Source organism: Uloborus diversus, chromosome 1 (assembly GCF_026930045.1).
Source record: "Uloborus diversus isolate 005 chromosome 1, Udiv.v.3.1, whole genome shotgun sequence".
Taxonomy (NCBI): Eukaryota; Metazoa; Arthropoda; class Arachnida; order Araneae; family Uloboridae; genus Uloborus; species Uloborus diversus.
The window spans coordinates 265,531,738-265,603,826 of record NC_072731.1 but is presented as its reverse complement, the minus strand read 5'-3'; the positions used below and the strand labels follow the sequence as shown (position 1 = coordinate 265,603,826).

The window sequence follows — 72,089 nt, the reverse complement described above, 5'->3', positions numbered from 1 at the left end:
AATTGAAATTCTCGAATGAAATACTAGCAAAAAATGCGATTTGTTACTTTAGCGATTTTTTTTGACAAAATGCACCGAACGGGAATTAGTCATATTGATTTTTAGGGGAAATTGAAAAAAAAAAAAAAAAATGCTTCACCAAACAACAATGGTAACAATGCGCTCAGCTGTTCCTAATATAACTTAAGGAAAGTTTATTAATTTAAACAGATTAGAACTTCTGTTTATGGAATTTATATTCATTCAGCGGGCACTTTTATTGCGAAAATCTACTCAAACTTGAAATATAAGAAATTCACAATGTCAGGAATGTTACCTAACTCGAAGGTGTAAAATGTATTTACGTCCGAATTTCTTACTACTATTATATATGCGAAAGTTTGTCTGTATGGATGTATGGATGTTTGGATGTATGGATGTTTGGATGTATGGATGTTTGTTACTCTTTCACGTAAAAACTACTGAACGGATTTTGATGAAACTTTACAATAATATAGCTTATGCATCAGAATAACACATAGGGTAGTTTTTGACCCGTTATGGGGGGCAAAACCCCCCTTAGGGGAGCAATAAAATACAATTTTCGTATAAATTCTCTGAAAAAATACTTGCACATATTTACATTATATGTCCATCGAAAGCTCTGATTTTTCTGCTGAAGATGGCACTTATTCGAAATTTCTAAGTAGAATAAAATACGAGTTATGAGCTTTTTAGTTCCATGTTCGAAGGCTTTCCTAAACTCAATGCAGTATTTAGTGTATCATCTCAACTCCCTGTCGATAGCGACTATTGTTGTATTGTTGACTATCTTTGCTTTTCGTGACTGTTCAAGGCTTTTCTCAAGTCAAATCTTGAAGAAAGATTTTTGCACAAGATTGGCAAATAATACATGATTTGGCTGATCATTTTCCATTTAAACGGAACTTTAGTGTAATTAATGGTTTTTATTATTATTTATGCTGATTGAACACTTACTCATTATCCAATCAGTCAGCAGATCGCCAAAATTTTTGCAGAAATATTTCCGTAGCTGATGCATTTGGCAGTTTTTTCAACGTCGCTGTTTTTGAAGCCGAAGACTACGTCATAATGTTTCTCAGCTTTCACCATGTGAACAAAATATTGCCAATCAAAGAATCTTTAAAAAACTTTTTTTACTGTGTTAAATAATCCAGCAACTAAATTAGGCAAATCCATAAACAGTACAAAAACTTCCATTAATTTTTCCTTTTTGCACAATTTCAAACAATCGCCAAATTTTACTACTTATTTTGGAAACATTTCGAATGAAACTCTTTAGCGCCATTTTATGGTGACCAAAAGTATCTCAGCACCTGGCGATAATATCTTTGTAACGAAAATTAATATATCGTTTTTACAAAGTAAGGAAAGAAGGAGGGAGCATCATCGAAGGTATCCCAAAACGATTCCCGCAAATTCGGTAAAATCGCACCAAGAGCCCACAATGATTGAAATTTCCCAAAATAACTAAAGCAAGTATAAGGGGATAACGAGCAACGTCAATAGCAATACAGAAAAGGTTTTAGACTCCATGTTAAAAAAAAAAAAGTATCAACAGATTAATCTTTTTAAACATGAGAAGAATAATTTCATGTTTTGGAAATTTGTGTATATTTAAATATAGTGCTTTCGTTTCTAAATCAATACTATTTTGTTCTTTATACTTATTGCTATTTTACTTTTATGGGTAAGGAAGAAACTCTACTTTTAATCATGTCAAAAAAATGTGTTTTAAATTCTTTCACCTAAACCAGAAAAAAAAAGCAAGTAACGATTTTTTCTCATAATTATTACTGACCAGGGAACGCCGGGTATTTTTGCTAAAGTTATATTTAAACAATAGCGGTACCCGCACGTAGTAGAAAATTAAAAGGTCATTTGGTTCGCCTGTATATTTACAAATAATGGATGATGAATTTCGCGCCAATTTGCTATGTTCATTTGCTCACCCATGTTACGGTTTCACGCTATGATAATTTGGTAATTTAATCGTCAACGTTATGATAATCCGCTCGGTAAAATGTTAATAAAAGTGGAATAGAACGAAATGATGTGTGCATCACACGACTTCCTTTTTCTCCATTTTAATGTAATTTCCCCATTATTAGCAATTTTAGTGTGATTCAATAGTTTACCAACAGTGGACAAATTGAAACGAAATTAAAAAAAAGAAAAAAAAAATCGCCAAATTTGTCGCTCAGTTGGCGACAAAGCTTGGAGACCAAAAGACTGGCGATATATCGCCAAGTGTCCGACAAATTATAACACCACTTGAGTTTACATCGAAATTAACAATGATTTCCACCCCAAAAGGGGCAAAATACCCCCTTTAGGAACATCCGAATGCAACCAAAAGGGAAGGTGCACAACTAGACCCCACTAGGAGTCTAGGCACGACATTTCAACTTTCTAGGACATACCGTTTTTGAGTTATGCGACACACATACGCACATACGGACGTCACGAGAAAATTCGTTGTAATTAACTCGGGGGTCGTCAAAATGGATATTTCGGGTGTCTATACGTTCCTAGGCATATATCCACGAGTGATTGGGTCCAAAAAAAAAGCTCAACATTCATTCGGGGTGAGGAAAATGGAAATTAAGGCCGATTTTTGAGTGAAATTTTTTTCGCGAATACAATACTTCCTTTTTTTGTGAAAGGAAGTAAAAAGAACAAAATTGAATTTTCGAAAAGGAGGTGCTTACCCCTATGCTAAAAACTAATTTTGTACCAAATATCATGAAAATCGGGCGAACGGTCTAGGCGCTATGCATGTAACAGACATACAAACATACAGACTTTCAGCTTTATTATTAGTAAAGATTTATATGTTCGTAGTTTTTTTTCTTAAATTTATATTTTTTATATGGCGTAACAGATGAACGTCTTCATTAACCTGTTGAAAGAAGAACTAAAAAGTGTTTCATTTGCTGTAATCGAAGGGGAATATGCTTATTTTGTAATCAATACACGATATCGTTTTGGAAATAACCGTGAAGCGCCGTGGAAGTGAAGAGAAACCTTCCTTATCTCTTCGCGTTACAAAATTCTGGGAAATCTTTTATCGCTTTCAGTAGGTGCATTTTCCTCCGACTTGTTAAAGTGAAAGAGTGGAAGTCTTCCTATTTTATTGTTTAAAATGTTGCGTGAGAAAATCTTTATTTATTTACAGGTGGAATATTTTGTCTACGAGTAGACAATGAAAAGAAAGAAAGGAAAAAAAATTATTTGAACTTTGACCTCTTAAATTCAAATTTTGTTTTTCGCAATCACGAGTGTGTGTGTGTGTGTAGGAATAAGTGTTTAGGTGTGTGTGAGGGGTATGTGTGTTTGTGTGTAGGGGGTATGTGTATATGTGTGTAGGCATGTGTGTTTGTGTCTGTGTGCAAGCACGAGTGTGTGGGTAGTTGTGTGTATGAGTGTTTGTGTGTGGTGAGGAATGTGTATGTGTGTGTAGGCATATGTGTTTGTGTCTGTGTGCAGGTATGAGTGTAATGAGTGTGTGGGTAGTTGTGTGTAGGCATGAGTGTGATGAGTGTATGGGTAGTTGTGTGTAGGTGTGTGTGTATGTGTAGGTGTCTGTATGTATGTGTAGGTGTCTGTATGTATGTGTAGGTGTCTGTATGTATGCGTGTGTGTATGTATGTGTTTGAGTGTGTGTATGTGTTTGTGTGTGTAGGTGTATAGGTGTATGTATTTGTGTGTGCGTGGGTGTAGTTGTGTATGCATGCTTGTGTGTGTAGGATATGGACGCAACCTGGAGACTGTTTTCGCAAGAGGAGCAGCATCGTGAGGCGGCCGGTCGACGGTGATGCTGCAGAGGGTGCTGGCAGGAAAATAAAATCAGCGTAACACCAAAAACAGTCAAATGAGAACAATAAGCAATCGTGATTGCTCAAAAAAAGACCAGATATGCGACACTGAGGACTAAACTTCGATGTTTCAAAACAATTTCGTTAGTAGCCTTTTTCTTCCTCGGGTGTCATCTCATATATTCTTTTACACTAATAGAAGTTAACAATCCTATACACATTAATTAGTGTAAGAAACATATTTTTAATTAATTCATTCATTCTAGCTGCATATTGATTTTAGTGGGAAATATTTTTCTACGTAATGTCTTTTTTTACTAAAGTCGTTAATTTAACTTTTTGGATAAGTGCGATTGACAGACGATTATTTTATCGCCATTTTTTTTTCATTCAGTCACTCTGCGTCAGGTTGCTACTGCTCGTGTTGCTTTTTCCGTTGAAATACATGGGATAACAAGAAGTTTCGTCCAGAACTAAACGAGCCTACTTTCCCGTGCCCCAATATCGACTTTTTAGTACCTGATCAATATTCTCAAAATTAGCTAAAATCGCAAATTATTTCAAACATAACTTTTTAACTTTTTAACCTGATTTCTAGAAATAAAACATGCCTCGTTCATCTGACGAAATAGATGCGTAAAAAATAAATAAACCAACAAAAAAAGTAGTAGCACCTTTAAACAAATCATACTTTTTTCGATTAAAAAAAATCCTTAATCGCTTTCAAAAAGAAAAAAAAAGAATAAAAAATAATAAGCTCATTAAAGTAAATACATTATGTCAAAAAAAAATAATAAAAGACATTAATAACTGTACTTTCAAAACACAAAAAAAAAAAAAAGTCAACTTCGAGAAATAATTTTTATTTTCAAAAAAAAAAAAAAACTAGTATGTTGTGGCCATCACGAAACTTTCTTCTATATTTTTCTTTTTTTTCTGATCCCTCCCCATGCTTGACGAGGAAGCAATATTCCCAACAAAAACAAAATTACACATGCAAAAACTTGACGACCATCCCAATGTCTGAATTATTGCAAAAACAAAACAAAGAGCGAAAATTGAAAGTTATTTTAAAAGCCTTACTTGAATTAATTACAAATATTTTATTTGTTGACAAACATAAGATGGCAACAGTTAAAAATTTTAAATCATTGAGATAATATTTCCTATCATTTCCATACAATTAAAATCACGAGAAATACGCAGACAATCAATTACGATTTATCTTTCTTATTGTTGCATTAATAAAAATATTTTTATTCGCAAAAAAAAAAAAAAAAAAATCAACACCTCTTGGAACGATCGGCGTCAAAATTGAACCAAAGCCTGTTTACAAATGGATTCACATATATTCCAAATTTCAACCAGAACGTAGCATTACTTCTTGAGATAGGGCACTCAAAATGGAAAAAAAGAACGGGTGATTGCGCTACCCCCTTTTTAGCTGTTGACACAAAAATAAAATCAGTTCTTATACCCACTAAGGGCTACTTGCCGATAAATTTTTCTTTCATTCCGTTCATTATTTCTTGAGATACAGCAGTCACAATTGACGACAAAAAACGTTCTATAGCTCAACCCCCGTTTGAGTTATTGACACCAAAATTGAATCAGCACCTGTTCCTGTTAATACCAACATATGGACCAAATTTTGTTTGATTCCGCCAGTTACTTCCTGAGGAATAGCAAGTACGCGTAACTCGAAAAACGTCCCATTGCTCCACCCCCCTTGGAGGAATTCGCGCCAAAAACTAATGGGCACAAGTTCACATAGGGGCACATATGTGTACTAAATTTCGTTCGATTTCATGCGGTAGTTTTTGTTGTAGAGCGGCCACAAAAAACTGGTCACCCACAGACGTGACACACATACATACACACACACACACACACACACACACATACATACACACACACAGACAGACAGACATTTTCCAAAAATGGTCGAAATGAACTCAGCACACCTCAAAACGTTCGAATCCGTCAAAATTCGAAATTCGAAAATTTGCACGAATCCAATACTTTCTTCTATATATTAGATATAGAAGAAAGTAAAAAAAAAAGATTTAGGAACTTAAGGTTTTTAATTTAAAGACTTGGAGTCGGAATCAGTCGTTTTCCCTTAAAGTCCGCAACTTTGCCAATGTTTACGGAGATGGAGTCAAACTTATTTTGGGATAAAGGAGTCGGAGTCGATGACTTTAAATTTCCATGAGCCGGAGTCACTCATTTCCCCTCCGTGTCTAATTGTTTGTCCGAGTTACGGAGTAAGAGAGTCGGATTTCGACTAATTTTCGGATACAGGAATCGTATTCGGAGTCGACTGCCCTAAAATTCTAGGAATCGGAGTCAGGAGTTGGTCATCAAGAGCTATTTTTAACAAAATTTGTTTGAAGTAAATCCGCCTTTAAATTCGGAATCTATATTGACTTTCAGTTTTCCCCCGTAGGCGCTAATGTGAAGGCAATTGAACTGTTCAAAATTGAACGGAAAATCGTTCAAATCAAAAAGATATGTTCTATATATGCTCTTCTTCAAAAACTTTTTCCTACAAGGTTTGTTTGAAGCTAATTCGCCTCTAAGTTTAGAATTTATATTTGCCTTGAATTTCCCCGTAGGAGCTAATGTTAAATATTTTTGAACTGTCAAATATTGAACGAGAAATTGTTCAAATCAAAAAATGAGACATGGGAATGAGGTTTCCTCGCTGAGATCTTTTTTTCAAAGGAAAAAATTGTTCTAATCGGACTATTCACTTAAAAGTTATTAGGGACGGACAGACACACTGACCGACAGACATTTTCTCCCCATCTAAAAACCCTCCATTTTTTATTTTTTTGATATTTGTTTAATTATTTTATTTATTTTTGACTTTTTTTCTGTTTTTTGCGATATTTTCAAGATGTAATAAGCATTTTTTTATGCTTTTTTCTTCTTTCTCTGACTTTTACTGGGAAAGTTAGCTAAAAAATAGCAGCAACAATTACTTCAAATGTGTTTTCACTGCAATAGTACAGTTATTGCAGAAAAACGAACTTGGAAGAGAAAAGTACAAAATAAATTGGTTCAAAAATGTTCAGTGTCTTGAAACTGTGTTTTCTTTTCTGAGTTGCACAATTAGAGTCAACAATGTTAAAGAAGTTTCTATAATTGAAGTCCCGTCAGCAAAAGTGAGGCTGTTCCATTTTTTGCCGATGAGAGAGTTCCATCGGCAAAACGCTGACTGAAAAAAAAAAAAAAAAAAAAAAAACACACACACACACACACACACACACAATGTAAATTCCTAACACCCAGTGAGAAAAATGAAACTGACAGCCAAATTATTTCTCTGAATTTCTCGAAAGATTTAGACTTCTAAAAGATTCTGCTCTAAAAAATATCAGTCGTCATGGTATTTTTTAGTCGCCCGAGCGATCTGGCGCTCGGATTTTCTCGGATCCTTTATATGGCTGACATTATATTTGATCAAAATGTCGTTGAAATTGGTTTCACAAGTACGAATTCTAACATCATATTTATTGCAATTGAAAAAAAAGGAAGAAAAAAAGTGCGTTTTTTTTTTCATGAATATGTGTGTGTGTGTGTGTTTTCGGATGTTTTTTAAAAATGAAGCTGTCCTCTTCTCGCACCGAGGTCTAAACCTGCGAATGATGTTCCCAGATTTCAGCAGAAATAATTTTTCAGTGATTAAAAAATATGTTACTTACTGTGCACAAAAAACTAGTGTGTTGTCCGATCAGATTTTGTTTAAAAGGGACCCCACTGGTTTTATTAAAAACTGGAACACTGACAGAACAGAGACATTGAGCATAAATAATAGATATTCAACCGGCATCAATTTCTATACATCGATGGTAAAATCAACGATGTATCAACATCGATAGTCATGTTGACATTGAATTTTAGCTAAACAAACACACTGAACAAACTAGATGCACGTTGGAAAGGGGGGGGGGGAATACTGCTCTTTTTGAAAGTTACATTTCTTAAACTCATATTTTTTTAAAGAATTTTTATTAATTTTATAATGTTTATGAGTTAATTTTATGAATTTTTTGGTTGATTTTTTTTGTTGAGATGGGAGTGTGTAATTCCAGCGTGCAACGGAAGTCGAGTGAGTGATATGTGACATCATGAAGATAGTTTTAAACAAGAGCTAGTAGTTATTGGAGATGAAGCATTAGTTCTTTTCAGTGAATCATTCGATTTAATCTTATTTTTGCGATTTCATAAACTGAGGCAATAAAGCAACTAATATTGAAACATAACTTTATTGTTGATTGATGAATAGCCCTCCCCCTCCCTTCCACAAAACATGGTTATAGTCTACGTAACGAGAATCGGCTTGTCAAGACCAAATCACTTTCCCGCTCTCCACATATTTCCCCTTCTGGTTGCCATGGTTACGGTACTGTGAACTTTTTACCACGTTGCTTCTGCAAATGTTACGTGTTGCCGAAGTACATAGCGCTGTACAGCACTATGATAACCAGAAGGGGAAAAGCGTGGAGAGTGAGTGAGAAAGTGTTGGTCTTAACACGCCGATTCTCGTTACATAGATCATAGTACTTTCATACATATCAGTGAAAATCTGTGCACGTCTGTCTGTCTGAAGCCTTAGTTCTTCGAGAACCACTGGTAGTTGAGAGTCAAACGAGGTGCTGAAAAGAGAAACTCATTTCGCCCGGTTTCATGTTTGTACGACTTCAATTAGCAGAGATATCAATTGAAAAAGTAATTTAACTTGCTTTCGCGCTTAACCTTCTGTCAACTAATGAAAACCGTCAAAGTACTGTCGACAGGGTTTCTTTGGTCTTTGCTGGTAATATTGGCCTAACAAACGGAAAAAGGTCACCTACACTGTATTAGACACCGGACGGTGATTATCAATTACCCTTTTTAAGGACCTAATGTGTGGCAGCACAGGTTTGACTTAATCATTACCGGTAGAACTGACTAATGTTGCAATGTTGCCCAAAAAAAGATCAAAGCTACCCGTAGTTGATGGTGCACTGCCGAAGGCGGGTCGGTGAGTGAGCTGCCGTAGGCGGCGGGGCAACTGACACGAACGGGGGTTGGTGGGTGTAGCGAGTAGCCAAGGTTCAAATCTCAAAGGCGAGATGCAAAGAAATTTCGCTTGAAAGTAATTTTACATCTAGATACATAAATGGCTACTTCTGTGTGTATGTCTGGGGTAAGCTTCAAAACTACTCGACCGATTTTAATCATTTTTTCACCACAGAGAGCTACCTTATCAGGAAGCAACATAGGCTATAATTTATTTTTAAAAAACTTAGTTAAAAAAAGTTATGATGGAAAACAGTAAATTTCATGCAATTTCCCCATTAAATGATTAAATATAAAATCCATTGTTACAAAAATTCGTTACCTTACAACTGTAGTATAAATAGTAATCGTAATGAAAATTTTGAATCAAAGCTTCTCAGGAGCAAACATGAATTTAAAGTCATTTAAATATTTGGAAACTCTACTTTTTGCACACTTAGGGAAGCATAGTAGAGAGCTTTTTTTTTTTTTTTTTTTTTGTGTGTGTGTGTGTGTGTGTACTATTCAATTAATTAAATAAAAAAGCGCACGGTTTTTTTCAGTTATCTTTGTATTGGTTAGTTCATATTTTGGAAATTCTTCAAATTTTTATGTGCTGAAATGTAGTGCTTTTGTTTCTAACTGAATACTATTTCGTTCTTAGTTGTTTCGTTCTTATTGTGATTTTACTTTTATGGGTAAGGAAGAAGCTCGATTTTTAACCACGTCAAAGCAGTGTGTTTTGATTTCTTTCAGTTAAAACAGAAAACGAATGAAAGTAACGATTGTTTCTCACAATTATTACGGACCCAAGCAACGCCGGGTCTTTTCGCTAGTTTAAAATAAATTTGAAGCTGGCAAAATTGTCATCCAATGCTTTTGTTAAAAAAATATTTTATTCTAAAAGAAAGCAACTCATTAGTTAATATAATAAAACACATCTATCGTTTTATTTGAGCTTAAAAAATATGGAATTCATGCGAAGTCACGAAAGCCATAAATTCAGGAATAAATACCATGCATACCTCACAATTTAGCATACAATTTTAAAGAATGCAGACTGAGTACGTTATCAGAAATTCCGAGAGAGAAAGTAATGTTCCAAAGATGGAAACACATTCCACCCTATCTGCTACTGAAATATTTTAAAGACGGGAGGTTCCTCTGTTCAGATAAATAATTATCTATGCAGAGACTTGTGTGCTGCTCAATTTTCATTCTACATTATTTACTACGAAATGGTCTTCTGAGGATGAAGTGGAGGGGAAGTTTGCATGACAGGGCAGAGTGCCAACTGGTGCAGAATTTTTAAATTTTTCTTTTGTGAACACGTTTGTGGAAAACAGCTTTCTTAAATACTTATTCTGATGGACAGAGGTTTGATTTTGTTGTTTGGAGGAGGGAGGGGGAGACTTTTCTTCAACCTGGGTTCCGCTGAAGCCTAGGGTGTCCTGGAGCTTTGACAAGAGTTCCGCAAGTGATTACTAGGCCTGACCTGCCTACACAAAGAGAGTAAAACTTTTAATGAAATGCTAATTTTTATAAGACGGGTTTAAAAGGCGGCTTGCTTGTAAAATCAAATATTAATAACTATTTCATGAATGTGATTATTTCAAACCAAAATATACTTCGCAATAAAAAAATGATTTCAGCCAAATATTATGTGCTGCGCACATCTGGTAATTACAAAATGGCATTCCAGTTTATTAATTTTATTGAGATGGAACGTGCTACTGACGAAAACACTATTCGTTGTAATTAAAAGGAATAAAAAGTTATTTCAGGAATTGTAGAGAACAGCATACACGTGTTTCGGGGTAACAAGGAGCTTCTTTTTCAATGCAAAAAACAATGAGCTCATGGATGAAGAGATATCCGACACAATGAGCAGGATGTTTTTTTAACAACAAACTCGTTTCTTTTGCTTTGGAAAAGGGGTTCCGTGTAACTCCGAAACACGAGCGTGCTGTTATCTACAATTTTATGCGAAATAACGTTGTAATGTTTCTTTTTAATTTCATGCGCAAAGATATGCCTTCATTTCTAATTTGCTATTCGTTGTAGCCTGAGATCTTTTCAACGCATCTACATTTATTAAATCTCATTAACAACATTACATTAAAAAATTATGTCGAATTAATTTTGAAAAATTAAAGTGTCACACCCCGGCAAGAAAAGTGATGCAACCAAAAAAAAAAAAAAAAAAAAAAAAACCAATACGTGCAAAAAGATTATGATACCATGTTTATTGATTCGTTTTTGTTGTCTAAATTACTAAAAGTTCGATTTTTTTCCAAATTTTGAAATGTTAATGATTTGTCACAATAGATTACATTGTTTTTACGCCACCATGCACCAATTATGCATTATGCAAGCTAACTTTGTGAGCAATACATTTAGCAATAAATTTAGATTTCAAATTAATAGTTAAGACATTTTTAGTCAATGAGATTTTAAATTAGATTGATTTTTTAGATTTTAAATTAATAGTCCGAAATTTTTAGTTGTGTTTCTGTAACACATCTTTTTTCTACTAGCCATCTTCTATATTAAATCCTTCAAAAGTTTTTTTTTTTTTTTTTTGAGCAATCACGATTGCTTATTTTTCTCACTTGACTGTTTTGATGTGCTATCATTTTATTTTTCCACCGCCACCCTCTGCAGCATCACCGTCGACCGGGTCCTCACGATGCTGCTCCTCTAGCGAAAGCCGTCTCCAGGTTGCATCCATGTCCTACACACACGCGCATACATACACAACTACACACACACGTACGCACACACACACAAACACATACACAAACACACATACACACAACTACCCACACATTCATGCCTGCACACAGACACAAACAAATATGCCTACACACATACACATACCCCCCACACACATATTCATATACACAACTACCCACACACTTATGCCAGCACACAGACACAAACACACACATACACATACCCCCTACACACAAACACACATACCCCCCCACACAAACACACACGCCTACATACACACACTCGTGATTGCGAAAAACATAATTTGAATTCAAGATGTCAAAATTCAAATTAATTTTTTATTTATTTTTATCTTTTTTTCATGAAATCGATCACTGTTATGGTCTTTACTGTTTTCTTATATATTTCAATCCTTCAAAATGAATTTCACTCCTCCTAAACGTGTCAAGGAGTATTTTCACACCTTGGGTTGTAACTGTAGTAAGCACAAAACTAAAGTCAATTCAGAAAACAATTATTGCGTTAAATTTCGGTTCGTAAAAGCCAAATTAGCACTACGCAGCCTACAACACGATGCAAACTACAAAGAAGCCATAAATTTTCAAGTAGTAGCAACATGATGTTTACAACTGAAAATTTCTTATCTTATTGAGTAAAGAGAATCGGATAGATAAAAGTTGGAGTTCATCCTCAGTTGAGTTTGAAAGAAAAAAAATCTCCTTGTTTATTTGGGGTCGTTGAGTATTTGTAGATGTTCAGAAAACAAAATAAATAGGCCATTTAGTTCGGTTACTTTGCTAAAAAGGTAACATTAAGAAAAAGAACTTTCTTCTATAAGCATTGCATTTTTTGTGAGTTATTTAAAATTAGAACAAAACAATTTTGAAAAACTTTAATGAACTTTCTTTTCTCCAAAGAAAATGGATGCAATGAAGAAGACGAAGTGAAAAAAATAATTACTAAAATCGGTTAAAATGAATCATTAAGCTCATTGAAAAGCATAATTAATAATGAACCAGCATTTCCAAAAATAGCTTTGTAAAATCACTAAATTATCTGTACATTAATTTTTTTTTTCAAAAGCTTGAAAAATGATACAAAATAAATTATAAAACTTATTAGAAATCAAATGCGAGCAAGAGAAGATGCGGAATTTCATCTAAAGAATGTACCGAAACTCTGATCATGAATTAAAATGATAATAATATTTTTAAAACAAAAAAGAGCTCCATCGGATGATTATTGATTTTCGACAGTTTGACTATGACAAATAAAATATTTATACATTTTAAGTATAATTTATGATATAGTGATTTATTAATATTTTAAGTACAGATCATAATTTAAGAAGCATTGCTGTTGTGATTTTGTATTAGCATTTAGCAACCAGCATAAAGATTTAGCTTTTGCGAAGTGTCATAAAAATGGAAAGAGAGCATTGAGTAATTTTTAAAATGAGTAAATTTTTAGGAAAAACTAGTTTTTTAAAAAACTTACATTTTCAGTTTTAACTTTAATATTTTTACCGCAATTATGCGCTTTCGAAGATGGAAATTACTACAATCAAAGGTCATAAAAGTTTAATAATGCCAAAAAAAAAAAAAAGTGATTTATTCACTGGAATTTAGTAAAAAAATGGCGATTTCAGCACATTCGGATGCCTAAAAATAAATGAGTTTTATGTTTTGGTTATGCATTTCAGAAAGAAGGCTTGAAGAAGAATGAATTATGATTCGCATATTTTCCCAATTTCGAATGAAAACATATTACGTATAATTGTTTTGAGCAATGGATTTTTACTTATTTCTTCAAATTTTAATTACAAGATCCTCAAAATTAATTTGGTTTTAAAATGATATGCATGAAAGCACGTCGTCATCAGTAATAAACTGAACGACAATGACTACTTATAGTTCAAATTCTGTGCTACCAACTGTTTAAGTACATTAACTAACCTTGTAAACTATTAAAATAATCAATTATTCAACGTTTTGAAGCACGAAAATTGCAAATTACTGCAGACACGTATTTCGGTGTCACAAAGAAGACATTTTTCAATGCAAAGAAGTATAAGCTTATGGATGAAAAGTCATCCCCGAGAAAAGCATTTCTCAAAACCTTTTCTTCGCCTATGGCCCCACTAAATACGCTTACGGACCTTGACAATTTTTGACTTGGAACTACTTTGATATACTCCCCCAAATCGGAAATTTGGCGACTTTTTATGAAATCCAAAAATTGTTGCCACAAAACTTTAAAACAAAACTCAAAAAATGGTACAAAATACCAGGAAATACTAAATTTGGCAACAGCAAAAACCTAAAAGCTGAAAAAACCTAAATTGGCAACACCAAAATAAGAAACAGCAACCCTAAAAAGTCCGTAGGGAGTACCAGATTTGGCGCGTAATTTTTTTTTTTTTGGGGGGGGGGGGATATCAAAGTTATACCTTTGACTTTTCTGTGTTAAACTGATGCAGCTTATTCATTCACGAATCAATGTCAGCGTTTCAATGCAGCTCATGCATCCACCAAACATAATCAATGTTTCAAAGTCTGTTTATATTTTTGATTGGACGTCGCCCATTTTGACCGCAAGAGGTGCCACTGGAAACCCCTACATCCACCAATCAATGGCAAAGTAATGGAAACAGGGGTGCCCTGTAGCGCCTTTTTTGTTGCCATGGGTTTCGGCGATTGCCACGGCCTATAAGAATTAAGTGGGGCCATGCTCCGCCATAGCATGATATTTTGACATTATCTTTTGGCAATGTTTGACATGCAGGGAAAGGCTTTATACGACAAGGCTGAACTGAATCCGGTAACTTAACCGTTTCACTGGTAAGACTGAAATTTTAGGAGAATGAAGAAACTAAAAAGCATAGACTAATAATAAGAATAGACCGAGCTATGGCAACCCTTTTGCTGCTCATAAACCAAACCATGTGACTGGTGGATATCCTAGCAACAGCGGGCGTTAATCGTAGCAGACGATCAACGCCAGCGCGAAATAAAATAAATAGAATTGATGGAACACGGAAGAATGATCTTTTATGGAGTCCGATTTGTAAATTTGTTATTCTAAGTTGTAAATATTTTGTTAATATAGTGAGTTTTTCGTTTAGATAGTATTGTGCATTTTCTAACTCTCTAAGCAATTAAAGATGCAAGCGCCCAAAAAGAATCGGCAAACGGCAAGATTTTTACCTACAATTTCAATTTAAGATACCGATTGGTACATTTTTGCGTTAACGCAAAACGTTTGCGCCAACGCTGACGTAGCAGTTCCGAATGAAATAAAAGTTACTGAAAACTGATCAAAAACTAATTACTAATATCAAAATAACGCATAACTAAAAGAAAAACAGTTCAATCTCTGCACCTGGGAAAAAAATTATAATAAAAACACACTACGTCTTAAAATACATGTCGAGTGCCAAACTATTGATAATCCTGCCATCTAGCAACCATGCCGCCAAAGTTTTCGCCAAGCCTCCCACCAGTCACATGATGTATCCATGATCCAATTTTTTTCATCAGCAAGTCTGGGAAAACTCGGTCTACTCTTATTATTAGTCTATGCTAAAAAGTGATCAACAATGAACGCTATCTACTGGAGTTTACGGTTACGATTTCAACTATTAAAATATCACCGAACAGGCCAACGCTTCGTTCAAACGTAGAAGAAATTTTCACCCGTCATACCTTGACAGGCGATTTTCTGGTCATTTTATAATTTTGATTAAAAAGGTAGAAAACAAAGAACGTAATGCCCTTTAAATTAAAATTACAAAATAGTGTTCAAATTTGCCATCTTCTCAGCTTACTACTTATGAGAGTAAATCACTAGTGCAGTACCGACTATTGCAGTGTTAACTACGGGAGGTTTCACCTTAAGTTTTAAATTTTTTAAAAGTGTACTTGCTTCCTGAATAACTTTGGTTTCGATAGGAATTATTTTAAAATTAAAAGCGAGTTTATATCAGCAATTGTTTCTCCTTTTTACTTCCTTTTACAAAAAAAAGGAATATCGTATTCGCGAAAAAATTTTCACTCAAAAATCAGCCTTAATTTCCGTTTTGCTCACCCCCAAATGAACGTTGGGTTTTTTTTCTACCCGACCACACGCGGATAAGTGCTATGAACGTATAAACACGCGAAATATCCATTTTGACGATTCCCGAGTTAATTACAACGAGTTTTCTCGTGACGTGTGTATGTACGTATGTATGTGTGTGCGTATGTATGTCGCATAACTCAAGAACGGTATGTCCCAGAAAGTTGAAATTTGGTACGTAGACTCCTCGTGGGGTCTAGTTGTGCACCTCTCCTCTTGGTTGCATTCGGGTGTTTCTTAAGGGCTCTTTTGCTCTTTTTTGGGGGGAAATCATTGTTAATTTCGATGTAAACTCAAGTGGTGTTATCATTGGCGGACACTTGGCGATATATCGCCAGTCTTTTGGTCGCCAAGTTTTGTCGTGGCGAACAAATTTGACGATTAAAAATCTGGTTTCAATTTGGCCATTGTTGGTGATGTTTAGAGAGTAAACTATTGAATCACATTAAACTGCCAGTAATGGGGAAATGACATTAAATGGATGTAAAAGGAAGTCATGTGATGCACACACCAGCTCGTCTTGTTTTTTTATCGACTGAAGGCGTGTTTTTATATTCTTATCCCGAAGATATCTCGGAGAATTTTCTTTTCCAAACTCTGCCCTTTGAATCCGCGATGGAATTGGAAAGTACAAGACCTTGATTGCTGCCGAGAATAGTTCCGATTGTGAGAAGTTATAACAGTCGAAAGACCGTGTCAAACACGACGATTGCATGTTGTATATAGTTGCAAATGATCGTAAACAAACCAGCTGTGAATCATTTGCTGATAGCGAGGTATCTCGTGTGTGCGCAGTGACGTGTATGCAAACAATGAGTTTGGGAACTTTGGGAAACTAATTTCGATAATCATGCATAATAGGTGTTCGAACGTTGAAACAAAAAAGTTGGATAATGATTGTTTGATAAAGTGTTTTTTTACAAAATTAAGTGTAAAGGTTGAAATAAAGTAAATCAAAAGTTAATCATGACATTATACTTGAATATTTTTAAAATAATGTACTCTAGGGGGGGGGGGGGTGGATGGGGAAGATCATCATTTGATCTTACAGGAATCAGTAAATAAACATATCGCATTAATAATTTTAAGCTAGAAAGGGAGGAAGAGAGTTTTTTCATTGTAGTTCTTTACTTTATCTCATTTGTTCTTTTATTTTAACATTAAAACAAAATGAAACCACATTTTTTACATAAACGAGCTGATGTGTGCATCACATGACTTCCTTTTACGCCAATTTAATGATAATAGCGCCTTGGAGTAAGCAAGGAAACACTAAATATTTTCACCCCCAGTTTCTTGCGAACCGAAGCCAAAATTCTTTTTACACAGATTTCCCCATTATTGGCAATTTTAATGTGGTTCAGTGATTAACTCTTTAAATATCACTAACATTGGCCGAATTAAAACCAGATTTAAAAATTAAAAAAAAATAAAATAAAAATCGCCAAATTTTTTGCCAAGTTGGCGACAAAAACTTGGCGATATATCGCCAAGTGTTTGACAAATTATAACACCACTTGAGTTAGCATTGAAATTCACAATGATTCCCCCCCCCCCCAAAAAAAAGGTGTAAAAGACCCCCTTAGAAACATCCGAATGCAACCAAAAGGGAAGGTGCACAACTAGACCCCACTGGGAGTCTACGTACCAAATATCAACTTTCTAGGACGTATCGTTTTTGAGTTATGCGAGATACATACGTACATAGGGACGTCACGAGAAAACTCGTTGTAATTAACTCGGGGATCGTCAAAATGGGTAATTCGGGTGTCTGTACATTCCTTTGCATGAATCTACGTGTGGTTGGGTCGAAAAAAAAAACTCAACATTCATTCGGGGGTGAGCAAAATGGAAATTTTTTCAGTGAAATTTTTTTCGCGAATACAATACTTCCTTTTTTGTAAAAGGAAGTAAAAAAAAGTTATTCTACTACTGAAATTTGGGATTAGCAGGGAGCAAGATGCAGGGCCCGATTAAGATATCGGGAGGCCCTAGGACAAACACATTTTCAACGGTCCCTTTGGTAAACTTCAAAATTTTAGCTATTTTGGGGCCCTTAAAAAGCGAGTGCCCTAGGCCACGATCTAATTTGCCTGTTCAGTATCTAGTAAATGGCAAGATGCGTGGGGCAAAAAAAGAAAGAAAAGAAAAGAAAGAAAGGCAGACTTTTGATATTGTAATTGCTTTTTCTTACCAGAGTTGTGAAGTCGGAGGGAAAATAACCGACTCCGACTATGACTCAGGGAATTTTAGAGTTTTAGACTCTGACTCAGTATCCTTTACCCAAAAATAAGCCCGAATCTTAGAGCAGAATCAAGTCCAATCATTGGCTTAGCAAAAGCGGATCCAACGACCCAAAGTCACGTGACTCAACAACGACGAACGGCTGGCGCGTTTTGCGTGAAACAAGTGGAAGACGCCCGATTTCTTTCCCCCCCCCCCCCCCCAACGCTTTGCCTTAAAATCTATCACGTCACTTGGGGGTCTTGGATTCACGAATGAAAGTCTTCACTCCCCCCATTTTATGCCTTCTCAATGGTCCAATTGCGCAAACACTGGTGGAGTTGCGGATTTAGCGGGAAAATGATCAACTTCGACGTTTAGAATTTTAAACCTCCGACTCCCACCTCCAATCCTGCAGCCCTCCTTTTTACTACACTGTTAAAGTTAAATTAAATGCTTCTTTAAGAAATTGGTTGATCTAGTTTAACCGTCATCACTGGGGAAAATTGTCATCAACATATACATTATACATACACATAACATTCGGCATAGGGGTACAAGAAATTTTTATTCTCTGCACTGTTCCAATTTCGGGTCCCTAGAAAGGCCGGGCCCCAGTTCCAGACATAACCCTGAGCACAAAGCCATGGAACATTGGCATAACAAGATAAATAAATACCTTTGTGCTGAAATTTTCTTTTTGCTAAGCTTCGGTTTAATCTTGGTCCAGTTGAATTCTTTCTTTCTGGGTTTACTGTACCTAAGAGAAAGCTCTTGGCCAGTGCCAGCACTCCTATTGGTTCCTGATCGGTTTATAATTTTCTCATTGGTGTTTGGCTAATCCGCTGTTTTTATCTTTTAATCTGCATTCTTATCTGTTCTTAGCTTTTGTCGGATGTCTTTTCATCCATAAGCTCATTACTTTTTGCATTGAAAAAAGGCGTTCCCTGAAACGCCGAGACACGTGTCTGCTGTAATTGGCAATTTGTGCTTTTTTTTGACGTTGTTTTTTGAGCAATCACGATTGCTTATTGTTCTCACTTGACTGTTTTTGGCGTCCTATCATTCTATTTTCCCACCAGCACCCTCTGCAGCATCACCGTCGACCGGCTCCTCACGATGCTGCTCCTAGAGCGAAAGCCGCCTCCAGGTTGCATCCATGTCCTACACACACGCGCATACCTACACAACGACACACACATGCACACACACACAAATACATACATGCACATACACACACATACTCCAGCACACACATACACAAACACATACACACACACAAACACATACACACACAAACACATACACACACGCATACATACAGACACCTACACATACACACACAAAAACATACACACAAACACATACATACACATACACACATACACCTGCACACACATTCACCTGCACACACACACACACACAAACACATACACACACGCATACATACAGACACCTACACATACACACACACAAAAACATACACACACACACATACACACAACTACCCACACATTCATGCCTGCACACAGATACAAACACATATGCCTACACACACATACACATACCCCCCAAACACATACACATACCCCCCCACACATACACATACCCCTACACATACACACACAAAAACATACACACACAAACACATACATACATACAGACACCTACACATACACACACACAAAAACATACACACACATACACACAACTACCCACACATTCTTGCCTGCACACAGATACAAACACATATGCCTACACACACATACACATACCCCCCCCACACATACACATACCCCCACACACATACACATACCCCTACACACAAACACGCATACCCGTACACACAAACACACACGCCTACATACACACATTCGTGATTGCGAAAAACATAATTTGAATTCAAGATGTCAAAATTCAAATTATTTTTTTTTTAATTTTTCTTACTTTATTGGCATAACACTTGAACCACCTCACCAGAACGAAGATCCACTCTCCGAAGAGTCTACCACTCAGCTGCGTCTATCGAGAAAAAAAAGAATAAAAGAAGCGATGTTACCGACTCGAGGAACATCGCTTTCTCGCCATTCATGATTTGTGCATCGGGGTTACGTGATGAAAGGAGAAAAAGAAAGCGCCTTACAAATTTAGAACGACTAGAATCGTTTGGACGCCTTCCAACCGAGACTTCTTCAAGGGCGTCACTCATCTGTACTTTTCAGTGACACTTTTTCTTTGCCCTCTCTTGATAGTGCTAAAGGATTAAAAGAAACATTGGCTTGTAAATAAACTTTGGTTATTTAGCGAAGTCATTATCGAAAAGCTGTAAATTAGTGGAAATTGGAACTGATATTTCAAAGATTTTCCCTTTGAACATATCAGAGTTATTAATAGATACTTCAAGTTCAGTTATACCACTGAAATCAAAAGGAAAATTTTTGTTATGCTTGCGTTACGTTTCTCACGTTGCGTAAGAGATGCAGAAAAACTGGTGAAATAATGTTATTTTCGCACATGTAAAACAGGATACCTCAAGCTATTTCCCAAACTAAAGCAAGTAACATAAAAACAGGTATAAAAGAAGAAAAGTGTTATATAAACAGTAATCAAAACTTGACTTTTTACTTCCTTTTACAAAAAAGGAAGTATTGTATTCGCGAAAAAAATTTCACTCAAAAATCGACCTTAATTTCCATTTTGCTCACCCCCGAATGAATGTTGAGTTTTTTTTTCCGACTCGACCACACGTGGATAAGTGCCTAAGAACGTATAGCGCCCGAAATCTCCATTTTGACGATTCCTGAGTTAATTACAGCGAGTTTTCTCGTGACGTCTGTATGTATGTATGTGCGTATGTATGTCGCATAACTCAAGAGCGGTATGTCCTAGAAAGCTGAAATTTGGTACGTAGATTTCTAGTGGGGTCTAGTTGTGCATTTCTTCTTTTGGTTGCATTCGGATGTCGCCCCTTTTTTGGGGGAAATCATTGTTAATTTCGATGTAAAGTGGTGTTATAATTCGTCGGACACTTGGCGATATACCGCCAGTCTTTTGGTCGCCAAGTTTTTTCGCCAACTGGGTGACAAATTTGGCGATTTTTTTAGAATTTTAAACCTGGTTTCAATTTAGCCACTGTTGGTGTTATTTAGAGAGTTAACTATTGAATCACATTAAAATTGCCAATAATGGGGGAAATGACATTAAATTGGAGTAAAAGGAAGTCATGTGATGCACACATCAGCTCGTTTTTTTCTCAATGGAATATTTTCTATTCTACAAATCTCACTTCTGGCTGTTCTATTGTTTCGTATTGTCAAGAGTAAAGATCATCAAGAATTTTATAAATACGATTTTAAAAGCTGACAACACAGTCCAGGGCTAAAAACTAATCTATTTACTCATATGCCGAAATCGATCGAAATCATTTCAAAGATACATTCAAAACAACTGAAACAACAACTTTCGGCAACAGAATTTCGTACAGGTATAATAATTTAGATTAAAAACTATGTCAAATTCATTCTCTCAAACTGTTATCCAGAATTTCCCTAATAACTCTCCGTTATTTTAGTCAATTTCAATAAAGCAAATTTTTGCTTCGCAAATTTTAGAATTTTACCAGAAAAACATCCTTTTTTTGTTCGACCTAAATGGTACCAACCAATCCAATCACTTGCCGTCGAACCAGCACAATGATTCTTACAGACATAATAACTACTTTTCCTCCAGTGCATTTGCTCAACATTAATTCTGCTGAAAAATTAAGCATGAAATTCGGTTTTCAAACCATTTTTCTGAAAATAATGATTTTCTAAAATGCGAACATAATTGCTCTCCTTGGCCTTTACCCGAGGGTACGTGGATAATGATTTTTTTTTCTAACTCTAGAGTTAGAGTTAATGTGTCAACGTCAGGAAATAAATGACGTTGAAGGCATGTAACATATATTTTGTGAAGCGTCAAAGCTTTCAGCGAAATTGCTATGTTTACATTCATAGAAATCAATAGAGATTAATATTGTTTTATTTAAGAAATTAATATCTACTAATTCCATTTTTTAAGGAAAGTTGGTACTACCATAAAAGTTGAAAAAAAAAAAAATAATAATAATAATTTTTCAGTTTGCATTCAAAATATTCAAATCAAGAATTTTCAAACGAAACCGAGTTCATGTTTCTATGTAGATTAAAAGTAACTCGAATAAAATATTAATGGGACAGGAATGTATTAAAATGTTGTACAATTCTAATTTTTAACGCTGCTTTCTGAAAACGTTACTTTTAAAAACTCATGTTTCTTTCCCTAGTAAACAATTTTACATATTAATTTGAAACTTCCACCACATTTTATTCATATGTTTACCGTGTTACCCCGTATTATCCGGCATGCCGCAAAATTCGGGGGTCACCAGATTTTCAATAACACTTGTCTGGTCCTTTTCGGCATGCCGGAAAAATAGAGTTTAGGAAAGAAATTGAATACTATAAAAAAATATATGTTCAGCTTAAAAATGAGTATGCGTTTTATAGATATCTTATTAGCATTAATAAGTAGTTTAATTTTGTAAAAATATTTGCTGACAATGTCATTTGTTATTTTAATAGCGAAATGGAAAAAATCAATGTGGTATGATCTGTCAACTTGAGCCAAATTTTGTTACTTGCAAAGTGCAACTCACAGGTGGGCTCTGCTTAGTGCAAACTTACTTGTTCATATGTGCTGTGCGCTCTTTATTTGATTGCCCAACTGTTTACAGTTTACTGACATTAATGCGGCTGGCCCTTAAAATCCAAAATATTGCCATGCATCGGCGCCCGACGGTCATGAGGGAGTGGCAGTTCAACACAGGGCCACGCGCTGGCCTTGGTTACTTTGCTCATATACTATCAAAATTTGCAATCTTTACTAATAATAAAGCTGAAAGTCTCTCTGTCCGGAGGATGTCTGTAGGATCTCTGTGACGCGCATGGCGCCTAGACCGTTGGGCCGATTTTCATGAAATTTGGCACAAAGTTAGGTTGCAGCATGAGGGTGTGCACCTCGAAGCGATTTTTCGAAAATTCGATGTGGTTCTTTTTCTAGTCCAATTTTAAGAAAAAAAATATCATAAGATGGACGAGTAAATTACGAAATTATCATAACGTGGAATCGTAACATGGGCAGAAGCCAATTGGCGAGATACAAAATTATCATAACGTGGAACCGTAACATGGGTACAAGCCAATTGGCGAGAAAATTCACCATACATTATTTGTAAATATACAGGCGAACCAAAAAACCTTTTGATCTTTCTATTACGGGAAAAGCCGTGCGGGTATCACTAGTTACTAATAATAAAGCTGAAAGTCTCTCTGTCCGGAGGATGTCTGTAGGATGTCTGTGACGCGCATAGCGCCTAGACCGTTGGGCCGATTTTCATGAAATTTGGCACAAAGTTAGTTTGTAGCATGGGGGTGTGCACCTCGAAGCGATTTTTCGAAAATTCGATGTGGTTCTTTTTTTATTCCAATTTTAAGAAAAAAACCATCATAAATTACGAAATTATCGTAACGTGGAACCGTAACATGGGCACAAGCCAATTGGCGAGATACGAAATTATCATAACGTGGAACCGTAACATGGGTACAAGCCAGTTGGCGAGAAAATTCACCATACATTATTTGTAAATATACAGGCGAACCAAAAGACCTTTTAATTTTTCTATCACGGGCAAAGCCGTGCGGGTGCCACTAGTAAGAATTAAAACTAAGGGTTTTTGACGTGCCTCCCCCTCCCCTCTCCATTGATACAAGATATCAATGGAGAGCCTGGTTGCACTTTTGTACTAGGGTTATTGCATAGTAAATCATGATGGTAAGATTGACGGATTGCAAACTTATCAAAAAGTAGCAAAACCACATGCCAATTTGGTATGGTTTTAGATGTAACACACAGCCCTCAATCAAACAGTTAGGATATCCTCTTGTCAGTTACTGCAGCACAAGCGTAACGTCGTTCTTTTCTCTGCTCACAGAATGATGGGACGCCTTGCTTGTATGGAGCAATCGGAGCCCGGAAAAAGACCAGAAGACAGTCGCTACTTTCCAGCATATCAAGGCCGCCACTCCTCTTTGTACCCGAGCGGGACTTCTAGCATTCCACTGCAAGTGCACAACAACCCCTCCGACGTCTCGCTGCCTCGCGTCGCTGCTTTCGATCCGCGGTCTCGTTTGCCAGAAGGACAACGCTGCGCCTCATCCTTCGCTGGAATACCATCCTTGGAGCAGAGAGCTAGATCATCGTATCGGGTGAGTGTCAGCAAGGAATTGTCTGAAGTGTTCTTTGTAGTTGTGGGGGGCATGGCTTGAATGATTTGCTTTAACAACATTTATTTGCAGGTTATGTACAAATAATGACTATTTACATTCTTGTTACTTATGCGTAGTCTATCATTCTGTCCAATAAGAGCGCAAACTCATTCAATCTAGCGGCCATGACGCGGATTTAAGTCCTGCTAACTATCAGGGATAGTTGCCTGACACCCAATGAGCTAGCTGTCAGTGCTTGGCACATTGCCAAGCACTGTTCACGTATGTTAGTTTCTGTTGTCCGTGTTTTTACTGTTCATCGAAAATGGAAATTGACAAAATCGCAGAGAAACGAATCAATTACCGTTTGAGAGTTTGTGTGCGATCAAATTTAACTCAAGGCGATGGATTGATCCCTTAATATGACAATGCAGCAGCATATCAGCATTGATTGTTCGCCAGTTTCTGGCAAAAAAATCCAAAACCATCCTTCATCATCCTCCTTATCCGCCAGATCTCGCACCCTGCGACTTTTTCCTATTCCCGAAATGCAAAATTGTGACTAGGGGGCATCACTGAGATTTGGACTCAATATAGCGAGAAATGACGAGACACCTACAGAGTCTAACTGCTGAGGACTTCCAAAGGTGCTTTAAAGAGTCGAAAAGAGGATGATATAAGTGCATAGCAACGAATGGAGAGTACTTTGAAGGGGACAAACACAGATGTGGACTAAATTTTGCAAAATAAATTTTTTTTATGCCCTCAGTTCGCGTATTTATTGGACAGACTACGCATTACCAAAGCGAATTTCCAACACCGCAGCATTCACGTTAACCATACTCAATTGGGCCATTCCATCGTCTTGTGCGGGACAAAAATACGCTTAAATTTCATTAACATTTCGTCATATCTCTTAATGTTTTAATGAAACAGGGGTAAGGAATTTTTTTAATCTCTACATTTGATACAAAGATATTCCTGACACAATTATATTTGTATTAAACAGTTTTGCTATTTAAAATAATATTTATTTACATGCGTCACGTGCGGGACATCCAAAGTCAACCTCTGGTCACTTGCTTATGAATGAGCTCATATTTTTGCTCTATTAATACAGCAATGACGAAACGAATTGTAGATTTTGAAAGCTATGGTTCCAACGTAAAGGAAACAAACACCTTTCATTAGTTTAGAAATAATTATTTAAACCATTGAAAAAAAAAAAAAACATGTATATGCCCATTCTATTAAAAATGGTCATTTTGACCCGCACGTGACGGTTCCTATATTTTATAAAAAAAGAAGTAATTTTTTAAGGAAGTTTTTGCTTAAGAAGTCACATATGCGTTTGTGATTTCTTAAGCAAGAAAATTTTGTTCCTCACCTTTTAAATGATTATTTTTTATGAAATGTATGAAGCGTCACGTGCGGGACAAAATTACCGTTTTCCGTGGAATGGCACTCTTACATCTTTCAAGAACGTACCACCACGACATCGCAGTACCATCGAGCTCCAACACTTAAGGTAGTGGGACATTCTACTCGTTCGTAGCAGTTTCACCTCTGCTCGTCTAAGAAACGCTCGCAGCACCACCTGTAGTTGAACTTTGCGCAGTAGGACTCTTCTTCTTTGATAGGATGCTGGTTCCCACAATGGGGTTGTTTCCTTCAGTCAAAAGTGCTACTTTCAGTCACTGAAATTGATAGAAGAAGCAAAATAAAAAAAAAAAAACATGGACCCGGAAAATACTTTTATTTTCCCAACAGTTACTTTTTAATTACTTTTTTTAAATGTCCGATCTTTCAAACAAGGCGTGGTCTTGATGACGTCACAAATGATGCCCTTTGGCGGATTTTGTACCGCGTTTCCACGTTATGATAATCAAGAAGCGAATTAAATATTGCACTCTGCGCTTGCTATCACCCATATTGTTGCCAATACACGTGAGTAAAGTTGCGAACTAATTATTTTGCTCTGTGAATGGCAACACTGAATGGCATTTCATCATTTGTGGTGTCATCGGCAGAAGCGTAAACAATAAAAGCGCACCGATAAAAGTAATTTTTTAAAAAATATTAAACTTAAACAAATTATTTAAAAAATGGTCAGATCCTATGTTTTTAAGCATGCGCTTTCAGAAAAAAATACTTTTAAAATTTTAGAAGCGACCCCATTGTTGGGTGCATTGAGCATCCATAGGAAATTATTAAAGGTCAAGGAAACTGAAAGATTTCTTGAATTTGCTTCACAGCTTTCTAATTCTGAAAAATCTTCACTCCCTTACGTAGTCAAAATTTACGGGATAAGCTTTGGTCTCCTATTTCTCGTACCCGTGATATTTCCGGGCTAGAATGTACAAAGTTCAAGCTAAAAATAATTTTAAAAAAATCAAAAAACAAATAAGTATATTGCACAAGTACTTCTGTTTATGTAATTTTCTTAAAAAATACACACTTTTATGTTTTACGTTTTCTTGAAAATAATAAGATTGCTAAGGGGTTAATTATACGGAAAAAATAAAATCTCTAAATTGTACAGTTAAAGCAAAATATATTGGCCGGGGCCTCCATGGTTCTGTGGTAGAAGCTATGCTTCGTAAGCCGGTGGTCGTGGGTTCGATTCTCACCAGTGCCCTGGAGATTATTTTCTTCCCTTTGTGTTGCGAATCTTTTTTGTGTTGTCTGTTATGTAAATAAAATAAAGAAGTCCAATCTCTCGAGGCAATGGTGCCCATCTTCCTTTTGTGTTCTAAGGACAAGGTAACAAATAAAAACATGAAAACAAAGCTAGAGTTATTCATATTGTGTCACCAAATGGCTGAAATATATCTACACTTAACGAAAAATTATAACCATGGGACAATGCACAAATGAAGAATAAATAAATTATTTTTTGCTTGTTTCTTTTTACTGCCCAAACTTCAAACAAAGATATAAATAAACAAAGTAAATAATACTGAAAAATTACCAACACACAGTAAAAAGAAATCTTCAGTAATGGTACTTATTTTCTAAATTATACTAAATATAAATATAAAAGCCTTCCATTATTATATTTTACTTCTTGTTTTATTGCATTTTACCGCTTCACACCTTCGAGTTTCATTATGTCGTTCCGCTCAATCTACTGAAGAAATTTCTAATACCCATGAAGAAATTAACATTTCCCAATACACGTTACATAAATTCTGAACGAACCCCAAAACACACAAAACGCATTAAATTCCGCATTAAAAGACAAACAAAACGGCCATTCGGAAATATATCTGGGTAGGACAATAAAGACGTCCTACATTCGTGCTGCAATCTATCATTTCCTGGCCAAATGACTACCCCGTTTACGTTTATATTTAATGTGCTTGATACCTAATGGCCCAGTCTTCAATAAGAGTTCGATTTCGGAAATATTTCAGGCCCCACCCTCTAACTGTGCCACACACCTCTACGTCACTCTCCGCTCGATTTGACCAAGGTTGTTCGCGGCAGGCTCGAGAGGAGAGGAACATGCTTTTTGCCGGATCGACACCGCTCCTGACATTAAAGATGAGATTTTTCTTGGCCGCGAAAGAATCCTCGGCGGTTAAATGTCCGTTTTATTCGACGTGTTCTGTACAACTGTGCCTGGATGGGATGACATTGAGCATTTTCTTTGGCAGGATTAAATATGATTGCAGGTAGCGTTGCGCTGAGGAAAGTTCCCGTGACATTTTTGGTATGTTTATTTTTTCAGTGCCATTCATTTATTTCTTAATGGGTGATTAATTAGATACAATACAGTTTGGAATGCGTGAGTTTCAAATATATAAATAATTAAATAACATTAATTTATTACCATTAATTCATTTAATACCATTCATTTATTTTTTTAATGGGTGATTAAGTAGATAGAGGAAAGTTTGGAATGCGCGAGTTTCAAATAAATAAATGCCATTAATTTATTACCACATTAATTTATTTAATACCATTAATTTATTTCTTAATGAGTGATTATGTAGACACAGGAAAGTTTGGAATACGTGAGCTTCAAATAAATAAATAAATAAATGCCATTAATGCTTTACCGTTAATTTATTTCTTAATGGGTGATTAAGTAAATACATAAAATTTTGGAATGCGTGAGCTTCAATAAATAAATAAATAAATAAATACCATTAATTTATTACCAGTAATTTATTTTTTAATGGGTGATTAAGTAGATACAGGAAGGTTTGGAATGAGTGAGCTTCAAATAAATGAATAAAATAAATAAATAAATGGTATTAATTTTTTACCATTAATTTATTTCTCAATGGGTGATTAAGTTTGAAAGTTTGGAATGGGTGAGCTTCAAACTAAAAATAAATAAATAAATAAATAAATACAATTAAAAATAAATAAATAAATAAAAATAAATAGATAAATAAATAAATAAATACAATAAATAAGTAAAATAAATGAAATAAATAAATATATAAATAAATAAATACAATAAACTGTACTTCAAAAATATAAAAAAAAAAGTTAAAAAATATTTTTAAGAATACATGAGTAAAATAAGACATTGGCAGACCTTAACTATTTGTGTTTTGTCATATTTTCGCAATTGTGTTTTTTGTGGGGCATAAAAATGACAATTCACTGAATTTTAGGTGGGGGAGGGGGGAATGTAAATTTTGGAAAATTTAATTATTTGAACATAGCTAAGTGAAGTGCTGAAGAAGTATAAAAGTATTTTAAAGAAAGTTTGCTAAGAAATGAAGCAGTTGCAAATATCAGTGTTTAACATAAACTTTACTACTTTTGTAGAATTACCTCAAATAAATTTTTAGTAAGTGAAATTTTAAATACATTTTTGCGTAATGCTCTAATCCAGCAATTCTCAACCGGTGATCCGGCACCGGTCAGCAGAAAAATTTGACCGCTCCTCAGAGATTTTTGCTCGTCGACGTTGAAAGATTTTTCTTACTCAAAAACAGAAAATACTATAGCAGTAAAAATAATATTTTGTACGGCATCTTTTAGATGAATTTTGTGAGTAATTTTCGTACTTCTCCATGGTTTTTCAGCAATGTTTATTATTTCTGTACAATTATTACAATGATACTATATCTTACTATATGATACTATATCTACTCTTATCCTATTTTTAACATTTAAATATTTTTTGATATTTAAGTTCTTTAACACCAAATAAAGTTTTTATTTATATATTTATTAATTCCAAAATTCCTTAGTCATTCGAAAACTTTTTCAACAAGTATGTAATGGTCGTCTAGTCCTCCCCCCTTTTTTGCGCAAAAAAAAAAAAGTAAAAAAAGGGCAAAACCCCCACGGGCCTGTAAAAAAATATTCATGTGTTTTTTAAAGGTCTACGAATGCAAGATGGTTTTTTTTTTTTTGTAAAAAAAGAGAAATGAATTTAACGATAGAAAGAAAAGAAAAGAAGAAAAAACTCATCACCGGTTCGTGAATTTTTTTCAAAAGGTCTATTAATCACGTGAGGCTCGAAATGGGGGGGAGGGGGGTCCAGAAAAAAATCACGAAACATCACATAGGAGGAGGGAGGGTTGTAGTAATGTATCACGTGTATTTATTTTTTCGACAAACGCGCAACACTCAACCGAAAAGCGGATGTAGTGTGCGACTTTTATTCGCCGCCGCGCCGTTGCCAAACGAGTGAAGTGAAATTATTATAGTTTTTGTTGTTATTATTGTAGTTTTTCATTATTAGATGATACTTATGCCTGTATTTTATTAATATTGAAAAAGAATAATAAGATTTTTCGTAGGTACTAAAAATATACGTGATATAGTAGGGGGGGGGGGGAGGTAGTCTTCAACGGTCACCATGTATCACCAAGGGGGAGAGAGGGTTTAAAAATGCCAAAAAAAAAAAAAAAACATCACATGATTAACGGACGGCCCCAAAGCTCTTACCGTCCGTGGGTCAAAAAAAGGTTGAGGAACGCTGCGTCTTAAAGACATCGCTTTTGATATTAATGATGGAAATTTTTACTTGGCCCCGAAAGAATCTTCGGCGGTTAAATGTCCGTTTTGTTCGTCGTATATTGTGCAACTATGTCTGGATTACCCGACGTCGAGCATAATCGTTAGCACGATTAAGTATGATTTTAGGTAGCCTTACGCTGAGAAAGGTTCCTTTTACATTCTTGGTATGTTTACTTTGTCAGAACTATTAATTTAGTTTTTAATTAGTTGCTAAAAAGGCAAGGGAGTAAAAAAACACACACACAAATAAATAAATACATAATAATAACAAAATAACAATCATAAAAATTTTGTTTAAAAGGATGAAAAAATAGGAAGACACTTGTAACAATTTGAGGCAGGATGGCTTCCATTGAAGTCACCTTTTTTTTTTCATCTTTTTTTTTTCTTCAGGCAACTGATAGATTGTTTCAATAATGGGATGGAAAAAAAAATGTCTTCCTCAAACCAAGTTACAGTATCTCAATGTATTAAAGTTACATAATTAAAATAAGACATCACTAGAACTTAACTATATGTATTTTATTGTGTTTTTGCAATTGTGCTTTTCGTTGGGCATATAAATGATATCATTTATAAATAAATTTTACAATTTAGGCCGCCACACATGGACAACAAAACTCCCGCTAGATTCAAAATGGAATTGATAGAAACTCACTTGTTATTTTTGCCGGTTTCTAAATTAAGGTGGTTCAAAAAAACTTGTTTTCAGCTAAAGTCCAGGACACCCCCTACTTTTTTTAGACTTACTAATAGTATTACGCTGTAAAAGTGTTAGCTTCTTACTCATATTTTAAGAGGGTGCTCAATGACCCCTCCATTTAACATTAGCCGTAGCAGAGATAATGCCACAAATTTAGAAACATTTAATTTCTCCAGTTGTTTTTACTTCCTTTTACAAAAAAGGAAGTATTGTATTCGCAAAAAAATTTTCACTCAAAAATCGACCTTAATTTCCATTTTGCTCGCCCCCGAATGAATGTTGAGTTTTTTTTTTTCGGCTCGACCACACTTGGATAAGTGCCTAAGAACGTATAGACATGCGAAATATCCATTTTGACGATTCCCGAGTTAGTTACAACGAGTTTTCTCGTGACATCTGTATATACGTATGTATGTGCGTATCGCATAACTCAAGAACGGTATGTCTTAGAAAGTTGAAATTTGGTACGTAGACTCCTAGTGGGATCTAGTTGTGCACCTCCTCTTTTGGTTGCATTCGGATGTTTCTAAAGGGATCTTTTGCCCCTTTTTGGGGGGAAATCAATGTTAGTTTCGATATAAACTCAAGTGGTATTACAATTTGGCGAAAACTTGGCGATATATCGCCAATCTTTTGGTCACCAAGTTTTGTCGCCAAAATTTGGCGATTTTTTAAAAAATCTGGTTTCAATTTGGCTACTGTTGGTGATATTTAGAGTGTAAACTATTGAATCACATTAAAATTATCAATAATAAGAAAATAACATTAAATTGGAATAAAAGGAAGTCATGTGAGGCACACATGAGCTCGTTTGTAAATAATTATTTTATAGCAATGTATATGAATATTACTAGGGTATATCATGATATGTAGCATTGTTTTTACAGTTCAATGTATTTTTTTAACCCCCCTCCGCACACTTATAAAGTTTGGGGGAGGGGGTTGAGCACCCTCTTTCAGTTCAAATAGGAAGCTAAATTTCTTCCAGTATATTACTATCCACAAGTATAAAAATATTGAGGGGTGTCCTGTTATCTAGGAGAAACTTTTTTTTTTGAGCAATCACGATTGCTTATTGCTTTCATTTGACTGTTTTTGGCGTGCTATTATTTTATTTTCCCACCAACACCCTCCGCTCCGTCACCGTCGACCGGCTCCTCACGATGCTGCTCCTATAGCGAGAGCCGTCTCCAGGTTACATCCATGTCCTACGCACACGCGCATACATACACAACTACACATACACACACAAACACATACACACACATACACTTACACACACATACACAAACACATACGCATACATACAGACACCTACACATACATACAGACACCTACACATACACACATAAAAACATACATACACACATACACATAACTACCCACACATTATGCCTGCACACAGACTCAAACACATATGCCTACACACATACCCCCTCCCCCCACACACATTCATACGCACACTTATGCCAGCACACAGACACAAACACACATGTCGACACACATACACATACCCCCTACACACAAACACACACGTCTACATACACACACTCGTGATTGCGAAAAACATAATTTGAATTAAAGATGTCAAAATTCAAATTATTATTTTTTTTACATGTATTTTTGAACCACCCTACTCTCCTACTCTGCACGTCTATTTATGTTTTCCCTGCCAACTTTGTCTTCAACAGGAATCATCTTTCTCACCATCCTGCGCGTCCGAAGTCAAAGAAGTTCGGAGCTCTGCCGTGTCTCCCAACCTCAGACTTCCACCCATCCTCTCGACCAAGTCCTCCTCAGCACCGGATACCATCAGCATGGCGCCCAACAATGTCCTCCCGATGGCACCAGTGGCATTCAGCGGATACCAGGAGGATCACAGTAAAGCTTCGCTCTTGGACATGAAGTTGGCTTACGAAAATATGATGGTCAGCTATTTCATGCCACAAACCATCAAATGTAAGTGGAAATGGATATTTTTCGTGAGTTTTATATTAAATATAAGTAAGCTGATTAGGTTATTCGAAATAATAATGTTTTATCATGCCGTCAGGTTGCCTAGCATCAGTAATTTCTACAAGGTTTTTTCGTCATTTTTGCTATTATCAACCAACCAGGTAGTTCTTCAGATTTAGTAGCGGTTTTACTTGGTCGACTGACGTTAAAATGACGAAAAATCTTGTTAAAATTACTGGTGGTGTCTTACAAATTTTACAATTACCTCTTCTGCTACTATTATTAAGTTGCTTTAGCTTTTATTTATTTTTCAGCTGAAAATGCTCCCATTCCAAACAAACAGCTACCAGGACAAATACCAGCAGAACAAAATGAAGCTTACGTCCCATGTGGTTATGTTGGAGGTTATCCTATTACATCCATGAATGAACTCGTCAAGAACTGTCCTTGCGATGACGATTACTGTGTCTTACAAAATATTACTTCGAATAATAACTTTCAGAAAGGGCATCAGAAAACCAGTTCCGAGAACAAATCATGTGACATCAGAAAACAATTCATTGGAAGTGCTTGTGGGAGGCAGCTAACTACGCAGCAGTCAAGTGTTAATCATCATACTGCAATGGACGTAACACCCTCAGGCTGCACAGTGCTAGACCGAGGCAATATCCCTCCATACCACCAGACAACTTTGAACTCTACAAATGGCGGCCAGGTATTCTCAGAACAAAAGTGTTCCGACTCATCCGTTATCGTTCCATCAGAATCATCAAATGCAATTCCATCCTCCGCGGCGCAAGCGTCAATGTCAGCAGGCGAGGACCAAACTTCAACTTCTGGCGACGTATCTGCAGTACTAAACGAACTATCGCTGCTCATGCCACCGCAGCACAGTGAACAATTAAGTGGTGTTTATCAAGCCAACAACATCACGACTTCCTTTTCATCTGCGACAACAGCAACTTTTGTAAATACTACATCATCGGTAAAAAATTCCGTGTCAAACTATCAGTACCAAAACAGATCTGATTCAACGTGGGGTCGATTTTCAGTTTTGCCTCCCGTCATGTCCAGTGCCACGCCCTTAGGAGGATGTCAACACGACGGGGATAACATCTCCGTTCTAAGTTACAACGCTTTCCCAAACAACGCACAAAATTCTCCACAGATGGGGATGTATTATACTCCATTTTCGCCATTTTCTGTAAATTTTCCTGACAATATCTCTTCGGCTTTAGCATCAAGTCCGCGCTATTCTGGACGATCGTCCTATTCTGGCAAAGGATCTCGCAACAAAAGAGCTTTATCGAACTCTCCATTATCCGCAGAAGGCATCGATTTGAACTCCATCATCAGAATGTCGCCCACATCACTCATCGCATACATCAACGGTTCGCGTAGTTCATCCTCATGTGTTTCTCCCGGTTCTGCTGGTGACAGAACTGGTTGCTACGGGCATTTATCCGCGAGAAACAGCAGTTCCAGTCCCAATTCCGGATCCAACTCGTCCAGCAACAGGCGGAGTACGTCATACACGCCGCAAACCGCCACCCCAGGGATGAGCAACAGTCGCAGCAATCCCAGCAACGGGACAAGCGACAACAGCAACGTCTCAGAGGCTTGTTGCAGCAACGAAAACATCAAAAACGATTACATGGCGATGGACGACAGTCTGCTAGTCATGCAAGCCATGCAAGAGCTGGAAGCAGGAGCAGCGATGGTCGGCAATGGTAATACCGGTTTTCCCTTCTGCAGCAACATGATGATGCACCAAATGATACCTGAATCCGAGAATCTCCAAGTATTACCACAAGACATCGCCGCTTTCACGACAGAAGACTTCATTCCTTTCATTCCGTCTGTCCTCCCACCAGTACACACTCATTTGCAATCTCACTATCCGCCGGCTTCATCTCAACCCCTGCAGACTGTAAGTCACAACAAGCCACCTCCGACGTACGACCAGCATATGGCTAGGAAAGCGACTTTGCAGAAAAACAGTTCTTCCGAAAGCAGCCAACCTTCGAACTCTTCCAGTTTCGAGAGTTCCGAAGGTGACAAGACGGTCGCTGGCAGCGGTACGGATACAGAGACGAATCGCATGTACGCTTGTAGGTGGCTGGAGTGCACTGCGGTGTTTCAGGACCAAGACGAGTTCGTAACGCACATTGAGAAAGCTCACATTGACCAGAAGAAAGGTGACGAGTTTGTTTGTTACTGGAAGCTCTGCCCTCGTCGACTTCATCCATTCAACGCCAGGTACAAGCTGCTAGTCCACATGAGGGTTCATTCGGGAGATAAACCTAACAAATGCACGGTAAGTACAAATCATGTTTAATCAGTAAATTTCTCTTAAATTCATAAGATACAGAAGAACGTCAAAAATCCGAGGGTCAATTATCCGAATCGTCAATAATCCGAACTTCATAAAGTTTCAGTAAAAAATGAGAGTTAATTTTTGTTAAAAATTGTAACTACATATTGTAGCATAATGCACTATATTGAATATTAAGAACATACATATTGTATAAATATTTTATTTGATTGAATGGCCTACTATTTCCCTAACTGGCCTTTTCTTGGTTATTTTCGAAAATTCGAAATACCTATAGCACTACTGTCTGACCACGGATTGTATGGAAAGACAAACATAAATTTTACAGCCGGAAATAGACAAATCTATTATTTTATACCGATGTCAGCTTTTGCAGAAGCAGAGTCTCATTCAAATGAGCGGAATACGCGCATCAAATTTTTACTTTTCCCCCTTATTCACATGGATTCGTCTTATCTGGACATTTGAAAATTCCATGCAATCCGTGGTTGGATAGTAATTAGTTCGGATGTTTGAAGTTCTACTGTAATCTATTGCGTAATTAGTCACATCTATCAAGTGTCAATTCTTTTGTTTTAAAACTATGTGTGTCAGTCCTAAAAGTTTTAGAAGTAATTTTTGTTTTTTATGCAAATAACTGTGCTATAACTGTTCATTTGATGTTCATTTAGTAAGTCGGTTGATATTGAAATGAACAGACATTGAAATTTCTCTTTTCAAAAAAAGCGTTAAAGATTGATTATGGCTGTAGTTTCAACTCGGCTCAATAATTTTCGCATTTAGAATGCGTTGCTAAAGGAAAAAATGTCTATTTTGATTTTTAAATTTTTGCATAGTACAATTAAAACAAAGTAGATAAAATCTATCGAAAAAAATATGACGTCATCGGCGTGTCAAGGCCAAATAACTTTTCCAATCTCCACTTCACCCCCTTCTGGTTGCCTTGATTACGGCAATATGAAAATTTTTCCCACGTTGCTTCTGCAACACATAACATTTGCGGAAGCAAAGTGGGGAAAAATTTATCGCCCCATACCCATGATAACCAGAAAGGGAAAAGGGTAGAGAGTGGGTCAGATATTTGTCTTTGACAAGCCAATTCTCGATACATAGACTATAATAAGCCTTCCAAACCACGGATGGAATTGCAACGCACCCTACATTTGAGGTAGTGAGAAGCAAAGGGATGCAAGTGGCAAAATTGAAAATTTGGAGATAACCAGTACAAATGGTAGGTGAACCTCTCTTCTGTCTTGGGGCAAGAGATGGTACTAGTAGCCCTGGTAGGTGCTGCTGAATGGCAAGATTTAGAAAAAAAGTTCAATGAAAGTCTACGTAGGATTTGATCTTTAAACGCGTTTTACTCGAAACTTAAAATAGTCCACTTGCATCCCACTGCCTCATTTGGAGTACAAACACGGTTTAATTGTCTTTTCAGTATGCAGGGTGTAAAAAGGCTTTCTCGAGACTGGAAAACTTGAAGATTCACCTGCGGTCCCATACTGGGGAGAGGCCTTACTCTTGCACATACCCGGGCTGCACGAAGACCTTCAGCAATTCTTCAGATCGAACGAAGCATCAGAAAACACATCATGACACGGTACGTTCTAATGATTAACAAAGTAATATTACAGTAAAATGCACTACAGAATAATTAATCTCTGTTCCCGTAGGAACGTGATGAAATTTCACGTACGAGCAATTTCATGCCTTAACACGTCACGTTAGTTTAGGCTTGCCAGACGTTCCGTTTTGATCGGGACAGTCCCGGTTTTCAGATAAAATTCCGGTGTCCCGGCCGGTTTACTTCACGTCCGGGAAAATGATAAATTTGACTTTAGATGAACAAAAAAGTCGAAAAATAACTAACTACGAATTATTATTTAGGATAATTATTTTGTCATTTGTAACATAAAAACGTAAAATAATTATTGAATTAGCTTGTGAAGGTATTTACGACAATATTGAAGCCAAAAGAGCTAATGAAGAATACATGTAAATATCATTCATTTTTTTTCCTTATTCAAAGTGTTTCTCCTTCCTTAAGTAACTTGAAAATATTAACATGTAGGAAATAAAATTTATCTGCTCGGGTCATGCATTATTACTCATGATTTTGGTTCATAATTTAGTGACCATTTATTCATAGCATGGAAAATGAACTACCGTCTAACATACTCTAAAAACTAGCCAAGGGTGTGAACCCTTTTGAATACTAGCGACACTGAGGGGGGAGGGGTGAGGCTTCTCTTCCGATGTCCCGGTTGAACGTTTCAGAAATCTAGCGAGCCTACGTTAGTTAGACCCTACATTCCCATACGAAAGATACATGTTTGAGTAAGTTCAAGTACCTTTCGAAACGTGCCTTATGATCACAGAATTGACTCAGTGAAATAAATTGTGAAATTACAACCTGTTTCATAAGCCTGTGATTTTTTTCAATCCGTGCCTCAAAACAAACAAAAAGTAAAATGGAGCAATGTCGGTATTCGGATGTACTTAATGAAACCTATTACTGTATTGCAAAACTAGAAACAAGAAGTTTTTTAAATTCTAAATTATAGCATTGAATAAAAAGGCCATTGTAAAAATATTGCAGGTGCTTTTGCAATCTCATCGTTTGCTATTATAATTTTACCCAGCAGCAATTACATTAGTCAATATAGTTGGATAGAACTTTCCAGTACACCTAAATTTAGTAGCTCAACTGGAAGCTCAGTTCTTAAAAAAGTTTTATACTATGAACTATAATAAAGAATTCACAAAATTTAAAAAAAATAACTTAATTTACACCCGCGTATACATATACCGTATTACCTACCCCTAATTATCCGGCATGCCGCAAAATTCGGGGATTGCCAGATTTTCAATAACACTTGCCTGGTCCTTTCCGGCATGCCGGAAAAAATCGAGGTTAGGAAAATAAAGTTAATACTATAAAAAATATATGTGTTCAGCTTAAAAATGAATATAAGTTCTATACATGTCTTATTAGTATGAATAAACAGTTTGATTTTGTAAAAATATTTACTAACAATTTTGTGTTATTTTAACAAGAAAAATATTGTTTAATAACGAATAATTTTATAAAAATTAAATTAACACTAAGTAAGCGAACATTTAAGCAGTAAGTTACCGCCCCTAAACCAGTGTTAAAGAATTCACCATAGCTATTCAATAAATAAAAATTAAACTCGCCTCTCTAAAAAGAGCCCAAAATAATTAACTTAAAAAAGTTATGAACAAATCGCAGTAACGATGATTGCTTCTGAATTGATTACTTTATTGGAAAATAATTAAACCCATTAATAATGACGTACCATTATAACAAGCACATATTGTATGCAATACACATTTATTATTATTATTATTGTTATTATTATTATTATTATTATTATTTGAAAGAAGGTTACACTTTCGGGATTTATTTATTTCCTTCCTTACAATGGTTTGCTTTATGATTGGAACTGAATGGAAAAATTTGCTTCTGTTTTGTTGCAAAATAAACCTCGAACTATCCAGCATGCCGGAAAATTTAACCTCGTTTTTTTCGGCCTGCCGGATAATGCAGGGTAACTGGGTGCATGTTTTAAACTTGGGGGTTACTGTCTCTTTTGCTCGCTCTTCTCCCTACCAGATTTATGAGCCCGATTCACAAGATCCCTTGTACGTCTTTCTTGTACGGAAAATAGACTATTTGGTGAAGTTTTAGTGGATAAATGTAAATGCATGTATGATTTGTTTTTTTTTCTTTTTCTATTTCTTTAGAAACCTTACGTTTGTCAAGTTGCTGGTTGCGGGAAACGGTACACAGATCCAAGTTCTCTTCGGAAGCACGTCAAGAAAAGTCATCCTGACAAGAAAGAGCCAGATCGAAAAAAGGTACGAACGAGATGGAATCAAAAAAAGAAAGAAAACGAGCTGATGTGTGCATCACATGACTTCCTTTTACACCAATTTAAAGTCCATTTTCACATTTTTCACATTATTGGAATTTTTAATGTGATTCAATAGTTTACTCTCTAAATATCACCACCAGTGGCAAAATTAAAACCAAATTAAAATGAAAAAATAGCCAAATTTGTCGCCAAGTTGGCGACAAAACATGGCGACCAAAAGACTGCGATACATCGCCAAGTGTCCGCCAAATTATAACATCACTTGAATATCCATCGAAATTAACAATGATTTCCCTTAAAAAGGGAAAAAAAACCCTTTAAAAACACCCGAATGCAACCAAAAGAGGAGATGCACAACTAGACTCCACTAGGAGCCTACGTACCAAATTTCAACTTTCTAGGACATACCGTTCTTGAGTTATGCGACATACATCCGCACATACGCACATACATACATACGTACATACGGACGCCACGAGAAAAGTCGTTGTAATTAACTCGGGGAATGTCAAAATGGATATTTCGGGTGTTTATACGTGCTTAGGCACTTATTCGCGTGTGGTCGGGTTGAAAAAAAAAATCAACATTCATTCGGGGGTGAGCAAAATGGAAATTAAGGCCGATTTTTGAGTGAAATTTTTTTCGCGAATACAATACTTGCTTTTTTGTGAAAGGAAGTAAAAGAATCGTTTAAGTAATTAATTAATTGTAGTTATGGCGGCAGAGAACTGAATCAGTTACGTTTTACATGCAATTGAAAAACCAGACAGCCCGGTTCTCTCATTCAGAGACTGCAGTTTCGTTCTTATTAGAACTCATCAGTCTGGATAAGACAATAACTGAGCTAGAGGCAGATGTCATCTCATTGAACCTGAGACTGCCGACAAACTGGTAGACAAAATAAATTTTATCTCAGCAGCGAGTGTCCGCAGCTTGGTGTGCGGTTCGACTCGGGAATTGAAGGCAAAGCTTGGGTATTTAGCAGTCAATTACCGTCCCTAAGCGGTCACGAACTTAAGGGCGGTTACTTATTGCCAATTAGGTCGTTTCCAATATTTTAAAAGTATTTTGCTCTGAAAGAACATGCTTAAAAACGTAGGATCTAACCATTTTTTAAATAATTTATTTAATTTTAATATTTTTAAAAAATTACTTAAATCGGTGATCTTTCATTGTTTGCATTTCTGATGACATCACAAATGATGAAATACCATTCTGTGTTGCCATTCACAGAGCAAAATATTTAATTCGCATCTTTACTCACGTGTATTGGCAACGATAGGGTTGATAGCAAGCGTAGAGCGTAATGTTTAATTCGCTTCTTGATTATCATAACGTGAAAACGCAGTACAAAGATGCGCCAAAGAGCATCATTTGTGACGTCATCAAGACCACGCCTTGTTTGAAAAATCGGACCTTTTAAAAAATGAATTAAAGAATAACTATTGGGAAAATGCAATTTTTTTCTGGGTCCTTGTTATTTGTTTTGCAAATTCTATCAATTTCAGTGAGAAAAAGTACTACTTTTGACTGAAGGAAACAACCCCACCCCTAAATATTTCGGGTGTAATGTTCTTGCTAAGCGCTTTTACTCAATATACAACAACTCTGGATCGACCAGTTTTCTATGTTTCCAGTCTGTTGAGAAGACACAAACAGTAGTCTTTTCAATGTTAATCTTCTGTTTTAGGTTTTGTGTTCACTTTACGATTATCCAAAGAATTCTGGGGTGCGGTTTCGGATTCATGCGAATCTCTAGCAGAGTGCTTTCTCTGATGATTAACTAAAAATTGCGTACACGATAATATTTAGTGATATTATCTTATCGTGCAAACATGTAAAGTTACTTTCTGTTTCGAAGAACGATATCTACAATTAAATTGGGTCTGTAGTCGGCGATACAGTGATACTTAGTTGCAACGAACTTGAAGAGATCGCACATTTTGTTCGTTGTAACAGGAGTTTCATTGTAATGGGATTTAAGCAGTGCAATGGAAACTAAACCGGGATTGACAATTTATTTCGTTGTATTGGTTTTCGTCTTGACGGGATTTCACTGTATTTAGCATTTGGAATAACATCGGACTGCAATAGGAGGTAGGTAAAGGTGAAACTCTAGAGTCAAAAGCACCTTTTCATAGGAGAAAGGGGGAAATGTCTGTTTTTAATGTGTTAGGGGCCACTATACTGCACTTCAGGGTCTCTCATACCTATCGCTACACGTGGTTTAACCGGTTGGATTGGGATATGAAGAGAGCCCTGTTTTTTGATCTAGACCAGGAACCGAGCAACCCCTGATTTTACATCCCCCACAGGTATTTATTTGGAATGGGAACTTGGAGGACTTTTGTGACTCCGAACATATTTAACTGGCCCCAGCCACCATTAGTGAATAAGGTGGAACTTCGATTGACTCTCATCGAGCCCGGAACCCTCCAGTTCCGGGTTCGACGCCTAACCCATCAGCCTATCAGGGCCTCTCTTAGGGGCTACTTTTCTTTTCATTTTTCACTCCAGGGTCCCCCGTACCCACCACTATTTTTGGCTTAACTAGTTGGACAGGACCCTGAAGACTTCTCTGATTTCTTGATCCAGACCAAAAACCAAGCAATCGCTGGTACAGCATCCCCAGAGGTATCGTTTCACTTGGAGGACTTTGTGATCACGAGCATATTCAACGTCCCCCAGTCACCTTTAATGAAGACGGTGTATCTTCGACCAGCGGGGATCGAACCCGGGATCCTCCGGTCACAAATCTGACGCCTTACTGATCAGGCCACCGCGACCCTCCCTAAGGGGCTTCTGTGGTCCCTTCCTTCTTTCTAGGTATAAAGTTCAATATTTACACTGTTATGAGGCTAACGACTAAACGGTTAACTAAGCACTGCAATTGAGTCATATTATAAAAAATTAGAAAATTCCATCACGTTCAGTAAGTTATTATTCAATAATTGAGTAAAAGATCGTTTCTAAACTAACGGTAGCTTAGAAATGTTTTTTTTTTTTTCTGCAAAGAATCGTTTTTTAATAATAAGTCATTTTTTATATTTAGATTCGAGGTGGAGCTGAAGAAATGGATCCCAAAGACCTGAACGAGTGCCTGATGATCCAAGCGATCAAGCCAATCAGCTTGTGCGACGCCTCCCCTCCAGAGCCGACAGATAGCGGGCTGGGCCGATCCCCGAGGAGCTCACAGCCAGGATCTTCTTCGGATCACTACCCAGGTGCGAAAATAATTCTCTGTTAATGAGGTAGACTCAATACTGATGCCTCGTAACTTGAAGTTTGATTTTGGACGAGCTCACTTGTCTTTGGGTTGAAAGAGGAGAAATTCTTAGATTGGCGCAGCGGCAATAAGCGTAATCGCAACGCCAACCGACTTTCATCACTCTTCTCTTTTAACAAATGGATTCGTTTAAGTCTTGGCGGATTGAATTCGGCTCTTCTGAGCCAGACTAACGAATGGTAAACAACAAATTTTATGAAGGGAATGTTTTCAAACACAAGTAAAGTTTTAAAATTTTAAGCTTGTTCTGAAAAGAAAATAGTTTGAAAGGATTTGAGCAGTAACGCTCTAGGTTTAAATATTGTTATTAATAGTTGTTTATTATTGAGGTACATTTTATCAAAAACGTTTATACAAATATACTTATCCTTTACGGAATACAAAAAAAAAAATTCATAAATGATGATACAGGTGTATTCAGTAAGTTACCGCCCTATAGCCAGGCTAAAGCAGAAATACATGAATACACCACCAGCTCAGCCAATTCCAGTCGAGGACTGCTGGCGGTGTATTCATGTATTTTTGCCTTAGCCCTGGCTATAGGGCGGTAACTTACTGGATATACCGGCTTTGCCTTTAATATTCTAGTTGAACCGAACCATTGCTTCGTTCACTCGTCTGGTCTGTGCTAATTCTGTACTAGCTACCAGTTTGTTTGGCACTCGACTTGCTTAAGAGGTTTTCCACGTCCAGCTCAGTCCTATGCCGGGCTGATGAGTGCTAATAAGCGCGAAACTGCACTCCTCGGCTGGAATTGACTGAGCTGGCGGTGTATTCATGGTTGATACAGATGGTTCAAAGCTGAAAACTTTACACGAATAAAGGTATTATATAATAGTTTTGTGAAAATATTAGCTAATTTAGCTCCCTGTAAAGGACACTGACTTCTCTTGCACATTAAAATTCACCCCTAAGTTAAGGTTGTCTCATTTACAAGCACAGGGATATGTTTACCGATTATCCCCGCGTAAAATTGAACTCTCCGATCGAGAAGGCGGGGCAAAGTAGTAACCTCTTATTTTCTCATGCACAAGACCGAGTACTGGTATGGTCGAATCGCTTTACCATTTGACAAATGAATGTGCAATACAAAAAACGAGCTGATGTGTGCCTCACATGACTTCCTTTTACTCCATTTTAATGTCATTTTCCCATTATTGGCAATTTTAATGTCATTCAATAGTTTAATCTCTAAATATTAAAAACGATGGCCAAATTAAAACCAGATAAAAAAAAAATCGCCAAATTTGTCGCCAAGTTGGCGACAAAACTTGGCGACCAAAAGACTGGCGATATATCGCCAAGTGTCCGACAAATTGTAACACCACTTAAGTTTGCATCGATATTAACAATGATTTCCCCCCAAAAAGGTGCAAAAGACCCCCTTAGGAACATCCGAAAGCAACCAAAAGGGGAGGTGTACAACTAGACCCCACTACGAGTCTATGTACCAAATTTCAACTTTCTAGGACATACCATTTTTGAGTTATGCGAGATACATACGCACATACGCACATACGCACATACATACAGACGTCACGAGAAAAGTCGTTGTAATTACCTCGGTGATGGTCAAAATGGATATTTCGCGTGTCTATACATTCTTAGGCACTTTTCCGCATGTGGTCGAATCGAAAAAAAAACTCAACATTCATTTGGGGGTGAGCAAAATGGAAATTAAGGGCGATTTTTGAGTGAAAATTTTTTCGCGAATACAATACTTCCTTTTTTGTAAAAGGAAGTAAAAAAGGATGGATTGCGCATTGTTTATCTACCGGAAGAGTCGATGTGACCAAACCAGAATACGGTCTCATATATTATTGAATTCAAACAGTTTGATCTATAAATGTTCATCGCTTGATTTTCTTGATAGGTTTAATCTACACCGGTGAAGCCCCAGGTCGAAGCGAGACAGCCCAAGGAAGCAGTTGCCACACGTCACCATCTAGTCATCACAGCAGTCCTCCAGTTCAAATAGAGCGGTAATTTCATTTTTTTTTTTTTTTTGAAAAACATATATAGGGGCTGTCGACAAATGATATTTCGCATTGAGGGGGTTCGTGAATTTGTGACAGTTGTTGACAAGGGAGAGGGAGCGGGAAATATGAAGTGGTGACATCACGCATTTTTTATGAGAATATCTACATTTGAAAAGTATGACATGTGCCAAGGGGAGGGGGTATCACAAAAAAAAAGAAAAATTAATTTGAGTTTTGACATCTTGAATTCAAATTATGTTTTTCGCAATCACGAGTGTGTGTATGTAGGCGTGTGTGTTTGTGTGTGGGGTATGTGTGTTTGTGTGTAGTGGTATGTGTGTGTAGGCATGTGTGTTTGTCTGTGTGCTGGCATAAGTGTGTGGGTAGTTGTGTATATGAATGTGTGTATGTGTGTGTGGGGGGGTATGTGTGTATGTGTGTAGGCATATGTGTTTGTGTCAGTGTGCAGGCATGAATGTGTGGATAGTTGTGTGTAGTTGTGTATGTATGCGCGTGTGTGTAGGACATGGAAGCAACCTGGAGACGGCTTTCGCCATAGGAGCAGCATCGTGAGGAGCCGTTCGACGGTGATGGTGCGGAGGGTGGCGGTGGGAAAATAAAATCATAGGACGGCAAAAAAAGTAAATCAATAAGCAATCGTGATTACTCAAAAAAAAGTGGTACTACTTTGTAAAAATGTTGAAAAAAAAACAAGAGTGTGACATCATTTATGGACAGTCCTATATAAAAAAGTACATATTATGACTAAATATACCAAATAGCTTTTTAAAAACATTTTGTAATCTTTATATGAAACAAAATGTGTGAAATTTTTTGTTTGTGGAAATTTTTCTTAACATTCTATGCACATTGATACAACACTGACTAATGCCCAACAGAATTCAGAGTTAAGTTTATTCAACCTTACCGACTGACAGAAATTTTGTTTATTACATTTGTTGCGCTTGAATTCTTGATGAATTTGGGCAGTAACATTTTGAATCATATTTGACGTTTCACATAGGAAATTAAATGTCATAAATGTACATCGTAATAGAGTTAAATCAAATCCCACATTCGAAAATCTAGCTCTACATATTATAAAATGCATCCTCAATTTCAATAATTTAAATCTTTCAAACATTTTTGTTTAGCAAGTTCAAATGTTTGCAATAAAACGCAGTAAAAAGAAGAAATGGGAATTGTTAAGCAGTTTCACAGTGATATTTGGGCCCTCTAAAAATTCTGAGGGGACGCTCAAGCTTCCCGAGCTTTCTGAGTAATTAAGCCCTGACAGTTCCATTTCAAAGATCGAACGATTTACATCATTCGATCTATAGTTGAAAAACGAGCTGATGTGCATCACATGACTTTCTTTGACTCCAATTTGATGTCATTTCCCAATATTTGCCAATTTTGATGTGATAAATAGTTTACTCTCTAAACATCAACAACAGTGGCCAAATTAAAACTAGATTTAAAAAAAAAAATCGCCAAATTTGTGGCCAAGTTGGCGACAAAACTTGGCGACGAAAAGACTGGCGATATATTGCCAAGTGTCCGCCAAATTATAACACTACTTGAGTATACATCGAAATCAACAATGATTTCCCCCCAAAAAAGGGGCAAATGACCCCTTTAGAAACACCCGAATGCAACCAAAAATGGAGGTGCACAACTAGATCCACTAGGAATCTACGTACCAAATTTCAACTTTCTAGGACATACCGTTTTTGAGTTATGCGAGATACATACACACATACGCACATACGTACATACAGACGTCACGAGAAAACTCGTTGTAATTAACTAGGGGGTTGACAAAATGGATATTTTTTGTGTTTGTACGTTCCTAGGCATATATCCACGTGGTCGAGTCAAAAAAAAGAACCCCCAACATTCATTCGAGGGTGAGCAAAATGGAAATTAAGATCGATTTTTAAGTAGAAATTGTTTCGCGAATACAATACTTCCTTTTTTGTAAAAGGAAGTAAAAAAAAAAATTATACTCTGCCTTGTGAATTTCAAGTTTAGGCAATCATCGTTGATAAATGCTCAAGAATTGCACTTAGGGACGGAGCAGTTTTTGCATTCTTCTAGGGCAATTATTATCGACTGTCATGTTTTTAGAGCTTGAACTAGTAAGCCTCTGACACCTTCTCATAATGATCATGGTTCATGCAAATGTAACAATTTCTTCCAAAAGTAACCCATGCAGTTGATAATTCTTTTATCATTGCAAGCAGATAAAACACTATTTATTTAATCTCGTGATGGTATTTCTAGGTTTAACACAAGTTAATTCAACTCAAAGTAATTTACTTTAAAGATAAATTTAGATAAAGTATTTTTGTTCATTTCTTAAAAATACCTTATGCTTCCATGTCAGTTGCACTAATAGATGCTCCAAGTTTTCCCCACATTATCTGCACATAACCGAAGACCCATACTGCGTAGAAGGAGAGGAAGAATCGCGATTTTCTTTCTTTTCCGAATAGTTTCACATTTCTCACGCACCAAGTTTTCAATGTTTTGCTTTTATTTCATAGCGACAAGCTACCGGCGAACAACAACAGTCTTCGTGTTCCAGTCCTCCCGCCCATCACGCCAGTGCCTCCACAAAAGCAAGGCCTCGGTGTCCACATTCATGGACATGCGTCAAAAATGCGCACATCGCCAAATGCTCCATCCGTGATACCACGTGGTAAGTACCACCAAATTATGCTAGTTATATTTTCAGTAAACTACCGCCCTACAGCAAGGGCTAAGGCAGAAATACATGAAATACACCGCCAGCTCAGTCATTCCAGCCTCAACCGGTTTGTTTGGCATTCTTGGCTTCCTTAAGCGATTTTCCACCTCCAGCTCAGTCACTTTCCTATGCCGGGCTGATGAGTGCCAATAAGCACGAAACTGCAATCCTCGGCTGCAATGACTGAGCTGGCGTTGTATTTCATGTATGCTAGTTATAGTTTTTTCCTCCAAGACTTTCTTACTGAAATACGTATGAGTTATTCTTATTTGAGCTTAAGTTTGCATTTAATTAGTCACTCGTTGTTGTTGTTCCCCATCCCACTTAAGGGCGGATCCAGAAAATATTCAAAAAGGGGACGATTGTTTTTTACTCTTTACTCTTTGGAACTTTCTAAAAACTTGCGAAAAAGTGTACTGTACCCCATTGGCTTACCGTTATGTACTCAATGGTGTCTTACAGTTGCGTTTCTTTCGAAAAATATTCAGAGTGAACCTATCCCCAATATCTCAATATATTTGAACCTATCCCCAATATCATCTAATATCCTCTAGAATTGAGATTTTGGAACTTCAATTTCGAAAAACATCCTGTAGAAAGTTCTCGTCCGTGTCCCCCAAAGTTATAAGAGATGGGATACGATTGCCTTTTCAAGACTGAAATTCCGGAAGAACTTCCGGGGAAGAGAGCTGTCCTTTCTTCTAGCACCATCGAAGATTGTGTAAAATTGCGTTTTTCGAACTTTAATATCGAAAATTTACCCTGTATTTTGGCTCAAGGAGGGGGCGATCCTTGATCCGTCTTTGATCCCACTTCGAGCAGATAGCCCCCACGAATACATTGCATACCAGGTAATCTTATAAACTATTAATCACAAATGTTTCTTTTTTAAAAAATTTGCTCAAAAGATTGATTACTTAGACAAAGAACGAAATGTTTTTTTTTTTTTTCACAAACGCGATTTGTAATAATAAAAAAGTTTTGCGGGTACTACGAAATATTCCGTCGACCCATTTTCCAAAAGTAAAATTCGTCACCAATCGTAGTATATCGCCAATAATGGAATCGCCAAACTTGTTTTACTCATTATGAAAAAATTTCGAATGGAAATTTTTGCTGAGATCTTATTAATTTTCATTTGGCGATAATATTGGTTATAACGAAATTGGTCAACGGAATAATACGTAAGTACTGTTTTAATAACTGATACTTCTTGGTGCTTGCTTTACCGCAATTTTTTACCTTCAGAATTCGACGGTAGGGGAGGTTCAACTCTATTGCAAGATCCCCTCCATCACGTGACTGGCGTTTACTCGTCCTGTTCGGGGAGATCCGGATACAAATCCACCGATTTGACGATTCCATCAATTTTGAACCCACCTTCGAGGTATGAAAAGTAAGTCTCCCTTTTTTTTTTTTCAGAAAAATTTGCACTAAATGGTATCTTAAATTGAAATCATAGGTAAAAATCTTACCCTTTGCCGATTTCTTTTGGGCGTTTGCATCTTTAATTGCTGAGAGAGTTATTGAAATTCACTAAAGAAAATGCACAGTACTATCTAAAGGAAAAAAATCACTTTTTTTACAAAAATATTTACAACTTAGAATAACAAGTTTCCAAATCGGACTCCAATCATTTTTTCGTGTTCCATCAATTCTATTTATTTTTATCTCCCGCTCAGTTCACTTCAGATCCGAAAATCGGTGGACGGAAGGAAAAGTCCAAAAATAAAAGTTCAAGGCTAACCTTGATCAATTGCGACAAAATTATGTTGGAATTGAACATTAGATTTCTGCGCGTAGCTATTCAGGATATCTTCGATCTATAGTGCAGCTCTGGTTAGTTGAACTGTGACAACTCAACTTAGCGCCAATGACCCCTCCCTATTTACCGAAACAGAGGTAAACATTGCCAAAGTAGGAGCTCAACTTCTCAGAGTCTCACAGTACAATTGAGTCAATAAGATGCAAAGGGATGTACGCAGGGCCCGATTAAAATATCGAGAGGCGCTAGACCAAATACTTTTTTGGGGCCCCCTGTACACAAACTTTATAACTTTAGCCGTCGGCAGAATCAATTTTAGCAACAGACTAAAGTAATTTCAGTCATTTGGGGCCCCCTAAATATTGGGGGGCCCTAGGCCAGGGCCTAGTTGGCCTATTCAGTAACCAGGCCCTGGATGTACGAGTAAGTAGATTTTTATTTTTTAAAGATTCGAGTAAAACGCATTTTTGAAGTTCAGATCCTAAATATGCTTTTATTGAATTTGGTTTCTAAATCATGCTGTATAGCAGCACCCCCTACAATTACAAGTACCATATCTTGCCCTAAAACAGAGGAGAGCTTCTCCTACCATGTGTACTGCTTATCTCAAAATTTTGCATTTTGACAATTACATCCCGTTTATTGTCACTGCCTCACCACTTAATAATTACAAATACCATTTAAAACGATAATAATTACGACTACTATGTTACTACAGTGAAACCTGTGTTTCACGATACTGTCTATAACGATAACCAGTCTATAACAATATTTTTTTTTGGCCTAGCAAAATGTCAGCATGAATAATCAAACTGTGTGTAACGATAACCTGTCTATTACGATATTTTTTTTAGGTCCCAACAGCATCGTTGTAGACAGGTTTTACTGTATGCCGTTTAAAACGAATGATTATCCTGTTTGTAACTTTCCCTGACAGTCGGGATCATTTTGAACCGCGTGAGAACTGGAATGTGAAACCAATTGTTTTAACAAGAGCTTCAACCAGAGAAAAAATTTTTTTTAGATGTTTAAAAGCTACATTTTACGAGACCTTTATACGAAGTACAGGAAGTAATGTATGCGCGAAATACCGCCCCCCCCCTCTCCCCGCAGATTCTCTCTCAGGCCTAAATTTCCATTTTACTCACCCCCGAATAAATGTTGAGTAGTTATTTCGGTCGGTCGCGCGTGAATATATATCCTATGAACGAAGGACTACCGAAATATTTCACCACCCCGAATTAATTACGAGTTTTCTCATGACGCTCGTATAACAGTAAAACGTTATGCATACTTAAAGGTTGAAATTTTGTATGTAGAGCCTGTAAGGAGTTTTAGCTATGCACCTCCCCTTTCGGTAGCATGCCGATACTTCAAAAGAGGTCCTTGCACGTTTTTTGGGGGCAAATCAAAGGAAGCGGAGACTACTTGGCGATACATCACTAAGTTCGCGAAACATTTTGACAACAAAAATGAGATGTCAAATCCGGTGTTCATTTGGTGACGTTAAACAATATTGCCATTAAATCAACGAATCAAGCTGTGCATCTCCCCTTTCGGTAGCGTACTGATACTTCAAAAGAGGTCCCTGTACGTTTCTTTGGGGGAAATCAAAGTTAATTTCAATAACGCAGATGTCATGAAGCGGAGACCACTTGGCGATACATCACCAAGTTGGCGAAATATTTTGACAACAAAAATGAGATGTCAAATCCGGTGTTCATTTGGCGACGTTTGACAGGATTGCCATCAAATCAACGAGTCAACTGTTGACATTTATAAAATGAATCTGTCTTTTCTGCATCAGTTGGCAATTAAATAGTGGGATGTTATTGAAAGTGTTTTTTGCTCTGTCTAAGGCTCTATTATGCTATGAGACATTCCACACAATAGAATACATTCATCATGAAAAACTTCTTCATTTTAGGGAACACTCTTGATAGCGTTCTAAGAAGAGGAAATTTAGACGAAGCGCAAAAGATACTGCTGGACAGAATTTTGCCGCTGAAATGGAATGACGACGAAGGACGAAGAAAAAAATTCGCCCTCCAAAGACTTTTATGCACAATATACAGTTCGTCAAAAGGGATCAAAATAGAACTATTTTATAATAAAGAGCTTTGAAACTTAATTATCAGCTGTATTTAATTTTTATTCATCAGATGTAATAGTCTAAAGCTCACGTTCATCGAACTGTTTTTTACAGTGTGCCCATAATTGTTATACCATAGTTTTACATTGGTAATACGAAACATTATTGGAAACGTTGAGGAAAAAAAAACATTTATTCGTATGTTGGTAATGTAACTCTTGAATAAATATATATTTTTTAAAGATCTGATCCTTTTTTTATCGTAAAACTTGTGGGTTGAATTACTTTCTGATCGAATCCAAAATTGTAATATCATGAAATCCGCTATGGACAGATGCCATTTTACCACCATGCAACAGATTCGCGAGTAGACATATAGATAAAAAAATTTTGAAAAAAAAAAAAAATAGAACCGACTTCAAAATTGCTCTAAAAAGTGAAAAATAATTTTATTCTTTAAACACCATCGATAATACTTTAAAAAAATTTTTTTGAAGTTGGCGCAAAAACAAAAGGTGAAATCCAGTGTAACGATGCTTCGTTCATACTTTTTTCAGAAAATCATCCAAAGTTAGGAACGAAACATTTACATCGTTACTCAAATATGCTGTTATCAATGCATAATGTATGTGGTAGTGAAGAAACTAGGCCTGGTTAAATTTATAGTTGTAGTTGAGTTATGGCTGTGAATGATTTTATCTATCGTTTTTGCGCCAACTTCAAAAATTTTGTTTAAAAGTATCATCGATGGTGTTTAAAGAATAAAATTATTTTTCACTTTTTAGAGCAATTTTGAAGTCGTTTCTATTTTTTTTTTTCAAAATTTTTTTATTTCATTCTTTTTAGTGTAAATGTAGATATTTCAGTAAAAGTAAGAAGTTACCTAGTAAGAAGTTGGGCTCTATATCACTGTTTTGCTTCAGAGAAGCCTTCATTCAAAATTATCATTACAATTACTATTAATGTTACTGTTATATGGCACCAAACTTTTATAACAATGGATTTTATATTTAATCATTTAATAGGGAAATTACATGAAATTTACTGTTTTTTGACCATAACTTTTTTTCTAAAGGACAAATATGGTCAAACAAAGTAATGGGACCTAAGTTGAGCCATCCCCTATCCATTAAAAAAAGAATAATCAAAATCAGTTCCCTAGGTGAGACGCTGTGAGTGGACAAAAAAAAAAAAAAAAAAACATACATACGGTATGAACTGATAACCGCCTCCTTTTTGAAGTCGGTTAAAAAGGCGAAGGTTGGCATATAGATATAAGGGAAAAGAAAAAGATCGCATAAGAATGGGGTCGTTTCCGAAATTTTAAAATTATTTTTTTTCTGAAAGAGCATGCTTAAAAACATAGGATCTGACCATTTTCCAAATAATATGTTTAAGTTTAATATTTTAAAAAGAAATACTTAAGTCGGTATGCTTTCATTGTTTATCCTTCTGCCAATGACATCACAAATGATGAAATGCCATTCAGTGTTGCCATTCACAGAACAAAATATTTAATTCTCATCTTCACACAGGAGTATTGGCAACGATAGGGTTGATAGCAAGCGTAGAGCGTACAATTTTAATTCGATTCTTGATTTTCGTAACGTGGAAACGCGATAGAAAGATGCGCCAAAGTGCATCCTTTGTGACGTCATCAAGACCACGCCTTGTTTGAAAAGTCGGACATTTAAAAAAAAAAAATTAAAAAATAACTGTTGGGACAATGAAAGTATTTTCTGGGTCCATGTTATTTTTTTGCTTATTCCATCGATTTCAGTGACGAAAAGTACTACTTTTGACTGAAGGCAACAACCCCATTGTGAGAAAGAAGGAGGTTTGCCTAAATATAAATGTGAAAGGAGGGAAGTATTCGCAACAGAAAATACAGAGGGACGTTCACATTAGACATATAAGAAAGGAGGAGGTGCACATTAGACAACGAAGAAAGGAGGAGATCCGCATACGGATACATAGGAAATGGTTAGGTTCACATATATACATTTGGGAACGAAGCAGATCCGCGACACAGAAATATAGGAAAAGAGTATAGGCTCGATAAACATAAGGTACTAGCTGTACCCGACGCGCGTTGCTACGCCAACAAAAAAATACATCATTATACTGATTTTCATGACAATCGGTTGAACGGGGCAGAAGCTGCTACTCTGCAGTGCCACCTGCTGGCGAGTGGCTTCAATGAGCATATTATGCACCTTCTCCGAGGAAAAATACATATATATAGCAATTTTCATAATAATCGGTCCAGGTATCAAGTGAAGCCGTGACTATACTCAAATTTTGTACTCACGCAGTTTGCAAAATCAATCCATCGCTAAAAATATCAAATAGAAAAAGTTTTAAATCCCCCGTTGCATGAAAAGCCATAAAACAATAAAGAAAGAATTTATTTGTTCAAACTCAAGAAAAATGGCAACAGCCAACTTCTTATCAATGAGATCTTTCACGCGAATTAATTTCTGCAGCCGATCATTTTATTCGTATTTATCCAATGGATTGTGACTTAAATTGGAATAAAAAAGGAACTATCGATCGGATTTTTTTCGAACTGGTGTATAAACATTCCCAGTACCAAAAAGAACAAACGGTGAAAGTTTCAGCCAAATCTGCCGGGTAGTTTTTGAGTTCATGGATGACATACAGACAAACATTCATTTTTTTTTATATATATAGATAGATAGATAGATAGATAGGGAAGAAGTAGGGAAAGTACGCATTAGACATACAAAAGTAGGTTTTCATTCGGATACATAAGAAGTGGGAAGGTTTGCATGCACGCATTTGCGAACGAAGCAGATTCGCGACTTAGAAATATAGGGAAGGAGGAGATTTTGTAAAACTATACATTGGGAAAGTAGTAGGTTTTACAAGCAGAAGCTATAGGAAAGGAGGAGGCTAGCACACAAATACAGTCAATTCTCGATAACTCGAAGTCACGAGAGACCTGCTAAACCCTTTGAGTTATTACTAGTTCGAGTTATGGGAAGTTCTAACAACCTTCTCAAGGGTTAGGGACTAGGGACTCTAAAAAAACTTCGAGACATAGGAATATTCGAGCTATAGGGCTTCGTATTATCGATACTCGATTGTATATAGGAAATGAGGAGGTTCGCACTTATACATTTGAAAACGGTACAGGCTCGAGGCAAAAAATATAGGAAGGTTTTCAAATATACAACAAACAAAAGCCATGGGAAAGGAGTACTGTCGTGTGCAGGTAAACGGCAATATCTACAAAAATGAGTTTTTGACATATTTGAAAAAACGCGTTTTTGATTTCCTATATCAATAAAATATTGAAATTGACATCAATAAAATATTGAAATTTGATTCTAGGTGATTCTATATGTTAATATCGAAATATTTTTTGGGTAGTCTGTTTCATTTTGATTTTGCTACCAAAAAAATTGATCAAAGCAGATACCGCCGTTTATCTGCTCTTTAAACTAGTAATTTTCATACACTTTTGACTGGCAATTAGCAGTAACTGCACAATTTACTATTGAATGACCAATAATTACAGATTCGACATAATACGGAGTAGATACGTTTTTACAAAGTATATTTACTGCAAAGTGAATAATATATTTTATTTTAAAATATAAATAAATACCGCGTATATATAAAATGAATTAAATGCAACTTTAAATTTTTTTTTTTTTTACAAATGTAAATAAATGCCATTATATATATATATATATATATATATATATATATATATATATATAGTAAAACCCCGCTAATGAGGACACTAACGGGACAATTTTTTTTGTCCGCAATAGAGGGGTGTCCGCGGGACAGGGGTTTAATAATGTTTTTTGTCTTGGAATCGGGAAATTAAAAGTTGTTCGCATAAAAAGGGTGTCCGTATTTGAGAGGTGTCCGTTAAGAGGGGTTTTACTGTATAACTATATATATGTATATATATATAATGTTGGTTATAAATTTATTATTAAAAAATTATTTAAAAAATAACTTAAATATGTATCAAACGAAATGACCTACACCCACTTGATATAAATTTAATGCAATAAAATTTACTTACCTATCCACATACAGATTTACTTGCTGATTTAAACAGTCCTTCATAAAACAAACTCAGTTTTGTAGTTCATAGTTTTTTAATTTTATAAAACATTGAGTAGTAAAAAACTTCAGTAAATTTTCTTTCTTTCTTGCATTTCTTTTTTTTTCTCCCGCATCTCGAGCAATGCATTGAGTCTAAGTTCTACGTCACATTTTTGTATGCTATCTTAGACAAGGGGCAGAATAATTTGCTGTCTCCGCTGGAAGAAGAACTTCAGCATTCTGCATGGAATTTCGAATAGAAGATGGATTGGATGAGAGCTCTTGCTCCAATTCCTCTGACAACGAATAGTCGACAAGGCATATGTTTTGACTGCTTAACAGCATTATCGAAAACTCATTTATGTTTCTGTGTTTTCACTTGGCAACTGGAAAATTCTTTGGGCACTTTTAAAAATTACGACAAATCGTTTAATGTTCCGCACTTTGCAATAAAGCAATAAATCTCTATGAAAATTTATGCCAAAGAAATGCTTTGTGTGTTAACAATGGCTTTCATCGAACAACTAAAATGCAATGAAAAATATCGTCTGCGGCAAAACAAAACAAATGGAACAAAATCGTTCTGTTGTTACACTTTTATTTATCGTCTGCTAAGTATGAATTGCTTGCGTTTACTCATTTGTTATCTTTTATAACTGTACTAGTTGCACCCGCACGGCTTTGCCCGTAGTAGAAAAATTAAAAGATCTTTTGGTTCGCTTGTATATTTACAAATAATGTATCGTGAATTTTCTCGCCAATTGGCTTGTACCCATGTTACGGTTTCACGTTATGATAATTTCGTATCTCGCCAATTGGCTTGTGCCCCTGTTACGGTTCTACGTTATGATAATTTCGTAATTTATTTGTCCATCTTATGATAATTTTGTGCTTAAAATTAGAATAGAAAAAGAACCACATCGAATTTTCGAAAAATCGCTTCCAGGTGCACACCCTCAGACTACAAACTAACTCTGTGCCACATTTCATGAAAATCGACCGAACGGTCTAGACGCTATGCGCGTCACAGAGATCCTGACAGACAGACAGCCTTTCAGCTTTATTATTAGAAACTAGTGATACCCGCACGGCTTTGCCCGTAATAGTAAAATCAAAAGGTCTTTTGGTTCGCCTGTATATTTACAAATAATGTATGGTGAATTTTCTCGCCAGTTGGCTTGTACCCATCTTACGGTTCCACGTTGTGATAATTTCGTATCTCGCCAATTGGCTTGTGCCCATGTTACGGTTCCACGTTATGATAATTTCGTAATTTACTCGTCCATCTTATGATATTTTTTTTTTCTTAAAATTGGAATAGAAAAAGAACCACATCGAATTTTCGAAAAATCGCTTCGAGGTGCACACCCCCATGCTACATACTAACTTTGTGCCAAATTTCATGAAAATCGGCCGAACGGTTTAGGCGCTATGCGCGTCACAGACATCCTACGGACATCCTACAGACATCCAGACATCCAGACATCCTCCGGACAGAGAGACTTTCTGCTTTATTATTAGTAAAGAAGATAAAGAACTGATTTTGTTTTATTGTTTCTAGAACCCGAATATAAAGAATTAAAGTATACTTTTTAAAAAAATGTCTGAGGATTGTAAGATTACAAACAAATAATTATTTTAAGTCTCTCTTGCGCTGAAGGAGGCCCTAAGTTTAATTTTTGAGAGGCGGTAGTTTCCAATTTTGGCGAATGATAAAATACGACCCGGCACGCATACCTACATCTAATGAGAAGCGACTAGGAGTCATTTTAAAAAATGCAATTTTGTCTCTAAATTTGAATAGTAAATAATTTGAATAATAATTTTAATTATCAAATTAAGGAAATTTTTGAGAGGTCACACAAGGATCTCCCATCGGGACGCTATTGCTTGAGCTTACTTGAACTTAAAAAAAAAAAAATAATAATAATAGTAATTAATTTAAAAAAAATTAATTTGAATTTTGACATTTGGAATTCAAATTATGTTTCTCGCAATCACGAGTGTGTGTGTACGTAGGCGTGTGTGTATGTGTAGGATCTGTATGTATGTGTAGGAGTCTGTATGTATGCGTGTGTATGTGTTTGAGTGTGTGTGTGTTTGTGTGTGTATGTGTTTGTGTGTGTATGTGTTTGTGTATGTGTGTGTAGGTGTATGTATGTGTATATGTGTTTGTGTGTGTGTATACGTTCGTGTATGTATGCGTGTAAAGCTCTGGTTTCCTAGAAGCGGAATCAGCGAGCTTTGGCGTCGCTACTCGGCATGACGCTGAAATCAAAGTCAAGTGATTCCAGCGTGGCCACTCACGACGTCGATTTAGCTCGGGCGCTCATGCGCAGAAGAATCAAGTTTTCCTCAAGGTAAGCGACGCCGAAGGTTGGCGATTCGCTCCTAGGAAACCAATGCTTAAGTGTAGGACATGGATGCAACCTGGAGACGGTTTTCGCTATAGGAGCAGCATCGCGAGGGCCCAGTCGACGGTGATGCTGCAGAGGGTGCTGGTGCGAAAATAAAATGATAGCACATCAAAACAGTCAAAGGAAAGCAATAAGCAATCGTGATTGCTCAAAAAAAAAAGAAAAATTTAAAAAAAAAATGCAGTTACTACCGTTTGCCTGCCCACGGGGGAAAGTTTCCGTTCTACCGTGGGCAGGTAAAGAGCAGTAAGTACATACTGCTGACTTCCCGCACAATGTTGCCGAAAAAGCAGTTACTACTAATTACCACTGATAAAAAAATTCATTTTTTTTCTGCGGCAACCAAATAAACATGCTTGTACCATAAAACTATAGTTATATAGATTCCAAAAATGCAAAAAAAAGGAAATTGAAAAATTTGCAGTTACTGCCGTTTACCTGCATACGGCAGAGTAGGGGAAGTTCGTATTAGATATACAGGGGAAGTTCGCATGCTGATACATAAGAAATGGGGAGGGGAGGTTCGCATACATATGTTTGTGAACGGAACTAGGAAAGAAGGAGGTTTTACAAATATAAGTATAGGAAAGGAGCAGGCTTGCATATAGTAGATACTCGTACATAGGAAAGGAGTAGGTTCACATACATACATTTGTAAATGGAGCAGAGTCGCGACATTGAAATATGGGAAAGAAGCTGATTTGTATGCAGTAAAACCTGTCAAGTTGACCACCTGTCTAAGTTGACCGCTATTTTCAGGCACAGAATTAACTCTTGTCATATACAGTGAAACCTCAATAAGTAGTCGACCGGTTAAGTGGTCACTCCGTTTAAGTGGTCGTTTTTCTTTGGTCCCAACAAAGTCTCATTCACAGTAATGTAAAATGATCCTCCTTTACTGGTCACCAAATTTAATTTTACCCGCTTAACTAGTCACTCAAAAATTGTTTTCTAAAATTCCTTTTCCTTATTGGATCTTAGAAAATAGTGTCGGGCTTGGTTGAAAGGCTGTTTGATATTCATTTTTCCTTGAAGTCTCGATCCTCCGTTCAGGTCGTTCAAAGCATACTTCTTGCTGTGACTCTGCCAAGTGCCGAGAATATGAATCTAACTCCTTCCAGAAAGACATACAAAGTCTAATACCTGGAGAAAGTCAGTATTTAACATCCGTTCAAGGAACTACAAACAGAATTTAAAGCTTGACGTATGTTAGAAGAGTTCTTTTCCGTAAGCAACAACTTCATGAGTCAACATTGAAGGGTTGTATTAATGTACCGTAACTACATTAAAATAAGTTGTTCTTTAGTAATTAGTATGTATAAGTAAGAGAAAATAAAACAAAGTAGCTATCATAAGTATTTTCCCCACTTTTTAGTATTTACACTAATTTATAGACATATACATAAGCTATTGTTTTTCTCACAGAATTATACTGCTATTCATGAATATTTGTAAGGCTTTTTTTTCTTCCTTTATTTCCCACTCCACATAAGTAGTCACTCTCAAAATTTTTTGGTCCCTTGAGTGACGACTTAACGAGGTTTTACTGTAATTCAACCTCTATAAGTTGACCACCTGCTTAAGTTGACCACTAAAGTAGTGTACCGCAAGTGGTCAACTTACACAGGTTTCACTGTATCAAAATACGTAAAAGGAGGGTGGTATTCGTAACAGGAAATATAAAGGGAAGTTCGCATTACACATAAAGGAAAGGAGGAGGTTCGCGTTATACATTTGGGGAAGGATTAGATTCGCAACATAGAAACAAAAGGAGTTAAAGTTTTTCAGATATATATACAGGCAGAGCTGCCAACTGCTACGAAAACATCGTAGTTTCTACGAATTACAGCTTTAAACTACGACGCTACGAAAGCGGGTCCAAAAATTACGATTTTCTGTTTTTCTGATTTATAATCCCAAGAACGCAAGAAAGAAAAAAATAATAATAAAATTAATTTGAATTTTATCATCTTGAATTCAAATTATGTTTTTCGCAATCACGAGTGTGCGTTAGTGTGTGGGGGGTATGTGTGTTTGTGTATAGGGGGTATGTGTATGTGTGTAGGCATGTGTGTTTGTGTCTGTGTGCAGGCATGAGTGTGTGGGTAGTTGTGTGTATGAGTGTTTGTGTGTGTGGAGGCGGGGTATGTGTATGTGTGTGTAGGCATATGTGTTTGTGTCTGTGAGCAGGCATGAATGTGTGTAGTTGTGTGTATGTGTTTGTGTGCGTGTGTAGTTGTGTATGTATGCGTGTGTGTGTAGGACATGGATGCAACCTGGAGACGGCTTTCGCTATAGGAGCAACATCGTGAGAAGCCGGTCGACGGTGGTGCTGGCGGGAAAATAAAATGATAGGAATTCAAAACAGTCAAGTAAAAACATTAAGCAATCGTGATTGCTCAAAAAAAAAAAAAAAAAAAAAAAAAAAAAACTAAACCGGTAAGCTCAGAAAATCAAACTTCTACACACGTGTGCTGACGGTCTCTGCGCAACAAGCATCGCTCTTCGAAAGTCGCATAGTACAAAATCGATCGGTTTTTAGATCGCGATGCTGATCCAGTCATTAATCTTCAGCAAAATAGTGGATGAACTGCCAAAAATTCCGTCAAGAATAGATTATTTTTTAAAATTCTGTATTATTTTTTTCTCCACCATATTTGAAATTTGTTAAGCATCATTGTTTCTGTTCTTTATACTGTTGACAATTCATCACTGTGTTCGAATCGGCGGCAGAGGCCACGCCTCCTCCCCCTCCCACCCCCGCAAAATGGTGCTACGATTTTGGATTTTCGAAGGTTGGCAGCTCTGTATACAAATGAATGAAAAAGGAGTAGGTTCGCGATACAGACATATAGAGAGGAATAAGTTCACAGACATAGGAAAGGAGGAGGATCGGGTTCGCATACAGATGAATATTTAGGAAAGGAGGAGAATTGCAGGTATACATTTAGGAACGGATTACATTCGCAACATAGAAACAAAAGAAAGGAGTTGAAGTTTTGCAGATATATATACAGGCAGAGCTGCTAATTGCTACGAAAAAAATCGTAGTCTCTACGAATTACAGCTTTAAACTACGACGCTACGAAAGCGGGTCCAAAAATTACGATTTTCTGTTTCTCTGATTTATAGTCCCAAGAACGCAAGAAAGAAAAAAAAAAAAAAACCAGCCTGAAAACTAAACCGGTAAGCTCAGAAAATCAAACTTCTACACCCGTGTGCTGACGGTCTCTGCGCGACAAGCATCGCTCTTCGAAAGTTGCATGGTGTCAAGATCGATCGGTTTTTAGATCGCGATGCTGATCCAGTCATTAATCTTTGGCAAAATAGCGGAAGAACTGCAAAAAATTCCGTTAAGAATATATTTAAAAAAAAAATTCTGTATTATTTTTTCTCTCCACCATATTTGAAATTTGTTAAGTATCATTGTTTCTGTTCTTTATACTGCTGACAATTCATCACTGTGTGTGTTTAAATCGGCGACAGCGGCCACGCCTCCTCTCCCTCCCACCCCAACAAAATGGTGCTACGATTTTGGATTTTCAAAAGTTGGCAGCTATGTATACAGGTGAATGAAAAAGGAGTAGGTTCCTGATACAGACATATAGGAGAGGAATAAGTTCACGGACATAGGAAAGGAGGAGGTTCGGGTTCGCATAAAGATGCATATTTAGGCAAGGAGGAGGTTCGCACGTATACATGTTGGGAACGGAGCATATTTGCGACATAGAAATATAGTCCTACTAGTCCTATTGGCTATAAAGGATTAAATATTCCAGCATTTCATGTATCTAAGTCTTTTCCTCTCACGTTTGTCAGTGTGCATAACTTATTCCTTTCTCAAATTTTTAGGTGAACCTCTTCCCTTCATGTGTAACTGTATGCAAACCTGCTTTTGCCTGTATAGTCAGTTTACCTATTTTTTTTTTTTTTTTTTTTTTTTGTTCGCTTTTACAGCTAACGGGGCTTTGACGCTAAGTTAAATGCAGTTTATTCAAGTGATGGATGGTAGAAACATTTTGAATTCAAATCAGTTACGAGTGGAATTGTCAATAATATAAGTTCATGCTTTGTTTGGTATCTGCTTCAAATATTCTTTTTCTTTCCAATGGGGCTGTGTAAGAGAGACCCACCTCAAGAGGCGTCTGGGCTATAACCAGACCCAGTGCGCTCCCCAACAACGATCTGTCTTTCGTGTGTCACCAATAGGGCGCTGATGCATGACACAGCAGTGTTTTTGATGCCCAGTTTCCACCAGGTGGAGGCACCTGGGCTCTCATTTGATGCGAAATTGTACTAGGAATTTTATTTAGCCGAGGGATATTTTAAACCAAACGAATACCCAAGGGATCTTTAGATCTTTTACATACCGCACAATCATACGACATGGTCGTTGAAGATTTTCTGCATCTTGAAAATCCACCCACTGGCCAACCAGGTCAGAACCTGGGTCCCCAGGCAGAAGGCCAGCGCCTAACCATCACGCCACCAGCCGTCTTTGCTTCAAATAAATAAATAATCTCCTTAGCTCGCCGTACCAGACTTACCTTTGCAAAATGAAGTCTCATCTTCATGTTTTCCCCATGTTGGTGTAAATAACATAAGCTTCAAGAGAAACCAAATCTATTATGTATAACAACTTCAAAGTTAATGATTGTAAGACAGATTAAACATTAATTGCATTATGTACTGAAAAAAAAAACAAATCACTGCTTACTTTCAAAATTCAAAACGTTTTCACGAATAATTTATAATGTTTAGATAGACAATTAAGGTGGTGGAGTTTGCTGGCGCATACATGAAATTGATTGCTATTAATCTGCGAGGAAGCCTTTTCTTAAAAAATAACAATGCACTGAAAAACAGAGAATTAATAAACTGTATATTATTTATTATACAAAAATAGTTCATATTTCATTTATGAAGTTCAAATCCGCATTTCATTGATTTCTTCAAAGCCGATATTTCATACCTTGTTTGATATTACTTAAGTATTTATTTGCATGACATTAACCAAATAACTTTCACGAATATTCATTAAGATGTTGCAAGGGGAATTTTTAATACTTGCATTTTACTTCAGCTATATATAGCACTTTTCCACTCATATTCGACCACCTGTATCGGAAATGGCGAGTGCAAAACAATGAGTTCTAAGAGTTTAACCTAAGTGCCTAAGAAGAAACACCTACGAAATTTTAGTGTTAGAAACTGCAATGGTTGTGTTTGAAATTTAAAAGACTATTTTAAAACATAACTCATATGTTTCAACTAGATTGCTCTAAGTTTTCGATGAAGCAAACGATTCATTTTTTCAAACAGGAAACTGATTCATTTTTAAAGTTTTTGAGAACATTAATTATTTCAGAATTTTACTAATAACTAAAAAAAAAAAGAAATTTTTCATAATGCAGAAGATTTTCGAGGAAGGATTTTAGTGTGAAATAATTGAGTTTGTGAGTACTCCGAAGTTGTTAAAAAATTACGCATTAGAATTTTGATTTTGAAGAAAATTGCATCTATTTATAAAGAAATGTGTTCCAATAAATAATTAATTATAGTCTTTGAAAACTTAGTACCATGAATTTTACTACAAATTTCTTATTTTCTTCTTTATTTTCTCTTTCTGTTCAATAAAGTACCAGAACTGGCTCCAGCTTGCAAAATAATAACTGAAATGGACGCTGACCAGGTACTAAAACAAATATTAAATATTGAAATCAAAAGACAAAGAAGAGAAATGAATTAATCGAGGTAATTCCGGAGTCCCTATCGTTGTACTTGAACATTAAAATTGTCAGTTCTTAAAAACTTTCGACAACATTTTTTTTTTTAATTTTGCTCTGCAAATCTTACTGTGTGCGTGTATTAATGGACTTGCTTTTATTCGACTAAAATGTCAAAAGATGACTTTCCCACTCGGAACGAAAATACTGCATAAAATGAACAAGAAATTTTGTGTTTTACAATGAAGAAAGAAAAAAGGTATTTCACAAAACCCATAATTCGAGAGAAAAATGTATTTTAATAATTTTGAAACATCAGCTATATTTCCTGACGAATGTGGTATCAACTAAAATTAAGCTCGATTTGTCTCGTTAAAAGAGTCAGAAATACAGACGTCTTAAAGTGGATATCTACTTATAAATTTCATTTCATTAAAATCAGTCATTCGAATTCAGAAAAGAGTCAGAGATAGAAACGATCATAAATTTCTTTGAATAAATTCAACTAGTTTGGTCCAGACTTGTGAAAAGAGTCGGAGATAAAAACGTCTTTGCGGATATCTTCAGATCCTAAATTTCCCTTCAATAATTTAATTTGCTTCATTCGGACTTGTGAAAAGAATCAGCGAAAGAAAAGCCTTAGATGAAATCTTCTGGTCATAAATTTCACTTGAAGAAATTTAATTTGTTCCATTCGGACTTGTGAAAAGAGTCAGAGATAGCCTTAGAGGATATCTTCTGATTATAAATTTCATTTCAATAAATTCAATTTGTTTCATTCGGACTTGTGAAAGTAGTCAGAGATAAAAACAAATACAAATACAAAAGTGACGAAAAGCAACAGGCTCTGGACCCAGCTAGAAACGTCTTGGGGAAATCTTCGTATGATAAATTTCCTTTGATAGGATATTAACATATTCAAGTTTAAGTTTCTTCAAAATAGAACTCAAAAATAACCACATTAGATAGGCAGTTAATTTAACAAGTAAAATTGTTAGAAAATGGATGACTATGCCAAACAGAGCAGCTTGCTTGCTAAACCGGAGAGTCAGAATTTTGATGTTGATGAATTCTTTAGAATTCGAAAAACTGTGTTCATACATCAGCATGAACGAAGACAACATAGTATTCGCAAGAGAAAGAATGCTTTCCACATTTTGCAAAAATTCATGCTGTTGTTGGGGATTCCATCTTTTGATAGTGTTGAGAAGAAATCACAAATGAAAATGGTAGACATAGGCGTTAGAATCTGGTGCCTATTTTCGATAAGTTTCAAAATGGCAACTTACCTATTCAGTGCATGTTATTTGTATAGAATGTTACCAAATTATTCCGCGTCTTTGAGCTTATATTGTTACAAAGCTTGTGCGCATGTTGCAATGCTTTATCTCTTTATCAACCATAAAGCAATTAACGAAATCATAAAACATCTGTGTGTACTACTAGTAACTTTAAACCCGAAGGCTTTCATCGGGAGTGCGAATATTAAACCACAACTGCTTTTATGTTTTTTTTCCACCTTGATAGGAATCGTCATAGGCATCAGGTTTTATTTTTATGAGGAGTGGGATCACTTCCTGACCATTATTCGCGTTCCAATCAGGAAATTCGACTCGTACTTAGAAACCTATTTGTGGATGATTTGCTTTTCAACAATTGCATCTTACGCATTCAGCGTAGTGACCATCAATTTTCTCTTGATACTTTGCTACTCAGTGTTTGTGTCCCTCTCAAAATGCATTTCAGCTTATGGTAAAAAAATCAAGGACACTGTGGATCGAAACCTCATAGCCGATCGTGAAGTCATGGAACGCAATTTTATTCTGTTCCATCGAATCACGTCCGCCGTAACAACGACAAACAGCGTGGTAGGTCCCTGCATTTTGTTCCTTTTCGGAACCATAATGAGTGGCTTCTTCTGCACGGTGTGCGTTGCCTTCACAGATCGGGATTCGTTCCGGCAACCACCTGTCATCATCTTCACGGTGATGACTTGCTCGGCTAGCTTGCTGACGCTTCTGGTTTTGACTCTGAGTGGAAATTCTGTTCACGAGGAAGGCGAAAAGTTGAAGAAAATAGTTTTGGAAAGCTCTGCCATTGTTGCACGACGATCTACAGATGATCCACGAGGACTTCAATTATTTTCCTTGCTGTCCGACAGCATCATGCATTCGACGTTGCAGATTTCTGCATCTGGAATGTTCTTCATCGATAATGGGACTGTTCTAGCAGTCGTGGGATACGTGATGACTTACAGTGTTTTGCTATATCAGACAAAGGAGTAGCATTGCAAAATCTCGATGGTTAATTAAGAGTTGAAAAGATGATTTTTCAAGGAAGGAACTGATATGTATCCTTAAAGTTAAATAGGAATGTACTGTAAAATGGTACAGTTTTGTACTAAGAGGTACAACATTGGGCGACACACGATTTGCAATGTTAACGCATGCAAGACTAAATGGTGAGAAAGTAGTGGTTCAAACATTTCTTGTAGAAGAAAACCAAGGCGAACTTTTCTTAATGCTGAAGATTTACTGCAATTTTTTTTTTTCTTATTCTTTTGTGAAGTTTGAGCATGAATACAATGCAGTTACTTAAAAATAACACTTTAAAATTCTTAATTTGTAGCAAATAGAGTCAAAGTATGAAGTAAAAAGTGTATCTATTTATAAAGAAAGTGCACATCATAAAAAGTTGATTGTGGTATTTAAAAAAAATGTATGCTTGCAGGCCCGGCTCTTGGGGTAGGCAACCTAGACGGACGCCTCAGGTGGCAGATTTTAGGGGCAGCAAATTTCGAAATTGAAACATATTTTTTAAAAGTATGAATATATGTTTCAGTGTCATAAAATTCACTGCTTCAATGCTAAAAAAAAATAATAATAATAATTTAGAGTGTGTACCAGTGCTTGGATATGCAAAACATAGTATGGAATTTAACAAGAAATTCAGTTTAATTTCAGAGGTGGCAAAATGCATGACTTTAAAGTCTTCTAAAAATATTAATATCTGTTTCAGTGGCATAAGCAGGGCTCCCAACACATTTTAGCTTCAGAAAAGGGTAAAAGAGGGCCATTTTCAATCAAAAAGGGGACTAAAGAGGACCAGTTAGGATCAAAAAGAGGACCTTGGGAGGACCACTCATATTTAAACCCAGGGATGCACCAAAAGGCAAATTAGTTGCCAGCTGCTAAATTCGTGAAGATAATTCGTTAATTAATTATAATAATGATATACTTCCTTTATCACCTGTGAAACTGATCTTTTTTATCCATTGAATAATATTATTTACACAAATATTTGAATGGGGAGGGGGCACTTAATTCAGCACTTAAGGCAGCCTCTTTAGAACTAAATAGGCACAATGATACATTTTGACTTGAATCAGGGATGCTGATAGTCTCACTGAAGGATAGATAAAGCTGCGCTCCATCTTTATTTAGTTTAAAATTATTTTTATGTTTTTCTGTCTTGTAATGCTTCTTAATAGCGTTATATCCCTTCTCAACCAATATTAATCTACCATACACCAAACAAAAAAAGTTATTCTTTTGTTGTTTTCCCTAGTCGCTAATTTTATTCCCATCTTCATGTAACCATTTGCTGAGAAATTTGCACTTCCCCATGACTCACACTGAAACCTAAAAAATATTGTTGTGTAGCTACAACTGAGTTTATAGTAAAATTATTTTGTATTTGAGTTTTACATTTAATCTCTTATCACAGGTTTCATACCCTTTAAGGAGAAAAAAAATTTAAGCAGTTTTCTAGAGTAAAAAAATATTTTTCAATGTACTACCCTGAATTCGCACTATAAATATTGCATGCAGATTTCATTTAATGCTAATATATAAATAACAGGAAGTAATATAAAAAGTATAGGAAAACAAACTGCTTTTTCTACAAGAGACACTTTGATAAAAGATCTACTGTATTGAAAGTTTTCCTAAAAATGTCTGAAATGCTTAATCACAAAGAGAAGCAGATCACATGAGGTTTAGTTTTGCAATTTTCATATTCAAAGTATATTTTCAAGAATCATAAAGCTTAAATTAAAATAAAAAAAAAAACTCCATGATTGCAATGCCATGAGTGCTTTGAACTTTTATGGGGGGGGGGGGGACTAATTCCCTCTTAGCATGACAATGAAATGTTGCACATAAATTCAACTACCAAATTTTATAAGTCAACTTTGTTTCAAATACAAACACTAAGTTAAAATGTTATGCACTCAATTTGTTTGCATTTAATATCCCCCCCACCCCAATAAAAAAAACCAGTAATAACCGAAAATAAGCTAAAAATAATTAAAACTAAATTTGCAAAACTAGAAATGTGAATTAAAAACGAAACAATATTAATTTTTTAGTTATTTAAATACAAATTGAAACGAGTTAATCTAATGTAGCATGTCAACACAACTTCAAACTGCCAAAAATATAAAAATATTTATTAGATGCAAAACGATTGAAAGCTCAGATAAGCAAATTTTCACGAACCAAGTTCAATTTTGGCATGTTTCCCATAAAATAAATTTATTTATTTTCTACTGAATTAAACATAAAACATGCTAATCTAAGGTAGCATTTGGGGAAAAAAACATTCGATTTCATGATGCAAAAAGATTGAAATTTCAAACACTAAAAGCCATTTTCCGCGAAGTCCGAGTAAGCTCAATGTTGCTTTGGTTTCCAAAATAATTACTTCGTTAATTATTGAAATTAAACGAAAAATAAGCTAATCTAAAGTAGTATGTGTCAAAATAACTTCCTACTGTCATAAACATCAAAATATTTGCAAGATGCAAAAGGATTGAAATTTCCATTGCGAGAACCAGTTTTCCGCGAAGTCCGAGTAAGTTCAATGTTGGCATGGTTTCCAAACTAAATCCTTTGTTAATTATAGAAATTAAACGAAAAATAAGCTAATCTAAAGTAGTACATGTCAAAATAACTTCCTACTGTCAAAAACATCAAAATATTTACAAGATGCAAAAGGATTGAAATTTCAAACGTGAGAAGCAGCTTTCCGTGAAGTCCGAGTAAGTTTAATGTTGTCATGGCTTCCGAACTAATTCCTTCGTTAATTATTGAAATTAAACGAAAAATAAGCTAATCTAAAGTAGTATGTGTCAAAATGACTTCCTACTTTCAAAAACATCAAAATATTTACAAGATGCAAAAGGATTGAAATTTCAAACGCGAGGGGAAGTTTTCTGCGAAGTCCGAGTAAGTTCAAAGTTATCATGGTTTCCAAACTAATTCAATCCTTAATTATTGAAATTAAACGAAAAATGAGCTAATCTAAGGTAGCACATGTCAAAATAACTTCTGATTGTAAAAAACGTGAAAATATTTACAAGATGCAAAAGGATTGAAACTTCAAACAAAAGCAATTTTTTGCGACACTGCATATCGAACATATGTTCAGAAAATTGCACTGATGAAATATTTTTAAAAGAATTACAAGCAATCTAAAGTATGCTTTAAATTGCTTGTAATGATTTTTGAAAGAATTCAACCAATGAAGAAACTTTTCATACTTTTTCAAGGTTTTCAAGCACATGGAAAATAAACTCTCCCCCCCCCCCAAAGAACTTTTCAAGGTTTTTCAAGGGCGTAAAATTTACGAACATATGCGCCTGTAAAAAAAATGGCGCATGCGCCACGAGATTACTTCCGAATTCATTTGCAAAAAAAGAGGTGGTTCATAGCAGCATTACTATTACAGTCAACTCGCGACAACTCTAAGTCCCAAGGGACCGGCTAAAACGTCCTGAGTTATGGGAAGTTTCCACAACAGTCTCAAAGCTTAGGATCCAAAACTTTGAGATAAAGGAATATTCGAGTTATCGAGATCCCAGATTGGAAAGTTCATTCGTTATTGCAAACGTGAGGCTGAAATTCCGAGAAATATCGGTAGCACCCTCCTCCGATTCTACGTCATAACTCCTTCCCCAAACCTCTCTTTTTTATGGATTTCCATGCTGCAGCTGTGAAGGAGGAGTAATGACGTCAATCTGAAGCGAAATAACACGGGAAAGTCAGGGTAAGGCGCCGCGGCCGCGTGTTTGGGTGTACAGTATCTTTTAACGTAATGGAAAATTTTTAAAATCTGATTCTTAAGTAAAAACAATATAAAAGCGGACTAATCGGACTAAAAAGTTAAAAAGCGGACTTAAACCTAAAAAACGGAATTTGGCGGGAAAAGCGGACCATTTGGGAGCCCTGCATCAGTTGCACTACTTTAATGTTAGAAAAGATAATTTAAAGTGTGCACCAGTGCTTAGATACGCAAAACCTGGTGTGGATTAATTTTAAGCACTTTACAATTATTTTTATTTAATTAATGTATTATTATTCAATAGGAGGGGGGGGGGGTGGCACTTGTCAATATTGCCTAGGGCGACAGAACTAGTAGAGCTGGCCCTGTATGCTTGTAACCATAAAATGTATCACAACCACAACTGTATACAGTCATACCCACAACCTGCAAAAAGTGAAGTAAAAGGTGTTCCAATAGAAATATAGTCGTAAAAGTTATAAACATTGAAACATCCAGGAGAATAGAAGCTGGCTTTTGGTACAGCTATTAATTCGCTTCATATGGCTTCGCTATAAACAGGCGTGACCATTTTCTACTTCATTTCGTTCTTTTCTCTTCGGGCTACTAAAATAGTGACGAAAAATTGTTAACAGAACGTAAAATACTCAAGTTCCTACTAATCTAGTTAAATGTAAATTGAATGCTCCTAACAAATTTTCTTTTTCTTTTTAAATTTTGTTTTGCACAGTGTGTTCATTAATGACTAACAGTTAAAACCACACCATATTTAATGCAAAGATAACTGTTTCCGTTTGAAACTGAGATACTGCATGTACTGTAGGATTACTTTTCCGCTCGTCTGAGCAAGAGGTGTTTCGCAAATTCATTTTTCTTAAAGGTACTACAGCAACAGTTCTAATCAGTTGCTTCGTGCATTTTTCATAACTACCTCTATTTTTCCACCTATTGATATTTTCATTATTTGTTCTAAAAGTTAATGACACATTAATAACTTGACTATTAGCATAGTAAATGATCCTTCGATGGAAAAAGGCACCAGTTTGCCTTTTGTCAGCTTTAGTGAGGGGAACACAAATGTTTGGATTTCCCGTACGCAGTTCAACTTTTTTAAACCTTCCTGCAGCAGTAGGATGGTTGACTCGAACTCTTGTGACAATGTGATGGTCCAAAAATTAAAGTCCACTGAAATCAGTTTGCGATTTCTTTTCAAGCCTCCAGAGTGATTTCAGCAAGCTTAGCCTGAACTTGGCAATTCGTTTCACAAAGCTGCTCCTCCACCTTGGAGCCTTTTGTTTGAGGAATACTAGATCCTCAGGATTTGGATCTTGGAACTTTAAAATTTGCATAAGTTAGTTTCCAAGGTAGACTCTACGTAGACCTCTACAAAATTTCATTAAAATTGGGGATGACCCCATGGGAACAATTTAGAAAATTAGGTTAATAGAGGTGACATGACTCAGGGCTCTATAAAAGCTTTTTATTACATACTAGCTGCTTTGCCTGGTCCACCTTGAAAATAAAAATTGCGTCAAGTGACGTATATTCAACAATCAGGCTTAAATAAAAGAAAAAAAAAAACATCATTCATAATTTCCCTTCCAAACAATGACGACAGATATTAAAATACTTTTAAGAAATTAAATGGAAAAAGATGGATTTAAAAAGCGTAACCATGGAAACACAAAATAAAATAAGTTTAAGGAACTAAAATGCAAAAGAAAATGGTTAACAATTTGAAAGGACTTGAGACTTTTTGAACTTGATTTAAAAAGACTTGTAACTTTTTTTCCTTTCAAGATAGAAGCTCAATTTTTCGACCATAGGTCGAGATAGATCTGGAGTAAAAAAGGTCGCTTTTTCCATTGGTGTCAAAAAGAAAACTGTGGGACAGTTCCTTCACTTTTTACTGGTGTATTTAATGAAGAAAGTAGTGTCTAGATTTCAGCTAAGCCTAAAAAAAATTCGAGATAAAAACACAAAAAACTCACATCGCAGTTAAGTTAGAGCATTGGAAGAAGTTGCTTAGAAAGCGGAAAATTCTACCCTTTCCAATGATATGTAATATTAATAACTGCAAGTCATTTTTCACCCCCATATCTGGGAATTTATGTAAAAATTAGGCCTAAATTGGAACAAAAAAAGAACTAATCGTCGAATTGTTTTCGAATCGGTCTGCAAACCTTTCTGGTGCTGAAAGAAAGATACTGTGAGAATTTCAGACAAATTAACCAGGTAGTTCTCAAGTTTTGCTTGTTAAAACAAACAGATGCTTTTTGAAGACTTCATTTTATACAATGTAGAGATGAACTAATCACAGCAAATATTTCTTTATTTTGATTTATTACGTACTTAGAGTTCAGTACAGGTCCTTTAGGCCACCATATTGTCATGGTTAAAATTTAATTAAAATGCACTTCATTGATAACACATTTGAAGATAATTTAACATTTCAACATGCCTTAATATTTAAGAAACAATTTAGTTAAAACATTATTAAAACAGTTTCTTAATCTTAAGCAGAAATACATTTTAGTATGATAACTTCAAGGGAAAATGCATATGAAATCAAGAAAAAAAATGAATATAACTTAAGCTATATTAAATTACATATGAGATAAGAAGAAAAATTCATTTTTTCGAAGAAATTATTTTATATTTGAAAACTATCGTTTCCGGTTGAAACTTTTACAACAAACAAGGAAACAAATCGTGGGCTGAGTACTACAATTAGGTAACTGCAAATGTGGTGGAACAGAATGCTTCACTTTCGATGAAGATTTTTG

The 72,089-nt window shown here is 36.1% G+C and overlaps 1 protein-coding gene across 1 annotated transcript; it reads left to right on the top strand.

The window, feature by feature from the left end:
• Nucleotides 1–23,980: 23,980 nt before the first annotated feature.
• LOC129220559 (zinc finger protein GLIS3-like) lies at nucleotides 23,981–51,187 on the top strand. The gene is made up of 10 exons (XM_054854993.1): nucleotides 23,981–24,250; nucleotides 32,636–32,903; nucleotides 33,215–35,217; nucleotides 36,674–36,835; nucleotides 39,004–39,117; nucleotides 42,187–42,358; nucleotides 44,294–44,402; nucleotides 46,949–47,103; nucleotides 48,400–48,547; nucleotides 50,844–51,187. Exons 1-10 carry the CDS (start codon nucleotides 23,981–23,983, stop codon nucleotides 50,854–50,856), a joined length of 3,414 nt encoding a protein of 1,137 aa, XP_054710968.1. The 3' UTR covers nucleotides 50,857–51,187.
• The last annotated feature ends 20,902 nt before the right edge of the window (nucleotides 51,188–72,089 follow it).

Excerpts from the sequence above, each read along its gene's own strand:
- LOC129220559 (XM_054854993.1), top strand. The coding sequence starts at position 23,981 with ATGGGACGCCTTGCTTGTATGGAGCAATCGGAGCCCGGAAAAAGACCA. Across the intron at positions 24,251-32,635 it reads GAGCTAGATCATCGTATCGG|GAATCATCTTTCTCACCATC; the intron begins GTGAGTGTCAGC and ends TGTCTTCAACAG. Across the intron at positions 44,403-46,948 it reads CCTCCAGTTCAAATAGAGCG|CGACAAGCTACCGGCGAACA; the intron begins GTAATTTCATTT and ends TTTATTTCATAG.